Below are 72,089 nucleotides of genomic sequence, written 5' to 3' on the forward strand. Positions count from 1 at the left end.
TGGCATAGCAGCACATCCTCAGAGCAGGTGGTCGAAGCCGAAGTCGCATCATTTGGCGCCATCCCGGACTTGAACGAGTACCCATAATCTCGTTCTTTCCTAGATCTATTCAGATCTGTTGCATTTCAACTCAGGTTTGCTCAGATCTGCTCATATTTAGCACCATTTGTTCAGATCTGTTGGCTCTTGACAATATCTGTTTAGATCTGTTGGCTCATATTTAGCACCATTTGTTCAGATCTGTTGGCTCTTGACAATATCTTTTCAGATTTGATTAGTCACCCCTTAGATCTCTCGATCTGATGTGTTTTATCTTTCAGATCTCTTTATATGCTTAGTGTTTTTGTTCAGATCTCAAAATTTTGTTTTCGTTTTTCAGATCAGATATGTAGATCCATCTCTTTTTTAGTTCAGATCTAAACGATTTATCATCATTCTAACATGTTTAAAGTTTGCCAAAATCTTCTCAGATATGTAGATTTGCTCTTGTTTTTGTTCATTCAAACATCTTTCAAGCTTACAAAAACCTTATTAGATCCATTTTTTGGTTTATATTTCGATGGATTGTTTAGTAAGTTGGGGAGAAAAGAGGTTTTTATGAGTTTCTCCCCACCTTTGTTCATATTTTCGAATTTTATTCAGCAAGTTGAAGAACAAACAATATTTTACAAGTCTCTACCTCTTTTGCTTGCTCATTATCAAGAAAATCGGTTTTTGGTTCCTGAATTCTCATGTATAACTTCATTCAAGTTGTTTATTTGGTGCTTCCTCTTGAAGCTTAGAGATGGAAAACAAAAGATTTTCAAATATGTTGAGCAAGCTGAGGAGTAAAGAAGGTTTATTGAGAAGAAAACTTTATTAAACCCGTTTTTGTTTAATATGTTGGGGTTTTTTCAGTAAGTTGAGAAGAAAAGAGGTTCCTTATGAGTTTTACCCCATCCCTTGTTCCTACACTATCAGAAAACTCTTCTTTAGTTATGCATTTTCTGTAATAGCTATTTGTACACACAACTGTATGCCTTGTACATTAAAAAAACCTTTATAAAAAGAGAAGGAAAGAGAAGTTTTGATGGGTCTTAACCCACTTTCAGTCCATGTATTTTTCAGAAAATCATTTTTTTTGTTGGGTTTTCCTGTGTACAACTCCATTCCACATCTTCAGCCTTATGTTCATTTGCATTTTGGGATTTCTTCAGAAAATTGAGAAGAAGGAAAAAGGTTTTTACAGCTGCTTGGCATTTTGGGATTTCTTCAGAAAATTCGTCTTTTTTAAAAAAAAAGACGAATTTATATATCCTCATACCAAAGGGCATCAGCTCGAATCTCAACTTCAAAAGTTGTTTTCCATCTTAGTTTACAGCTCACGATTTCATCGCATGGTTGTAAAAAAACATATTATAGTTACTATGTGTAATGACTTAAAAGGGTAATATATTTTTCGATTTGTACACATTTGGTCACTGAGTTTTTTTTCGTCCACATTTACCCCTTCAACTTGTTAAACTGTATACATTCAGTCCTTATGACTGGCTACTCCAGGTTACCCGGTAAAAATGACTTAATAGGGTAATATATTTCTCACTTTGTACACATTTAGTCCTTAATATTTTTGTACACATTTAGTCCTTTTTTTTATGCAAAATAAGTCATTTTTTTTGTACTCATTCAGTACTTATGAATGATTTTTTAGTTTTTTTTCTCACAAAATCTTACGTGGGACATTCATTAATGAGGTGTATGGGGCTTTTGATGCTTATATCCATCGCGATCTCGACTACTTGGTTGCTTAGGTCATGTGTTCTGAACGTCATAACTTCTTCATATAATCTCGGATTTTAACGATCTTTATATTCATGCGTTCGTATTTTAGTCTACTACAACTTTCATTTAGATTACTCCCATTAAAAAATAATATATTTTACTTACGATTTTTATATCCATACGCGGTGGCGGATTTAGTATGGTCCCGGTGTTGCACCGACAACACCTGTTTTTTCTGTTCGCAGTGGAAATTTTTTCGTTTTTTTTTTACGTTTATACCTATTTTCCATGTATCGGCAACACCTATTTCATCTCGGCAACACCTACTATGTATTACTGCGTCTTCCCCTGTCTATACGTTTTTTATGAATGCATGTATGTATGTTTTTTTTTATAAAATCGTTAGTAAAAATATATTACATTTTAACGGGAGTAATCTTAATGAAAGTTGTAGTAGACTCAAAATATGAACACGTGGATAAAGATCATTAAAATCTGTTATCGTATGAAGAAGTTACGATATTCAAAATACAAGACCTAAGCCAAACCACAAGACTTACGCAACCAAGCAGTCGAGATCGTATTGGACATAAGCATAAACAACCCCAAGCACCTCATCAATGATTGTCTCACGTAAGATGTCGTGAAAAAAATCTAAAGAAATCATTCATAAGTACTGAATGAGTATAAAAAAAGGACTTATTTTGAAACAAAAAAAATGTTAAGGACTAAATATGTACAAAAATATTAAGGACTAAATGTGTACAAAATGAAAAATATATTACCCTATCAAGTCATTTTTCCCGGCTAACCTAGAGTAACAGGTCATAAGGACTAAATGTGTACAGTTTAACAAGTTTAAGGGGTAAATGTGGACGAAAAAAAAACTCAGTGACCAAATGTGTACAAATCGAATAATATGTTACCCTTTTAAGTCATTATCCCTTACTATGGTGCTGTTGGTTTTTTTATAAAAACCACTTCAAACCACTTATTGCTGCGCGGCGCAGCACACGCGCAACACTTTCCCTCTCGCAGCAGTTTGCTTTTTGGAAGACTTCAGACTACAAAACCTCTGTGCGTGTGCTGCGTGGCGCAACACTTGACTTGTCTCTTCTAACCTCTTCAGCTTTCATTTTTTTCAAGTGTTTTTTTAAGAATTTTTGTATAACTTATTTTTTTTAACTTATTTTTTTAAACTTTTATTTTCTTAAATTTTTATTTACGGATGTGATACAATTTATTTTTATAGTTTCCACGATTTTTTTTAACATGATTTTTTTAATTTTTTTTTACCGTTTCTATTAATAATATTTTCAATTTCAGTTGCATCTTTTTTAATGTGTCTAATTTTTTACGAACTTTGTAGACATCGTTTGCAATACTTTTTTAATTTTATTATTATTTTTTTTAATGTTTTTTAAAATTAGTTTTTTTTTTTCTAGAATAAAACTTTTAGCTTCTTTTATATTTTTTTAAGTTTTTTTTTTTAAAAAAAAGTTTTATATTTTTGTTTTTTACATGTTTTTTTATTATTATTTCAATGTTTTAATACTAGAATTATTAAATTTCGGTGTTGAGAACTATTTTCAGTTTATAAAATTAGTTTATTTAAATTTCAGTTTATTACAGCAGTCTGCAGATGTTAAAAAACAAACATGCTTCTTATTATAGGCTGCAGCCGTTTGTTCCACCTCTTCTGCTACAGAGGATTGCAGAGGTGGTCCGCAGATTTCATGAATTTTCGCTTCGAAAAAACAAACAGCACCTATGTTTCTTTTCAACCGACAAAAAAAGAAGGCAGCTAGCTATATGCAATGTACACATAACAATAGCGCTAAAGGGTCCCACGTGGTTTGAAATCATTCATAGAAAAGACAAAAGAGTCGGGTCCCACCTTGGTCATCCTTTCTGACTAAACCAACCGACAGTAGCCATAGAAACTACCTCACCGACGTTCGAAGTCCAATCAGCTTTGACGGACGTCTCCGGTAAACCGACACAAGAGCTCCGACGAAGCAGCTATCGCCGGAGAAAACCATAAACCTCCATCTCTGTTTCTCGTTCGTCACCGACAAGTGGAACCAAACAATCGTCGGCCCATGCCTACTACTTCAATTTGCCTCCACAGACGACGACCTCTTCCCTTTAACCTCCTGCCGACAGCAAACCTCAGATCGGCATCATCGGTGGTCGAAACCCGAACATCACTAGTTGCTTCCGCCGACCGCTGCTCCACCGCTACAGTGATCGTCGGCCCTCCCACTTTCTCGGTTCGTCGACCATCGCCATCCTTGGCCACCTTCAACCGAGCAACTCCAATCATCGACCCAGTTATTCCAATAAGATCAGTTCAAAAAAAAAGAAAAAAAAAAAGAGGGAAGAAGCTCCATCGTGAATTACTCGGTGCTTCAATCAAAAATTATTTTATGAGTATCTTCCTTTGCGTATCCAGACGGCAAAGACCTAGGATAGATTCCTTTTCTTGAGAAATTAAAAAGAAATGATGGGACAGACAATACAAATAATAATAAAAAAAGAGATGAATATTGGCCCAACAATACCATTTTGGCTTCTTTTGTGAACATATATACGATTAAACAAAAAAAAATGGAACATGGGCCTAATTCTTCAAATGGGCTCTTTTCCAATTTTGTTTTGGGCTTCACAAAAATCAGCATTCGTATTTTATTAGGCTACTTCGTCAACAAATAAAATAAGCTATATCTACAAGACAAAATAAATCACTTAACGTTCGCGCACCGCAAGCTCCGTTCAACAAAATACGCTTTCAGAATATACGTTGTGGCCCGGATCACTCGGCATGTCCAAAAAGGGAGGGAGAAGAGTAGGATGTTACTACTACTCCATGAAACATTTTAGAATACGATCGTGATAGAAAGGCTCAAGGTCTATTTTATATGCTCTCTCAAGTAAATTAATATCATTTATATATTATCTCCATTTGGTGAAAACTAAAATATTTACTAAAAGCTTTATTATGACAATCGTAACATGCCTTTACCTTCAGCAAGTTAAGGTATTTACGCAAAAATACTAATATACTACATAGTAGATCCTCTTTTTTTTACTACAACATCTTATGCAAAGATGTCACATTTTGATAACTGAGTTGACAAACAATTTTCGACATAATCAAACCATTTTGTCATCATTAGTTCGCAACTACTAATTGCATACCACTTAAGCATTTTATACAACACACAAGTAGTTTGTCTATACAAGCTTAAACAAAGACAAATGTTGTGAACAGTTTCCAAAACCGCATGCACATTAGCCATTTTAGCCGCCATTATCACACATTTATTTTACTGCCATTCACATAGTATGGAGCTAGATAACTTACTATTATTGTTTAAAATGGCATGTACAAACGAATGACGCTCGAATGTGCAAGCATAAGACAATATCATTCTTCACTCTTCCTAAAAAGGGGGAGGGGGAAGAGTAAGTAGTGCATTGCTACTACTACTATTAGTAAAGCATTTCGAAATAAACCTCAGCAACTGCGCTTCCCGGCTATCAGAAGTCGCGTTGACCAACTTCAGGCAGTCTCGCTACTCAACCCTCACCATTCATGTCGATCGACCCCACTAGTCTCGTTGCTCAGCTCACAGTAGCCACGTTGCCTGGATCTCAGCAGTCGCGCAGCCCGCCCTCAGCAGCCATATGACCCAGCTCAGCAGCCGCAAAGCCCAATCATCAGCAGTCATGTTGTCTGACTCCCAGCGGTCGTTCTACCTAGCTCTTGGCAACCGCGGTACCCATTTTTTACTAGCACCTGTGCCGCCTAGCTTTTTCAGCAGTTGCATTGCCTAATTTCCAGCAGCCATACACCCATCATTCCCTTTCTTCTCCTCCTCTAAGAAAAAAAGGGGGGGGGGGAGGAAGGGTTGGTACGACACTATGTAGAAGTGATTTTTATTCCGAAGGGGCAGAGTTAAAATACATGAAGAGCTGATGCTACGCATGCTAGTGCACTCCCGAGGTGACATTAACATTCCGAATTAAAAGAGCAACCTCGTGGTTCAACCCACGTTAGTCTCGTTGCCCAGCTCTCAGTGGTCGCGCTGCTCATTTATCGTTAGCAACTCGATGCTCAGTTCTCAGCAGCCCTGTTGACCAGCTCTCGACAGCAGTATTGCTATGAACCACTTGACAACAACTACATTATCCGACTCTAAGTAGTATCACTGCATAACTCTCGACAATATCATTAGAGGACGAGGCATAAATCATCGCTACAGTTAATGATACGGCAGAGCATCAAGTGCCATTACACTTCAGCCTAGACTGATCACCTAGGCCAAACACATAGATTGTCAGCCGCTGCGCCTAATCACGCGAGGGTCAATAACCTCGCCTTGAGTCGTCTGGCTTCTCAGCCCGACTCCATTATAGCGGCAAGCTCTGCATGCGAGGTTCAGTACCATCGCCTTGAGTCGCCTGGCTTCCCAGCCCGACTCCATTATAGCGGTGAGCTTCGCATGCGAGGATCAGAACCCTCGCCTTGAGTCGCCTGACCTCTCACCCCGACTCCATTCTAGCGGCAAGCTCTGCATGCAAAGTCCAGTACCTTTGCCTTGAGTCACCTAGCCCTAGCCCAGCTCCACTACAGTGGCATACTCCACCGACGAGGCTCAAAGGCTTGCAACCTTTGCCTATATGATTCCACGCGATGCTCTCCTGCGTGATATATCTATGATCGCTGGCAGCCATGCCCGATCCATTCCACGCGATGCTCTCCCGCATGATGTATCTACGATCGCTGGCAATCAATCCCGATCCATTCCACACAATTATCTCTCTCATGATGTATCTACGATCGTTGGTAGCTAAGCCTGTTCTGTTCCACACGACACTCTCTCGCGTAACATCTCCATGATCGCCGACTGCTAAGCCTAAACTATTCTTCTAAGTCGCACAATATAAGTCTCGCATCGTCTGGCACCATAAGTCGCGCATCGCAAGCTTATTCTAAACCTAACACCACGCTCTTGGTGTTTCTTCTCTCACAGTCATCATGGTTCTCTTGTGCTCGGACGATCGATGAAGCATTTTCCACATTGCATCCTGCTATAGTGAGGTTACTCTCCAGCAAGAAGGTTATCCCGACAGCGGTCATGCTACCTACTACCTTTCAGCATCTCTGTTTCCTGGCTCTCGGAAACGGTCTTGCTGTGCAACCCTACCCGTAGCCTCGCCGCGTATCCCACAACATCTCTGTTTCCTGGCTCTCTGAAACGGTCTTGCTGCGCAACCCATACCTCTGGCCTCACCGCTTATCCCTCAGCACCTCTGATGCCTGGACCTCAGCAGCGTTCTTTCTGCGCAACCTCTACCTCTGGCCTCACCGCGTATCCCTCAACATCTTTGCTGCCTGGCTCTCGACAATAGTATCACTGCATATTTCCTACCAATAGCCTCACTGCCTATCTCTCAAGAATTCTGTTGTCTGGCTATAGGCAATAGTCTCACCGCGTGACCCTCGTTGGCAACCTAATCGCACAGCTCTTGGAATATCTGCCACTTATATTATGGTCAACAACCTTACGGTTTGTTGGTTTGACAACATAGTCTGATGCGGCTACCTACGCTACCCACATCAGACTGGGGGGAATCCAGCTAGGTGTAGCCCAAGCAAGAAATACCTTCAAGACGGTTATTAATGCAGACTATGTAGATGGTATCGGTGACATTCCATCTGCGCGTGACTACAACAATAACTGTGTCGGATAATAGTCTCAGGGACTGAATGGCAAGCTTACGCTTTTTAGCTACCCCGACCCGATATTTTATCGACATCAGTGTCGCGTAACACTCTTTAGCAGCCTCGGTCTGCATTATCGCAGCAACAGTTACGTTGCGTCGCACCAACTGGCTCGCTCTCCTCTCAAGAAAGGAGTATCAAGTCAGCTCAAGCAGTACTTGGCTCATCGTACAACCCCACGACTCTCGTGGGCGAGGTTCGGTCATTCTCTCTACTATTTAATGTATTGGTGCTTTGTCTAGTCCGATCCGATTGTTAGCAATTCAATCACATCGGACTAGGGGGACTTGATGACGCACAGTTTATTTGACTAAGTCCAGTCCAATGCCATTGGCCGCGTACCAATAACATCGGACTGGGGGGACTTGTTGATATATGGTCCATTAGCATGGCCTAGACAGCTCTGGCGCGCCAGACTCGTCTGGCATTCCCTTGCCAGCCTTGCTGGGGACTCCCTTGCCAGCCTTGCTGGGGACTCTCCTGCTGGCCCTGCCTGGAGACTCCCTTGCTAGCCTTGTTGGGGACTCTCCTATTGGCCCGACCTGACGCTCCCTTGCCAGCCTTTCCTAGTGCGCGCTCGCCAGCCTTGCCTGGTATGCGCCCGACGCCTCCGGGCGGCCTTGCCCAGCTCCTTGCTAGCTTGGCCTAAATTGGGCTGGCCCAAGGCCTGACCTAATTGTCCCCTATATAATGAATAGTATCTCCTCCATGGAGAAGGATCTTCCCCTTGACTCAGCTGCCACACTATATTCCGGCAGGGTGGCTCAGCCGCCACCCGCCGCCGTCAACCACCATACACCACCACCAGCACCAAGATGGTTCTCTCTAGCTAAATAGAGCCATCTCAGATCTTCCGAATGATCTAACTTGACCATCGGAGCCCGCTCCCGGGGCACATTCCCTGGGGCGGCTCTACCGGCCTTGTCTGTTGTGACCTCGCAGATCTATCTCCGGCGTAGCAGCACATCCTCAGAGCAGGTGGTCGGAGCCGAAGTCTCATCAGGCCTCTAGGGTCATGATTTGGGACTTTTGGCCCTTAGGCCCATCAGTGTAAATGGGCCAAGTTTGGTTGGGCCCATTATAAGGAAACTTCTTTTGGGCCTTGTGGCCCATTATAGTTTGGACTTTGATGCTAGGCCCATTAGTGAACGAAAGATTTTTTGGGCCATAATGGAGGGATTTGGACTTAGGATGTTGGGCCCTTGAATAGGTTGTGTCAAAATCCTAATTAGGGTTATTTTTATATTTATACAGTGTGAGATTTTGGATTGGTAGTCGAGCAGATATTGTTTTCAGCAGATTGAGGTGAGTCTTCTCATTATACCAATGGGTCGAAGGACCAATGCTGCCCCATTACTCGATATGTGGTCTTAATAGTTGATATGCAATGGTTTTGGTAGTTGGTATGTAATGACTTATGTGAAGGCCATGGGGGGAGCCCACGACACTTGGTTATCAGACTATGGGGGGAGCCCATGGCATTCAAGGTAAAGACCATGGGGGGAGCCCATGGCACTTGGATGTTAGACCATGGGGGTAGCCCATGTCATTCCATGTGAAGACCATGGAGGGAGTCCATGGAAATTCTATATATGTGTTGCAAGGTATTATGTGGTTGTATGTTTTGTGTGTATTTTGGGAACTCACTAAGCGTTTGCTTACAGTTTGTTGGGTGTTTCAAGTACTTCTGGTTCTAAGGGAAAGGGTCCGGCTTGATGGCGCAACATTCACTCTCTAGTATTTCCGCATTTATTGTTTTGGATACTCTGATCTTTTGGATATGATATGGTGTAATGGAACTTTGGAAAACAAAACAGGATTGTAATTTCTAAATATTAAATGAAAATTTTTTATCTAAATTTTCGGGTTGTTACAGGTATCATGGGAGGTGATTGGGATTATCAGAGTTGTTAAGATTTCGAGAGTATTCTTCTGGATTTTAGGGGTGGGCGAGCATCGAGTTTGGCTAGTAATGGAACACTATTATTGGTAAGCGCAGGTCATAGTCGTATAATGTTATATGAAGATTAGATGGGTTGGGAATCCATCAAATTTTATGAGATAGGAGAGCTTCGATGAGTCCAAGACCCTAAATTAGGGTTTGAGTCTGACTGGAATACGCCCAACGTACTTCTGGTACGCCCAACGTACTCCCTAGAGCACCTGTGATCACACTGCTTAGTACGCCCAATGTACACCATTGTACACCCAACGTACTGGCCTTCTCACTAGTATTCCATGCGTACACATGTGTACGCCCCGCGTACTCGATTAAACCCTAAAATCACCAAAATTCCAAAGGCCATAACTTCTTCGTTATAAGTCCGCTTCCGACGATCCTTATATACACAAAAAGGTAACGAGAAGCTCTACACTTCTATCAACTCATACATTCCTTAAAACTTCCCAACCAAAAATCCAATTTCCATAAAAGCCCGAAGTGACACTTTACCGAAATACCCTTTGGCTCGAAAACACCAACCGAACTCCCGGATCGTCTAAATCACATTACCCACACCCAAATGGGTCTAAATCTATTTTATTGAAAGGCCCTAAGCCTGATGATACCCGATTCTTCGGTCACCACCCCGCATTAGAAAACGATTCGGAACAGGACGTTACAACTCTCCCCTTAGATTTCGTCCTCGAAATCACTCCTTACCACCCTCCTGGATACCAATACTCTGATCAAAACCTTCTAGTGCTGAATGAAACACGGAACCCATAACTGACGATCCAACGCGATACTGCAAAAATCTCGAAATCTCATCACTTGCCTAACCTCCACACAAGTGGAACCAATTCGAAACATAATCACAAAAGTCTCGACTAAAAGCCAACACGGTATATCACTCATAACTGGAGATCCACGGATTTACACTTGCATTTCACCTGAAATCTTCTGATCCAGTGCATCCATTCACTAGATTGGGATATAAAAATATCCAAGCCATCGTTGAGACTACCAGTCTCACACCCGGTCCAGTCACCAGGTTCCTGAGAGTCCAACCAATAAGGCTACCCTAGCCTATGCACCACACTATGCCACACCCTGGCCACATAATCATCCTCCTAAAACCATAATCCAATTCCTTGAACCAACCGGTCTCTACCAGGTCTCACTTGCAATTCCATAATCATACAGGCCTCGCCCACGGGTCTCACCCCAATCTATACCAATGAACAGGCCATGCCCACGGGTCTCACCCCATCGAGAGTTACACAGGCCCAACCTCGCCTCGGACCCCAATGGTCCTCTTCCTATGACAGATAGAGAGTTGCTCTCCGACCCCACTATCCGCCTTGCCTAAGGCTCGAGCGGATCCTCCCTCATACTTATGACCACCCTAACGATGGTCTACCACAAACTGGTGAACGCCACGATCCTATCGCAGACTTGTAACACTTCCATACCATCTGCCAATCCAATGAACGCTACAGCCACCCCGCAATCTTACGACACGTCTATTCCGCCATGGTCATCGCCCATGGTCTTACCACACCTCTACCATATCAACCACAAGCATCCTGAGTTGAACCCACATCCAACTGAATCCCAATCAGGTTTTCGGGTCATGCTTCTAACCCCAAAGCCTTTATCAGACAAGAACAGGCAAAGAAGCTCTAACACCATCCTCGACCTGAGTCAATCCACATACCCGCTGTGCGCCACTACTAATGTGCAACGAAACACGAATATCCTTTCTGGTGCAATCCCTTAGACCAAAAGGTTCTCCCCCACTTGGATTTGACTGCGCTCTTCCACTCCTCAAGATTTGATGGATTTCCAATCCGTCGCACAACCTTACGACTCAAACTGTCAACAACTTGAGCTTACCAAGAACTAGCATACTGTTACTACCCAATCCCGATGATCGCACAACTCTTGAAATACATATGAATACTTCCCGAAATCTCATCAAGCCCGATAACCCCAATCGATTCCCATGATACCACACCAAATCCATAAGTCCTTTATGCTAGTGACAAAGACCATAACCCTTGCTCTGAACTGGTGAACCTTCACTCCAACTTCCCATCCTCAAAAGAATCCCTAAATTCTAACCATCTTCAACCCTTGCGATAATAAAATTCCCCTGGCACTTCTATTGAACAAACAGACTTATGCGACTGCTACCACTATAGTTTTCTGTTGATTGTGCATAAAATGAATCGATCAAAGAATTAGAGTTTATCGAAAATAAACCCTAGCCCGTGAGATTTTTGACTTTGCTAGGGTTTCCTTAAACCCTTGCCTCCTAACCCTGTTTTCAAAAATGGGGGGGGGGGGGGGGTCCTTAGGGTTTATTTTGTTTTCTTAATTATTATTTTAAATGCCTTAAAATTTGAATAATTAAAACCTAATAAATCTAAACCCTAATTTTCGAAAATTAGTAGGGTATTGGATAAAGATTAAATTTGAATTATTTTATTAACTGATTAATTTAAATAATTGTTTAATCCCTAAATGATTTAAATTAATTTAATTAAAAGATAACGATCAAATCATAATTGATTTAAATTAATTTAATTAATAGTTTAATTAAATGATAAAGATTAAATCATAATTGATTTAAGGTAATTTAATTAATAGTTTAATTAAAAGATAAATATTAAATAATAATTGGTTTATTATTAATTAATTAAAAGTTTAATCCAGATAATTAATATTTAAACATTGTATTTTAACAAGTTTTAAAATACACCTTATATATATTATTAAAAGTTTAACTACTATATGTATAAGAAAAGTCAGTCGAATCAATAGTAGGCCACATTCATAAAACCATGCTATAAAGAGGATATAAGGAAATGACTTATAAAATGATCGTTGAATGGGTGTCCTTTTCACCGACCACTCACCTGTGTGGTGGAGGCTCATTAGCCGAACGAGTTTAATAAGACATAACCTCATTAAAAGTATAATGATATAAAGTACTCGAATTTTCTTTAAAATTCCACTGTAGTTACTTTAGGAAAAAATGTGAAATTGTATGCTAATTATGACATCCCCAAATTCACGGTCATTTTAAAATTTTTATTTATTCTTATTTAAAAAATCAGAGTACCCTTTTTGAAAAGTAGTATTGCGAAATTTGTTCCCAGAAAACATGATAAATATATTATCAAAGCATTTCCAAAAAAAATATATTTTGTTTATATTAAAACTTTGGGATGTCGTTGTCAATACAGAAACATAAGCATAAACAGACCTTACATCCATTTTACACTAATGATTTACATCTCCTTTAATTTCTTAATGTAATGTGTCTTCGTATCGATACCTGTGATACAAATAAACTGAGTGGATCGGGTTGGGAAACTTGGTGAGTACATAGGGTTTTCAACCCACAATAAAGTTATTATATTGCATCATCAAACAATTAACCCAATTACCCATCCCCATTATCTTCTTTATTCTTAAGTATCTTCCATAAGAATCATCGATTCCTCAATATTTATTCCTAAGGATTGTCCTAAGGAATAGACACGAAGTCCATTGCTGCCAGGGTTTATATAACAAACACTAAGTCCATAGTTGTCGATGTTATTTGTTATGTAACGACCCAAAATTCAAGGCCAAAAATTTCATTTTTATATAAGTTATTATAAAACCATAAGTATAAAAACATCTGTAATAACACCTCACGTCAAAACTAAAGTGTCAGTAATCGAAACATGTTATCATGAAATAATATCACAGTGTAATCCCAAAGATCTCATGTGCGGAAAACATGGTGTGATGCGCTGTGATCGAGTCGGCTCCTTTCCTTTTAAAACGAAGTACCTGAAACCAAAACTAAAAACCGTAAGAACGAAGCTTAGTGAGTTCCCCAGAGCATACCCCACACAATCCAAATAACCACATAATCCATATCAGCTATAACAGCTACATAAACCGTAACAATCGCATAAGCATGCATATACACATACAAAGATGCCATGGAAACCCTCCAAGGTCTTGTTCACATACTCACGTAAATCATATCAACTACACCAGCCATGCATATAAACATATAGGGAAGCCCTGGAAACCCTCCAGGGTCTTACACCGGGTGCCATGGGAACCCCCACATGGTCTTAGCCCAATGCCTCGGGAACCCCCCGAGGTCTTTGACCTAGGATGCCAAGGAAACCCTCCAAGGTCTTACACCTAAGTGCCTCGGGAACCCCCCGAGGTCTTGACCTAGGATGCCAAGGAAACCCTCCAAGGTCCTACACCTAAGTGCCCCGGGAACCCCCCGAGGTCTTCCATGCAAGTATCACAAAGGCCACTAACATATCACGTACCACAAAATCAATTAGCATACTACATAATCACTAGCATACTCCCTATCACATAACCAACTAACATGCAACATAATACAACTTCAACTAGTGAATCACATATCATAAAATGGGCCGACATTGGTGCCTTAGACCCATTGGTATGGTGAGGAGACTCACCTGGCACTGCTGAAGTCCCGCAGATAAAACCCCAGTGCTGGTTGACAGGTTCCCGAACTGTCAACATCAAACAATACCCAATTAATAGTTGGTTCCCAATACATAACCACAACTCCATACTTGGGGTAAAAGACTACTTTACCCTAACTTAGCTTTATTCAGTCCAAGGCCCAATCCAAAGGCCCAAAAGTCAAACCATGGACCAAAGCCCAACATATGGCCCGATTTTCCAAATTGGGCCCAACCTTTACATGGTCTCATTTAAAGGCCCGACCATTTAGTCCAATCCAAACATTTGGCACTCTAATGGCCCAATATCATATAATCATTAAGGCCCAAACTATGGCCCATCTATGGCCCAATTTTCCAAATTGGGCCCAAACCCCTTACATGGGCCTTACCTCAAAGCCCATTAATTATTCTAGTCCATCTGCTTGATCTTGGATGGCCCATTGATAATCCAATCATCAAGGCCCAATAAAAAGGCCCGACAATAAACCCAAGTGAAATTAGGGTTTCTCATAAAATGACGATTAGGGTTAATTGTTTCTCACTTAACCCATTAAGGACTTAATTCATTAAGTCCATAATTCTTCTAATTAAATCATATGGTGTGATTGGGCTTAATACACAATTCCATTCCAATGACCCAAATGTGGGTCCCGATAAGTCCAAGCCCATAAATCCAATATCAGGGTTTTCTAAACCCTAATTAGGGTTTCCAACCCCATCTTAGCCCAATAGGCCCAATAGCTAGGTCTTTTGATCAATTAAGGTTCATTAGGCCCATTAGGGTTTCACTAGGTCCATTACCATTAGGGTTTTACTAGTGGGGCACCACCCACTACCACCTCGGGTAGTGGTGGTCAATGGCGGCTTACGGCGGCGGCCACCACCTTACGGTGGTGGTTTGAGTTTCTTTTCATTATTCTTTTGGTAATTACAATTACATTGCTTTAATCCAAAGATAAACACACACACTAACTAACATGCACACACACACAACCACCCTAATGGTGACCAGCGGTGGCTCGCAGCGGCAGCCACCACCTCATGGTGGTGGCGGTGGCTATTCCCAACTTTCCGGCTAGACAAAACGCCCCATACATAAACTAGCACACACACCACACGATATAACACACATTAAAACAGAATCACACACTCACACAATCTCACAGCCACCACCACGGCGGCTGGTGGTGACATGACACGGCAGGAGGAAGTAGAAGCGACGGCAGGCGGTGGTTTGCATCGACAACCACCACCTCACGGTGGTGGCGAGTTTCCTTGAGTCTCGGCCTATCAACACACGACCACCTGAGCATGATCGTCGTGAGCCAAACACCAAAGCGTACCCCGACCTCAACCACGCTCGTGGTGGCGCAAGGCAGTTGAAGAAGAACACCAGCGGCAACAGCCGCACGGAGTGGCTGCTACGACGACATTGCGGCGGCAGAAGAAGGCGGAGGAGTGCACGACAGTCCGACCGGTCCACGGGAGCAGCAGGTTGCCGATCATTACGATTTACAGCCTTGTCGACAGAACATGGCGGAAGAAGAAGGAAACACGGGGAGGTGGCTCAGCAGTGTCACGGCTGCGACAGCAGCTCTAGCGGCCGGAGATGGCAGCTCGTTGGTCGGAGAAGCAATGTAACAGTGGCGGTAACACCCTCGCCGACAGATAAGATGGTCGTTGGTGGTTTCCGATCTCCACAATGATGGTGGTGTGGCGCCGTAAGTCAGGAAGGGAAGGTGGCGATCGGTGGAGGGGATATAAGGTGGGTTGGCGGTTGCTAAGGGCTCCTAGGGTTAGGGTTCCCGTAAGGGTTATATACCCAGTGTCCCTTGATGACGTTCCTATGCTAGCACGACAGAACCGCGCCTGGCCAAGAAACCTAGTGCGCCAGCCGAACCAAGCTTAGCAGGCTCAGCGCCCGCCGGCGCCCCTAAGAGTAGGGCGTCCCAGCAAAAGGCTCGCGCCCGCCAGAGGCGCTCTCAATGTCCCGACAAAAAGCTCGCGCCCGCCAGGGACGCTCCCAGCGTCAAGACAAAAGATACGGTCAGGAGACAAGAGGCAGGATCAGACCATTACCGTCAGAGCCAATAAGGGCGCTCTAACAGATAGAGGCGCACGACCCACCAATCAACGCCTCTGGCCCTGTCTCCTTAAAGCGATCCTGTCGCGTGCGGATATGGCATGATCCCTAGGTATAAAAGGGTACGCTCTAGAACTCACAAGGTAAGCCATCTTCTACAGTTTTATCCACGAAAACCCAAGAATACCTTCTAACTTGACCGTCAGAGCGTCTTTCCGGGGGCCTCCTCCCGGGAAACGGCTGACGGCCTCTCTTTTTTGTGATCTTGTAGAATTTACCCGAAATCCAACAGGGAGACACGAACTAAGGGTCGAGCCAAGGTCGCATCATTTGGCGCCATCCATTTGTGTGACGAAGAACGTAACTAAAAGCACACCTCTGAGAAATCAATGGCGTCCGACGGCAACAATGGGCACATAGGAACTCAAAACAGCCCGATCCGGTCTATGACACCGTTGGACGAAACACCGCCACCGACGGCGGCCAACAGAGATGCCATGGGCGAGGGAGGTTCCACGGTAACCGCAATACCGTCGGAAAGCCGTCCACCGCCCACACCCCCAAGCATAACCGTTGGTACCGCCGTGCAACTCTCAGTCCAGCAGCCAAGATCGACTCAGGTGACGGTGCCTTTAGCCACATCGCTCCAGAAGCCACTAACTTTCCAGTCAACGGCGACGCAGTCTTCGATACCCCAAATACCACCATTCTTCACGCCGACGATGCAACATCCGCTGCCAATCCCTTCAACGGTACTGCCGTTAAGCCAAATACCAAACATCCAACCATCATCCCAGATGTTACTGCCGAACCAAATGCTGATGGGGACACACTCGATGCTTCCGTTACCACCGCTGGCGCAAACCATGATAACCCCCACGCCATTTTTTTACTCTGCAGCAGGCACATGGGGTGAGCCCACCATCACCACCAATGACAGCCGGCAGCAAGCTTCAACGAGTAACCCTCCAATGCAAACACGACCTTTTCCTCCCGGGTATTCACTTATACTACCGTTCCAACACCAGCCCTTCTATGACCCAAGCCCAGGCTATCATGCACTATCAGGTGTTTTTCCTCCTCAATCTCACTCGCAAGGACCATTAGCCATCCCAAACCAGGATTGCTTATCCCGAAGTGTCACATCTCCGTTCGCTAAAGAATTGTTAGACTACGAAATACCAAATACAGCCAAACTCCCTAACCTCAAAACCTACAATGGTACCACCGACCCAGACAGTCACATCGATACATATGAGTGGACAATGATGTCGTTAAAGCTTGACGAAAGATTCTGGTGCACGTATTTCCCGACAACGCTTGACGGGAATGCAGGAACATGGTTCAAAACACTCCGCCCAGGCAGCATCTACAACTTTGCCCAGCTTAAGTACCTGTTCCTCACCAACTTCATGCAGTTACGGAAGTATAAAGGAGATTCTCACTCCATCATAGGTTGCAAACAAAAAGAAGGCGAGAGTGTGAGGGAGTACTTCACAAGGTTCATAAACACCACACTGGACGTGCCAGGACACGACGAAGGCCTCATAGCCGGAGCCTTCACGTGGGGACTCTTACCAGGCCCCCTGTCCCAGAAGCTGATGGGCAAGAAAACTCAGACGCGAGCTGAACTAAAAGAAAAGGTAGAACGATACTTGAGGCAGGAGGAAGGCGAAGCGACGAAGCAAGCATACCTGAATGCCATGATGACAAAACGCCATAGCCCAACCCACACAGAGACTCAAGGGGGACATAGGCATTTTGGGCGAGGAAGAAGACCCCAAGGGCGTTTCAGGCCGTTCGTCAGGGATGATAGGAGGAGCCGCAGGACGGACGTATGTGTGGTCATGGAGAAGCAACAACAAGCGCAAGCGCCCAAGAGTCGGTATTGCGAATATCACAAGAGCAAAACGCATGATACCACCAACTGCTCCGTTCTCAAGAAAGAAATGGAGGAGAAGCAACTCAAGGGATATCTAATAGAAATAGTGCGAAATTTACGCGCTAAGTTCGACGCTGAGAATGCCAAGAGCACACCACGAGAAGGCACCCAACCCAAAGAGATATTCATGATACACGACAAAAGAGGTAGAGAGTCGCGCCTAACCGACCAGGGACGCCCCACAATTCCAACACGGTCACTTACGTTCTCAGCACAGGATCCTAGTCCGGAAGGCTGGAGGGGCGATAATCCACTCATTATCCAAGCCTCCATTAAGAATGTCGTCATACATAGAGTGTACATCGACACGGGGAGCTCGGCAGATATAATTTACGAGCACTGCTTTCGTCTTCTTCCAGACCGTTGGAAGGACAACCTGAGATCCACAACGGGGAGGTTAGTGGGATTCACTGGGCATAGTCTATGGCCTCTCGGCACAATCCACTTACCTCTCACGCTAACCAGCCATGATAAGCAGCAAAAGAAAACGGTTTTGATTGACTTTGTGGTAATCCGGCACTCGGCAGAGCATAATATCATTTTGGGAAGGACGACCGTGCTTAAACTGGGGGTGGTCCCGTCAACAATGCACGTGATCGTGAAGTTTAGCACCGCGGACGGCCCGGCCATGATTCTTGCTACACCGCCAAAAGAATTGAAATATTTTACGGTCATGCGACCAGTAGAAATCGCGAGGAAAACCAAGAAAGCACAGGCTGAATCCACGAAAGGAAAGGAGGTGATCAACGAAGAATATCCCGACCAGCCAATTAGTATCGGTCACGGCCTCCCGGATCGTACCAGGCAAGCACTAATTGACTTGCTCAGGCAGTACAAGCATGTGTTCGCATGGACCCCTACAGACATGATAGGGGTGGATAGGAAAGTAATCAAGCATAAGCTCATGACCAGGACGGGCGCGAAGGAGATCAAACAAAAAAGAGGGTCCAAGGAGGGGACCGTAATAGGGCGATCAATGCAGAAGTAGCCAAGCTGACGGAAGCCGGAATTGTGAGGGAAGCGGTTTTCCCAACCTGGATCGCCAATCCTGTCATGGTACGGAAGCATGACGGATCATGGCGCATGTGCATTGACTTTTCTGACCTAAACAAGGCATGCCCCAAAGACTGTTATCCCCTACCAGAAATTGACCAAATATTGGAGTCGTTACAAGGGTTCAAGCTCAAGTGCTTCTTAGACGCGTATAAAGGTTACCACCAAATTCTGATGAGCAAGGAAGACGAGGAAAAGACAGCTTTCCATACAGACCACGGGACCTTTTGTTACACCAAAATGCCATTTGGATTAAAAAATGCGGGGGCCACGTACCAGCGGCTGGTCGACTCCATATTCTCCAACCAGATTGGGAGAAACATCGAGGTATATGTCGATGATATGGTAATTAAGAGCCCAGACGAGGAAAGAATGTTACGGGATGTCGAAGAAACCTTCAGCACGCTAGAAAAGGTCAAGATGAAGCTGAACCCGGCCAAATGTACGTTTGGGGTCGAAGAAGGACAATTATTGGGGTATTATGTCACCAAACAAGGCATCCAGCCCAACCCAACCAAGGTAGACGAGTTCATTGAAACACCACCTCCAAGCACCCTGAGGGACGCACAAGGTTTGAATGGGAAACTTACAGCCCTTAGTAGGTTCATCTCGAAGTCAGCTGACAAAGCCATGCCACTATTTCACACGCTAAAAGGCTGCATCGAGAAAAGCAATTTCCAGTGGATGGCGGCGGCAGAGTCAGCACTCCAGCAGATCAAGGAAGCCCTGCATAGATTACCCACATTGGCTAGCCCCATCCCAGGCGAGACACTGCAGGTGTACCTTTCGACCTCTAATGAGGCAATATCCTCCGTGTTGGTGGTAGAAAGGGAGGGGGAGCAGAAACCGGTGTATTTTGTCAGTCGGGCGCTGCAAGGCCCCAAACTCAATTACCCTGCCTTGGAGAAGCTAGTACTGGCGCTTGTCTATGCGGCGCGGCGTCTGAGGCGCTATTTTCAAGCGCACCAGATTGAAGTCCTTACAAATTGTCCTATTAAGCAAATATTACTCAAACCGGAAACGTCGGGCCGGTTAGCAAAATGGGCGATCGAGCTGGGAGAGCATGACATCAGCTATCGACCGAGGACGAGCATTAAGGGACAGGCGTTAGCAGATTTCTTGCTCGAGATCCCGGGCGAGGGAAGCTCGTTTGAAGAAGGAATCTGGGCGGTAAAGGAAGTACCAGGTAGCAGTCGAGGATGGACATTGTACACTGACGGAGCATCCAGTAGAGAGGGCTCGGGCGCGGGCCTAATCGTGATTAGCCCAGAGGGAGAAGAGATCACGTACGCCCTTCGTTTCGACTTCCACACCTCGAACAATGAGGTAGAGTATGAAGCTTTACTTGCAGGATTGCGTCTCGCAAAACAAATGGGAGCAGAAGTCGTAACGGCCTTAACAGACTCGAGGTTGGCCGCGAACCAGATCAGTGGGAGCTTTGAAACACGGGACCCAAGGATGGAACGATATGTAAAGACAGTGAAGCAAATTGTCCAATCTTTCAAGGGGTTCGTGATTAAACAAATAATGCGAAGTGAAAATAGAAGGGCGGATGCGCTAAGCAAATTAGCGTCGACATGTTTTGATCACTTGTCAAAGAAGGTCCTGGTAGAGGTACTTAAAGAGAGGAGCATAGATGAACGATAGGTGAGCACCCTCTCAACCGACGGACCCACGTGGATGACCCCATTTGTCGAATACTTGCAACGGGGCGTTCTACCAGATGATCACAATGAGGCCAGGAAGATACGCATAAAAGCACCCTCATATGCGCTAATAAACGGGCAGCTATATCGAAAAGGGTTCACGGCGCCATGGCTGAAATGCGTAGATAATTCCAAGGGAAAGGAGGCGCTTCAGGAAGCACATGCAGGCCAAGCGGGCGCGCATGAGGGCGCGCACGCCTTGACAGGGAAGGTGCTCCGAATGGGAATTTACTGTCCCACCGCATATCAGGATGCTGCAAAGCTAACCAGGAAATGTGGAGAGTGTCAAGCATTCGCGCCGGTTCAGGCGAATCCTCCTGTACCATTGTCTAACATATCTAGCCTCTGGCCGTTTTTTCAATGGGGAATAGATATAGTGGGGCCGTTCCCGGAGGCACCCGGAAAGCTGAAGTACATGGTGGTCGCGGTGGACTATTTCACAAAATGGATCGAAGCGGAACCTTTAGCATGCATATCCGGAAGACAGATGATAAAGTTTGTATGGAAAAACATCATGACTAGATTCAGTACGCCCAAAATATTGGTCAGCGACAACGTCCTACAATTTGCTGAGAACCCATTCAGGGAATGGTGCGCTAGCAAAGGAATCAGCCAACGATTCATATCGGTGGCGCATCCACAGGCGAATGGGCAGACGGAGGTACCCAACCGGACCATTGTAAATGGGATCAAAAAGCGGCTAGGAAAAGCTAAAGGGAATTGGGCTGAGGAAATTCCAATGGTATTATGGTCATATAGAACCACTCCGCAAACAAGCACACAGGAAACCCTGTTTAGTCTAACATACGGAGCAGAGGCGATGCTCCCCTTGGAGATAATGATGGGCACGTTGAGAACAACCGATACTAGCGGGGAGGTCAACTCTAAAGACCTAAGGTTGAATCTAGATATCCTAGAAGAACGGCGAGAAAGGCCAGAGATGCACCGGGCTTCTTATAAGCGCGTAACAGAGAGATATTACAACCAGAGGGTCAAAGAGAAAGCATTTAAAGTGGGAGAGTATGTGTTGAGAAGAAATGAAGCGAGCCGAGCCCAACCCCAGGGCAAGCTAGGACCAACATGGGAAGGCCCATACAAGATTGTGGAAGCAAACCAAAACGGGTCGTATATCCTGGAGACAATGGAAGGAAGGCAAATACCAAGAACTTGGAATGCCAGGAACCTAAAAAAGTTTTTCTTTTAAGAGGAACACAATCTATTGCAAAAAGGGGCAGACCCAGCTGCTTAGCACCAATGGGATATTGTACTTAGCGTACCAAGTCCCAGTACTTAGCGTACGGGACCCCATGCTTAGCGCATCGCAATCCTAATACTCAATGTATTAGAGCTTGTAATTGACATATGTAATTGAATATTTAATGCATCGAATACTTAGAGTATTAAACCTCATAATAATGCAATCAACTGCTTAGTGCATCGAACTATTCAATGTGTCAAACTCAACGATGCAATCAGATGCTTAGGGCATTCAATCATAATACTTAGTGTATCAAATGTCACATTGACAAAGCCAGATGCTTAGTGCATCAAAACAATCTGCGTATCAAGTTTAAATCAAATGCTTAATGCATCGGTCCTAGTACTTAGTGTATTAGTCACCATGCCCAAAATACGCAATTAGGGTTAACAATAAGTCCACATACTAAGTAACGATTAAACAAAAGCCCAAATCTTACATCGCCAATAACAAAAAAAGCAAACATACATCCAGGGCTGTAGCAAAGCAACAAACACAAACATGTCAAATAAAAAGGAAAGTCTTCACGCCCCAGGAGGGGTAGCACACGATGCAAGAACATTTGCATCTTCATCATCACCATCTCCACCGCCATCACCATCTCCACCGCCACCATCGCCCACAGAAACAATCACATCACTCTCCAGATCCTCACCGCCCGCATCAACGTTACCAATACCACCGCCAGCACCTTCAACCCCACGCTTGTCTACTCCAACAATATCTTCACCTAGCTGCACAATCTCCTCTTCATTACCTGCCACAACTTCAGGAGTACCCTCAGAACCAGAAAAGATGCACAAGTTACGAATTCCTTGGATGTCTAAATCTCCTAACCCCAAGAGCACCGCATGATCCATGCTGGCAAACGATAGGAGAGCTTCATTCATACTCACAGTAGGACCAGAGGAAGAGGCACTAACAGCCGTGTCTCCAAGCCCAACACTCGCCGAAGCATTGCGAACAGACTCCGCCCCAGCAACAAAGGCAGAGTGTCGAATAAGGCTCATGACATTCATGAAGCCCGGATGTTCAATCAACTTGTCAACAATTTGCACAAGACCCACTCGCACCAACCAATCTAGGTCATGGCGCGTATCGTCAACACTCGCTTGCAGAACAATGGTTACTCGGTCATGATCAACAGCATCGCGTTCGAGGCTTTCAACTTGGATCATCAAACCCTCGTTAACCTGGGTGAGAGAGTCAACTTTTGCTTCCAAGGCAGATCTGGCATCCTCCGCGACAGTTTTCTCCAAAGCAAGGAGCTGGCACTTCTCTTCAGATCGTTGAAGATCATCCCCAAGCTCAAGAACACGACACTCCAATTCAGAAATACGGGCACCGCACCTGGCATGCGTAGCTTCCATTTCTCCCAGGGACTAAATACGTCGCGCACCAGCAACAAGATAGAACATCGCCTGTACAGCGACATAAGACATATTATGTGAAAGGGCATGACTACCCATAGCATCCATATCCGTGATGGCAGTCGGGGAAAGGCGTGTCGGGCGAACTCGATGGCATTAGCACAAACAGAAAGGCGCGACTCCCTGTGAAGGTTCCAGGAGGGAACAAAACTAGGAGGCCTGGAAGAGTCCCCACCAACAGTGCCACCCGGATAAGCAGGAGTCTGGTCTGGCTCGTCCAGGTCTCTTGCAGGTGAAACCTTAGCAGGAGCAGGAGAGGCGGTCTGAACATGTGTGGAAGAAACAATTACAGAAGAAGCAATGGGCTGATTATACGCCCCAGCAATCCCTTCGGACTGTTGACTGTCGTCATCAGGGATCACAACAACACCTGTCGGAGCCGAAGCAATGGAATTCAGAAGACGAGAGAAACTGCGCCTGGTCTGAATTCGCTTGGCAATGTTCGGCACGCTGGTGGATGGCTCGCCCATAGCCATCACGGCTTTCCTCTTAGCCTTCATGCGTCGGGTGTCAAAGATGATACCCTCCTTGCTGTCTTCGCTGCTCTCCGCAGAAGAAGGGCGAACACCACCCAATGGCATGATGGCTGAGATAGGGCGGGCACTCAGAGGGTTCGCCTCAGACGACAAGCCACCCCCAGTCATTGGAGAAGTAGATGAAGCGGCGGTCAAGGCAAGCTGGTCTATCCGACGAGGCGGAGGGAGGCTTTCGACCAAGTCTACCTCCCGATGCTCCAACTTCCCTCGATAGCGTTTTCGAAGGACTTCATCCATGGACAGAGGAGATTCGACACCTGAGAGCACGAGAACATAAAATCTTAGCCTCAATTAAGTATATACAAAGAAGAGAGAAGAAAGCAAGAGAAAAAGGAGAAGAGGAAGAAGCAGGCACTCACCGTTAACAACGCAGAAAAAAACCGCCATCTTGCCGCGACGCCTCCAGCAAGGACTCATCCCTACGCCAGATAGCAGGGCTTCATAGTAGTCTTCAGGAGACACTTGGACGTCCTTCAAAAAATCTGCAACTCTCTGATTATGGGGAAAAAGCTTAGGAATGGTGTCATCAAAGGCTTTCGCACGATATCGTCCGCTACCAACCAGGCCTTGGTTCACCCATAACCATTTGTCCTGCCAATTTTTGGGCGTTCCTCCGTCTGGAACCAAATCATGCCCTCCCCGTCGGACAGAGAATGTGCACTTGTCGTCGGTAAGACAGAACCTGAAGAAGTACTTAAACACAAAGTAGTCGGGGAGATAACCGTTGGTGCGGAAGATCATCTCAAATGCCACCACTTTGTTAACGGCATTAGGAGTCAACATCCGCAAGCTACAACCGTCCCTATGAAGGACCTCTTCCTGGAAATCTGTTAATGGAAGACGAACACCAGCATCTAGTGTTTTTTGATAGATCCCAGTTTCCCCGGGGGGAGGGGACGAAATAGAAGAACCAGGTGAGGGAAATTCTACGCCTTCCAAGGAGGAAAGGCCATAAGCGGTTTCAAGCTGCTGATACTCAGCCGCAGAAGGAAGAATACCGGGAAGATTCGCCATGAAAAGGTTAAGAAAGGAAACAATGTAAAGAAGAAAGAGGACAGTAAGAAGATGATGGGTCCAAAGAAAACCCTATGAGCATTCTTATAATGAAACGGAAAGGGCGGGACATTCAAAATATCTGACACAATGACGTAACCGCCAACCATCATGGCCCTGTCTCCTTAAAGCGATCCTGTCGCGTACGGATATGGTAGGATCGCTAGGTATAAAAGGGTACGCTCTAGAACTCACAAGGTAAGCCATCTTCTCCAGTTTTATCCACGAAAACCCTAGAATACCTTCTAACTTGACCGTCAGAGCGTCTTTCCGGGAGCCTCCTCCCGGGAAACGGCTGACGGCCTCTCTTTCTTGTGATCTTGCAGAATTTACCCGAAATCCAACAGGGAGACACGAACTAAGGGTCGAGCCAAGGTCGCATCACCCCTCTAAACTTATTTCCATAATAACAGGACCGGCCCCTCCTTCCCTCTTTTCTCTCAAAACAAGGCCAATATTTACCATTTAAACCCTGCCCCTTGAATTCCTTTACAAAATAAGTCTGGTTTTTACTAAACAGCCCCCATCTTCTAAAATCTTTACAAAACTAATCCACAATTTACCTTTTTAAACCCCCAACTCTCAAATGTGACATATTCAGATTTCCCCTCTCTTTTTCTTACAAATTAAGTCCCAATAATTACCACGGAGCCCCTGCCTTCATAAATATTTACAAAATAAGTCTCAAATTTATACTTTAACCCACGAATAATCACAATAATAACTTTTGGCTCCCAAAACCAACACCTGGCTATATAATTATTGATTTTAGGGCTACGATTCATTCGTTAATTAATTTATTTATTTATTTAATAAACGGGGTGTTACATGTTAGGCACTATATCATCTTTCATCTTTCATCTCTCATCATCTTTCACCTCTCATCATCTATATCATCTTTCATCTTTCATCTCTCATCATTCATCTCATCTTTCATCTCTCATTTCATCTTTCATCTACCCATCTTTACCCATCATAATTATAGGTATAAAATATGTATACGGTTTAAATCGAATAAAACATGTATGTTTTATTCATCCATCATAGATATCAAGAACACATATAATATACACACATAGCACGTAATTTATATTAAATACTTCATATCTATATGTAAGATGAAAGTAACTATGCACTCACTTGTTAAAGTGATGATTCCAAACTCGGGCAACGCTTCACTTCTAACAATAGGAATATGTGCACGATCAGACATTCGCTTTCCCACGATCCTCAGAAGTACCTGAAACAATAAACTAAAACTTTAAGCCATATCTTAGTGAGTTCTCCCAAGGTACTAACACACTACATAACAAACAAAACATGCAAATATGAGCCTTCAGCCTGACTGGACCGCCTCGTAGGGCCTACAGCCTATCTGGAGCGCTCCATGGTCCTTCGGCATGACTGGACCGCCTCTCAGGGCCTACAACCTATCTGGACCGCCCCAGGTGTCTTGGCCTTCAGCAAAAAGCAGGTTCGCCTCAACCCAACCACAATATGTCGACATATGTAACAAACAAACATAAATACAGAACCAACAAATACAGATAACCATATAGATCTACTACTCAATCACATACTAGCATAACACTATCCTATAACCAGGATAAATAATCTAGTGAGCTGACATTGGTGCCTTCGACCCACGAGTACAGTGAAGAAAACCCACCTCTCAGTCTGAAAAGGTATCTGACAGAACACAGCTCCGAATAATAACTCAATCGGTCACCTAAACACCAAATAATGACCAAACTCAAATACCACTCAAATTACCTAAAGTACCCTTATGTCAAACTTGGTTAAAGGTCAAAGGTCAAAGTCAACAAACCAGCCGAGTCAAACCAACTGATTACGCTGGGCGTATTCATCTATACGCGGGGCGTACTCCGTTTGGCCCAGAAGTCAAGACCTTGACTACGTACGCGCAACATACCATTTGGTACGCCCAACCAAGGTTGTAGAACTCGCTACACAGTACCTATTCGGCCGACTGCCGAGTAACGAGTACTCAAGAGTATTCGGGGAATACTCGGATTCTGTAATTCATGTAAAAATATTTTTAGGGAAATTATATATGTCAAAATCATAAGTTAAAATCATAAGTCGATTGAAATATATAACAAAAATTAGATACATGTGAATACACAAAAATCAAAAAACACACAATGGTCTCACTTCGTGAATAATTACTAAAAATTTAAGATATATATATATATATATATATATATATATATATATATATATATGTATTTATAATCACATATGTGTGTTTTAGATAATAAATCATTAAGTATATTATACATACTAATCACCGAGTTGGTCGAGTTTTACAAAACTGCTCACTTCAATAAGGGGCCAATCTGGGAGTACTCGGATTCTGTAACTCACCTCGGTAAGGGGCCGAGTAAGGAGTACTCGGCCGAGTAAGGAGTACTCGGCCGAGTAATTGGACAACTCGGCGGGTTTTACAACACTGCGCCCAACATATACACCTGGTCAACCCCATCTAACATTAAGAGCTTAATAAATCAAGTACATACGTCCAAAGTCAGATCCAAGCCCCAAATGTCGTGTTTGACCATAAAGTTTCCAAATTTATGGTCTTGCATGGCTAATAAGTGCTCAATACTAAAAACCTTAACTACTTAACCCATTAAGACCTTGTAACTCATGCATGGAAGAGCAGAAATGATCAAGACCACATTTTATGTTTTCTAAACACCTCAAAACGTCTTAAAGGACAACTTAATTGGATTGGAGTAGCTCATACTCAAAATACCCAACTAATGGGATCAAAAGGACACAAACTTCATGGCTAACTTAGATTTATGCATAGCTTCATCAAGTTCAAAGCTTTTTACCTCCAAGTGATGACAAATGGTGATGAGATTCTGGATCCAAAGAGTCCTACTCCTCCAAGATGATCTTCTCTTCTTCCTCTCTCCTTCAAGGTAACCAAAACACACACACAAAGCTTAAGAGTGCTCAAAAGTGGATTAGGGTTTGTTTGGGGATGAAGGCAAGTTGGAGGCTGATGAAAGAAGGTAGGTTGGGACATAAGGATGTATAAATAGGGTCCAAACCCTAAAAATTAGGGTTTATGGATCAGAAACGCACGCCCAGCGTACGTGAGCTCGCCCCAAAATTACAAAATGCCAATATGGGCCATTTTGCAAGCTTTCTCGTGCACAAGGGATAAAATGCAATAACTCTTCATACTTAGGGTTAAAATTGAAAATACCTCATCATCGGGATGTTACAATTCTCCCCCACTTGAACTAGACTTTGTCCTCGATGTCCGTTGGTGGGAATAACTTCAGAAAATGCTCACGCATCTCTGACTCGGGTTCCCATGTCCATTCGGAACCCTTCTGATGTTGCCACTGAACTTTGACTAATGATACCACCTTGTTGCGCAAGGTCTTCGTCTTCTGGTCCAAGATTGATACTGGTCTTTCCACATAATTTAGGCGGTCATCAACCTGAATATCCCCTAATGGAAAAACTTCTGAATCATCCGCTACACACTTCCGAAGATGCGAAACATGGAAAGTGTTGTGGATATGACTGAGCTCCTCAGACAATTCCAACCTGTAACCTTGGCTACCACCCGAAATGACCCAATATATCGGGGCCCCAACTTGCCCCTCTTCTTAAAGCGTATTACACCCTTCCAGGGTGATACCTTCAGTAAAACCATATCTCCGACCTGAAAATCAAACTCGGATCGCCGCTTGTCGTCATAACTCTTCTGCCAACTCTGAGCTATCTGAAGTCTCTGTCTGATCTGTTGGATGAGCTCTGTCGTCTGAAGAACTACCTCAGTCCTTCCCATGACTCTATGGCTAACCTCTCCCCAAAACACTGGGGTGTGACAATTCCTCCCATAGAAGAGGTCGAAAGGCGGCGTACTGATACTGGAGTGGTAGTTGTTGTTGTACGAGAACTTAGCTAAAGGAAGGTAGGAGTCCCAACTCCCATCAAAATCAATGACACAAGCTCTCAACATTTTCTCCAGTGTCTGAATGGTCCGCTCACTCTGACCGTCCGACTGCGGATGGTAAGCAGTGTTGAGATGCAATCTCATACCCAGTTCCTCATGGAACTTCTGTAGAAACGAGATGTGAACCTAACATCTCAGAAAAAGCATTGATGATTCATTTTGTTTACTGAATCAAGTTTTGATTCACTTTTCGGACAACTTTATTGAATATTCGAAAAAGTGAATCATCGATGAGTTTTTTTTGGAATATTTTTGCGAATTATGGTATTATCTAAATATTCATTTTGTTGATTCACCAAAAATCTTACAAATGATGCATTTCTTATCATTCCTACAAAATATTTCCTTCTTACTGGATATATATATATATATATATATATATATATATATATATATATATATATATATATATATATATATATATAGGGGTATGGGAGTGGGTATTCGGGTGAGATGGGGTAAGGTAGGTGTGGGGTTGGGGTTGGGGCTGACATTGGTGTGTGGGTGTGTATAGGTGTATCCGTGTAGGTGTTGGCGTGAGTATGGGAGATGGGATCGGAGTGGACGTCAAAGTGGGCTTTTAGGTGTGGGTGTAGGGTTGATGGTGGGGTGGCCGATAGGTGTGGGGTGGCATGGGGGTATAATAGGTGTGGACCGACAAGTGGATATAGGTGTGAGTGTAGATGTAGGGGTGAGGTGAGGTGAGGTATAGGATAAATGATGATTATTTGTTTTGATGGATCATTGCTAAAATAAAAAGCAGATGATATGTTATTTTTGTCTTTTTAATAAAATATATAGAATTGAATCTATAATCTTTCCTCTTAGTCTCTTTTAAACAAAGAACTTAATAGAATTTAAAAAATTCATATGAAACCAAACACAACCTTTCCTGGATTTCATTTCTAATTTCTTTAAATTGGTTCCAAATCGATGAACCAAACACTCCCCCCAGTCTCTTATGAAATTACTTTTGTTGTCAAAATACATTTTTAGAATATTTTTTAGTTTTTACAAAATAGTATTTATCAAAATATGAAACAACTTTGTTTGCAGATTGGGCAATATCCCTTTCTGAAAATAGAACAATTCTATAATATTAATAGATTCCTATACAAAATTAATAATCATTTTGTTATATGATAAAAAAAATGATCAATTTTGCTAACCTACAATCCATTTCGGTCATTTTTATGGCTATACTTTAAATCCAAATACCTTTAAATTTACGCAAATACTCATAAGTTGGAGTTTTTTACAAAAACATAACGGTTGGAAAAAGTATTTACTAGATAGGGGTAGTTTAAAACTTATTTACCAAGTAATTGTAGTTGAAAAACAAATAATAATAAACCCTAGTTTTTTATTCGTTAACTTCACGTGATCAATATTCACGCGTTCTCTCACGTGTCCGTCCTCCGTAAGTTGCCACTACAAGAACCGCCAGTGACAACAAGTCTCTCTGCCCTCATCGTAATTGCCTACAACCCCTTTTCCATTGCCGGAATTTCTTATAATTGCGTTGTTCATGAAGTCGTAGGTAAGTAATTTTTCTTGGCTTCTTTGTTTAAGTTGTCTTGTGTCAATGAGTTTTGGTTGGAAAGATTGTGTATTGTTTTTTTAGTCAACAATTGTTAATATAGAAATTAATTTGATTACGATTCACTGTTACCGACGCATCTTCTTTCGTCACTTTCAATTCCATTATATGTTTGTATTCAGCTACTTGGGCACCTGAGTTTTTCCCGATTCCTTATGAAGCATATTGGCCCGAGACATCTATTCGACGAATGCTTTCAAATTCAGAGCTAAAACGAAAGGAAAGAGGCCGTCATCGCTTGACAAGGCTACGAAATGGAATGAATATTCTAGAAGGAAAAAAAGTTAATCTTTGTGGATTGTGTAGACAAAGCGGTCATAATCGAAAAACATGTCCCTTTAATTTTTAAACCTAGAAAACGAACATGTTGATGTGTAATTGTGGTTGATAGAGTAGGATTTATTATAGTTTTTTAGTGATGTTTGATTATATAAGATTTATGCAAGTTATATTTGTATTTATGACCTTTGATGACTGTTTTTAGTTTTGTTACTTTTTTGATTATGCTTTTATTCATAAAAGTTAGAAAAAAAGAAATTAGATGTTGTTTTGTCAAGAATTAAACAGCCGTTAATATATAATGTTAAGAAAAAATAACATCTGTAATATTATTTATTACTTGATAATTTAGCTTAAAATTGTTTTGAACAACTTTAAGTGATTTTATTAATCACTCGAGCAAAAATGCTCCTCTTAATTAAGAACTATTTTAACAAAAAAAAACTTTGATATAATAAAGATATGATCATTTCTTTTAATTTTAATTTTAATTTTATATTATAAATTCATACTATAAAATTTATGGTGGATAGATATTATCTATAACTCATTTTTTATTGTAAAAATAGTTTAAATTGTAAGTAAAAATTCAAGTGTGCAGCCCCTCCTAATCTCTTTCTTAATTTTTTTAATATAGTATTAGCCTATTGTTCATAAAACCACAATTTTTAAGTTCAAAATAAAAACTCTATCATGTAGGCGCAAAACAAACATGTCCCCGCCAAAGCCCAACTTCCTCAACTTTTTACTGGAAATTATAATTTACACACATAATAAATAACAAATAAATTGTAAAAAAAATAACAACACAAATAGTTAAAAAGATACATCAGCAACTCGGAAACGACAATTACAATCGGCATTCGGTTTATTTTCAAGAAAATATAATTTCAAATTCTTAGTAGTTATGATTAATATTTATTTTTTATGTAATTTATGGTTAATATTTTTTTAGCAATATAATTTATAATTAATGATATTATTAATGATTGTTTTCTTAATTTCTTGTAGTTATAAGGTAAATCATGAGCAAGAAAAAAACTATCAATTTTTTTTCAAACCAAAAGAAAATATTCATGATACATGTTCACAACATGATAGAAAATAATATGGAAAAACTAATTAATGTTGAATCCTAAAAAAATCATTTTAAATTTAAGATGGATTCTTATAAGATGGACGTTTTCTTTTATTAACATCTCTTTCAATTTTGAAGATCTATTATGTTTTTTGATATATAATTTTTTTCAATATACCTCCTTTATCGACAAATTCTAGCTCCCATTGTCATTATTATTACTCACGTCCACTATTGCCTCTCATTAATTGCATGGTTGTACCAGATTTCACATTGCCTAAATTATTAAAAGTAAATAATAAAAAAACAAAATAATTCTCAGTTTAAACAACAATGTCAGGCACCTTTTTTTCTTCATCTTCTTGACAGTAGAATTTGAGGCAACTCCAGTTTACACTCAAATAATTTATGGGTTTCTATGATCAGCTCATTTTTATTAGATTACTGTACCGGTTTTTAAAGATCCAGCTATATATATATATATATATATATATATATATATATATATATATATATATATATATATATATACTTTACTAACACTTTATGAACTGTGGATATAAAGTTATAGCAACAACGTATGAAAACTAAAGTTTGATAAGCACTTTCTTCTTTCCTTCTAATGGATAAAATAAAAAAACGATTTCCATGGATACTAACAAGATTCATGAAAGTGGAGGTCAATTTATGGAACACAAAGATTGAATTGAAAATTTAAATGCGAGGAAAAGGAGAGGAGAGTAGTACAAAGTTTGGTGTAGTACTGGTACTACACAACCTTTTTTGATCTATCTTACTCTTGATTTATATACGCAGGTTTAGCCTCCCACAAGCGCCACAACTCGCAGGAAAACGCAGCTATGATGCACATGACCTTCTACTGGGGCCCAGACGTCACTCTGCTAATCGATTCATGGAAAACCGACTCATGGTTCAGTTACTTCCTCACCTTAATCGTCTGCTTCCTCTTTGCCGCCTTCTACCAGTTCATGGAAGATCACCGCCTGCGATTCAAGCTCCTTTCATCCTCACACACCGCGGTTGGAGACGTCGAGAATGTTCCACTTCTGTACACCAAGTTTTTCTCCGACCGTAGACGAGCCAGGTTTGCCGGAACTGTACTCTTCGGGATAAACTCCGCCGTTAACTACTTCCTGATGCTTGCCGTGATGTCGTTTAATGGCGGCGTGTTTGTGGTAATAGTCGTTGGGCTGGCCGTCGGATACTTGTTGTTTAGGAGTGGCGATGATGAGCTAATTCTTGTTGATGAAGATCCTTGCGCTTGTGGTTGAATTTTGCTTACTTCATTTCTGTTTTTAGTTAATAGATCGAAATCTCTGTCCCTCCGCACGCACTAAAAAACTATTCGAGATTTTGGTTTTTAAGCATTTTGTCTCGCCACATTATATATATATATATATATATATATATATATATATATATATATATATATATATATATACACTAGTCGTGTGCCGGCGTAAAGCGGTGACGAATAGTTTTCAAACGGTGATTAATTCATTTCAATAATAGTTTCTTTACGGCTATCCGATCAACTATAAAAACCATTAAGTATTAACCAAATTACAAAACATAAATTGCCAAATTAAAAAAAAGGAAAAAAAGAAATTACATAGCAACAACTCATTTATAGTTGGAGCACTCATTTACATGTCAATGAATAGTTTATGTCTGGGAGCACTTTATATTCCAAAGAATAAATAGCACACGTACATTGGAGCACTCATTTACATGGTCAGTTTTGTGGTTTTTGATTGTGTGCTTTTAATCTATTAATAGATTGTGAAAAATTGAAGAGGATCTTATGTTTGTTGTAGGGATTACATATCATCAACTGAATCTTTAAATATTTTCATTGGAGCTTTTTGTTTTGTCTAATGGGAGGTTTGCATTGTAAAAAATTAATACAATTTAATTAACCTTCAAACATAATTGAAATTACAAATGTCTCTAATTATTATGCATCAATAGTCATGTCCTACAATAAGTTGGTTAAAATAGGACATGTCTCTAATTAACCTTCAAATATAATTGAAATTACAAATGTCTCTAATTATTATGCATCAATAGTTATGTTGTGAGGAAACCGGATACCTATTATATAGTTGCATATTTTGATATTAAAATTTCAGAATTTGTATATAATTCACTCTATTTCATATATGAGAAAGATACATACAACCAAAATATTGAGTTTTCTAAACCACGATATATACCTATTGTATCATCTTTTTGTTAATTTTTGTGTGACAAATTTTTAAACAATCCAAGTTAAGGATTCTTAGGGGCAACTTGTGATGAAACATATCTCTAATCATTGATAATACTTTCTAGTCATAATGTGTAATAGTCATGTCATTTTATATGAAGAGTTACATATTTGTCTAAATTAAGTTTGACTTAAAATGATAAAAAAAAAACAAAAAAGTATCAGTTTTATGCTCAAATAAACCTTCTGAGCTCCAGGTTCGACTGTCAAGTAGCGATGGTGGTTCAGGTACTACTGTCAAATAGCGATGGTGGTTCAACAACATAGGTTTAACGATTTATCTCATTTTGGCAAGTAGCAAATAGTTCATTTGTTGTGATTGTCTTACTTTAAGAAACATCTGATGTTGTAAATAATAACAAAATATATCAACGTGTATGTTTATATATATTCGATGTATGATCATAGTTGTTTACCAGTGTAATGTGGTGCGATATACACTACTTCGAGTAAATCTGAGAGATACATGTAACTGATTCGTTATTAGTTTTAATTGTTATAACAAATATTAACAATTTATGGTTAAAAGTATTTTGATGTTATTTTAATTCGATGTTTTCCTTTATAATGACAAAAATATTGTAAACAAAATTAAATGCCAAAAATATTGTAATTTAATCCGGACCCAGACAACTGAAATCAATCTATGGTTAAAACCAATCTGTAATGAAAAAAAGTATGTTTTAGCTCAATAATATATATATATATATATATATATATATATATATATATATATATATATATATATATATATATTCCTTTATTGTTTTTTTGTATTTTTATACATTTTTGATGTATATTTCTATGGTATCACTTGATTATTTAATAAAAAATAGTTTTAATAATAAAACTACACCTCAAAAAGATTAAAATAGGACTTTTGGATTCTTGTTTTGGTTGTATACAAGAAATCCAACAAAAATATGTCCAAAAAACTTTTACATTCAAACAAACAAAATATTTAAATGTGAACTATATGAGTTTTATAGAAAATGTAATTCAAACTTAAAAGAAATCAAAAAATAACAAAATCGGTTTAAGTAACCTAGAAAACTTAATATTGCAAAGGGGTTTCATTAATTTCCAACATAACTCATCAGGTTTAGGGGCAGGAGAAACCCAACCAACATGATTCAAGAATCTTTATCTTTCGTGACAAATTAATTTTGTTATTTTTTTCTTGCTTTCACCACCAAAAACATTGGGTATGTTCTTAAGAATCTTTATCTTTCGTGACAAATCACAGAGCCTCTGAGCCTCTACATACCTATACAACCCACAAAAAAAGAGATAACGAAGTCATAGCTTTCTTAAACAGGAAATATTTTATCTTCAAATATCTCTTGAAAAATTGAATCTTTAGGTCAAAATAACAAAACCAGACTACACCATAGGGTAGAAGTTAAAACGTTGAGAAGAAAGTAATATCCAAAAATTGGTGGTTATGTATCATAATCTCCACTGACATCTGTAAAAAAATGAAATCTAATTATGTAAGAATAGACTAATGAAATAGGATTACAACATGTTGGTGAAGTGTAACGCCCCGATTCTCAGGTATTAATATTGTGGCTTTAATTTTCAAGTTTCAAGGTCTACTCGACGAGTTGGATGCCCTGACTCGTCGAGTAGTAGCGGGTTTGGGACGCGTGTTTAAGTGACCAACTCGCCGAGTCGGAAGAGTGACTCGACGAGTTGGAGCTGGAGGGTGAAACCTTAATTTCCGGGGTTTTGCACCCTATTTAAAGGATCATTGGCCTTCCCCAGCCTCCCCTTTACAGTTACTTGACACCCTTAAACCCTAATTCGCGTGAGTGTACTCCATTTGTGTTCTTAAGCTTGGGAAGAGGATTTTTGTGAGAAGAAGCTTGGAGATCAAGTGACTAGGAGCAAGGAACGTGTGGAACCAAAAATCTACCTCAGTTGGCATCCTTTTTGGAAGGTATTAAGCCGTTATCCTAACCCCTTTTCATTCTAGATCTATTTTGGGTGGATTTTAGGGTTTTTCTAGCTTATTAGGAAGCCTTTCTTGTGTTTGAGCTAAGATCTGAGGTTGCAACCTCATATCTGAACTCTCTTGGGTCTCTAAGTCCATAAAGTCTCCAGCCTTTGCAAGAATGAGACTCTCCTAAGGTGTAAAGCTCCATTAGAAGCTTAGATTGGTCATTTAGAGTCTCTAGGGCCTTGCATGCACGTAAAGTTTGCAACTTTACGTGATAAACATGCCTTAGAAGCTTGGATCTGCAATATGGAGTCGTTGCATGGCTTAAAAAGTACCCGTATGGAAGAAGGTCTGAAGGGACTCGGCGAGTTTCATAGTCAACTCGACGAGCCACATGAAAATGGTCCTATACTCGACGAGTTGGATGAACAACTCGGCGAGTCCGATGAAGATTGCCTTGGGCTCGGCGAGTGAGTCGAATGATCCGTCGAGGCGGCTAGGGTTCTTCCCAAACCTTTGGACACGCATGTACTCGGCGAGTTATAGGGGAACTCGACAAGTCAACCAAGGATTTCACGACTTCTCGAGTTCAGGAAGGACTCGACGAGTCGGTGAACTACACTCGACGAGTCGGGTCAACATGGACTGTTGACTTTGACTGTGGACTTTGACTTTGATAAAGGGTTGACCAGTTGACCTCCGGGGGCATTTTGGTAAATTGGAAATTTATGGAAAAAGGGTTTTATGGTAAATATAGGTGGTGGAGTTCGTGTTGGTGATTCGAGAGTCGAGCCTATCACTTCAGTGCGACAGTTGGGAGGTGAGTTCTCCTCACTATATCAACAGGGTCTACGGCATCAAGGCCGACCCTTTATGATTTACATCCTGGTTTAGGATGGTTGCTATGATTATTGATATGCTAGATTTCATCCTGGTTTAGGATGGTATCTATGTTAGATTTCATCCTGGTTTAGGATGGTTGCTATGCTAGAGATCGGTTAGATCGGTATCCTGGTTATAGGATGGTTGCCATGTTAGTGATCTGTTAGATCTGCATGTTTACTTGTTTATATATATGTGCACATGTTTATTGGTTTGAGGAAAGGGTTGAGGCAGGTCCTGCTGTGTGCAGTAGGCCAAGACACCCTGGGCGGACCGGGTAGACTGCAGGCCCGGGCCGGGCAAATCTAGTCAGGCCGAAGGCCCAGCGAGCGGTCTGAATAGGCTGAAGGCCCCGAGGAGGGCGGTCCAGACGTGCCGAGGGCTCGGAGAGCGGTCCAGATAGACTGAGGACCGGGATTTGGTATAGTCATACTGATGGCTCATTATGCATGTTGTTTGCTTTTAAATTTATATGATATGGTTATATCTGTACGACGTTGGTATTTTGGGGGTAACTCACTAAGCCTTCGAGCTTACATTTATCGATTATTGTTTCAGGTACTTCTGATGATCGCGGGAAGGCAAAGGCGTGATCGTACCGCTCCTCACATTTTATGATTTTATGATTTGATTCTGGGATACTCTGACAATATACTATTTTGAAAACAAGTTTGTAATAATCATGTGTTTTGAAATGTTTTAAAAAGTTTTAAATTGGCTCGAATTTTATGGATGTTACAAGTTGGTATCAGAGCCTTGGTTTGAGTGAATTGGAGGAAACACTCAGGTGTCTCCAGTCTCAAACTGAGGACAAGGTATAAAACAATTTTCTTAAAATGTTTTCAAAATAATAAAAAGAGGATGCAAGTGTACGATCAGCTGGAGCTCGCGGATAGACCCCAAAATACCTTATGGATTATTTGAGTTATGAGATATGATTAGAACAACATGCTAGTACTAGGCTAGGGATCTTCAGGAATTGCATGATAGAATTGCCTGATTATATGATGCCTGATAGCCTAGGGTTTTTCCTTAAATGAAATTGAAATCATTACTGTAGTTGCTTAGTGTATGCATCACGACTGTACATAATTAAGATCTTATAGCCTGAGAATGTTTGGTTTGGCTTTATTTCCTGTTCCTTGTCTGGTTGTGGGCTTAGAGTAGGACCGAGTATTCGAAAGTCTATAGGGTCCATCATTATGTATGGTTAGCATACACGAGGGCTGCAGGGTTGGTGGAAGTTTCATGGATGGATAGGTTGTTTGGGATGAGTCCGCCGACTACGAGATATTTAGCCTTCCTCTAGGAGTGAGGCTTGAGTGCTCACTATGATTATGAATATTGTTGGGGCATTGTGATGATACTTGGGACAAATATGGGTAGGTTTGGATGGTAGTATGGGCCCGTACTACTGAAAGCACATGACCCATACGCGTAGCAAGGAAGTCACAACCCTAGGGTTTTGTCGGGAGTTGGTTCCCAGTTCTTTGTATGGATTATCCGATACCTTGTGTTATGTTTCAGAATGGTGATGACCAGGCGCTTTGTGACTGGATCCGGTTCGGGATCAGGATCAGGATCAGGAGAGGGCGGACAGGGGCACCGACAGCGCCCGAGACTATCGGCCAAATGAGGCCAGATGAGACGGATGACAGGATCCGGGAGATCCTGCATGTGGAGGTTGCTGCTTTGTTCCGGGCCGAGTTGTCGGAGATGTTCAGGTCTATTAAGACCGCTATGGTAGAGTATTTCGATGATCGCTATGCAGCCCTCACTAAGGCGGCTGCCGCAGCAGCTACAACAGCTGTATCGGCAACAGGGTTGGGAGTCGGTCGGGCTTTCCAGTATCGGGACTTCGACAACACGAAGCCCTCTACTTTTGATGGGACTCAGGACCCTATCAAAGCCATGAGGTGGCTGTCTGACGTGGAGGGATGTTTCTTCACATGCTTATGTCCTACTGACCAAAAGGTCAGATGTGCCTTGAACTTGCTGAGGTCCGGGGCAAAGGACTGGTGGAGGTTGATGACTGGGTCGTATTCAGACGAGCAGAGAGTTGTTGTTACTTGGGAGCAGTTCATGGATATGTTCCGTGCTCGCTACATTCCTCGATTCGAGCGGGAACGGTTAGCTCATGAATTTTTAGAGTTGAGACAGGATCGGGAAATGGTGACGGAGATCACCCGTATGTTCACTGAGAGGGCGATGTTCTTCCCGTAGTTTGCTTTTGAGCAGGCTCAGATGACTCGTTATCTGAGCATGCTCAAGACGGATATTCGACAGTTTGTGGGGACTCAGCGTTGTGATACGCTTCTGGAGTTACAGGAGGCCATCAGGCGGCAGGAGCTTGAGATTGAGTTACAGCTGAGAGAGCAGGGTCGGGCCCAGGCACAGACGCAGCCGGCGCCAAAGCGGCCTAAGACCGCTGATTCCAGGACAGGGGGACATCAGGGCCGCACTTGTGGCAAGTGCGGAAAAGGGCACACGGGGGTTTGTAGGTCTGGTAGCGGATGCCGCAAATGCGGCCAGGAGGGGCATTATGCGAGGGATTGTCGTCAGACGACCCTGGTTCAGGATACGAGGATCTGCTACCACTGTCATCAGGTTGGTCACGTGAAGACCAACTGTTCACAGCTCGCAGCCAGGCCGACACAGGCTCCAGCGGCGGCTACATTGAGGATTACTGACGGGAGTCAGGGTCGAGCAGTGCCCTCGAGGGCCCAAGGGCGTGCTTTCCAGCTTACAGCGGAGGAGGCCAGGGCAACACCTGATGTGGTTGCTGGTATGTTTCTATCCTTTATCTCATTTACTATATCTGCTGTATGCTTATCTGTTGTACCTGTGATTAGGTACGTTTCTAGTGAACTCCTTACCTGCATTGGTTTTATTTGACTCGGGGGCGAGTCGGTCTTTTGTATCTCAGACATTTAGTAGGGAGTTCAGAGTTCCAGCAGGCGAGCTAGAGTGTCCGTTGCGAGTCTCTATCGTCAACGAACACGGGGTTTCTGCTTCTTCGGTCTATCGAGGGTGCGAGTTGGAGATCTTCGGAGTGTCCTTTCCGATAGATTTGATACCGATTCCCATGGGGGGAGGTGTGTATGGTCGTGGGGATGGATTGGCTTAGCCGTTTTGGTGCCATGATAGATTGCGAGGGTCAGCGAGTTGTAGTTCGAACCCCAAGTGGGGGAGAACTGATTGTTTATGGCGAGGGCACCAGGTTGGGATCAGGGTTTTGTTCAGCTGCTAGGACTCGGCAATACCTTCAGCACGGATGTGCGGGTTATCTAGTGTACGTGGTAGATACGCGGGCCAGAGAGCAAGTTTCAGTTTCAGATGTTCCGGTGGTCAGGGAATTTGCTGATGTGTTCCCGGAGGAGTTACCCGGAGTACCTCCGGAGAGGCAGGTCGAGTTCAGGATCGACCTAGTGCCAGGTGCGGCTCCTATCGCCAAGGCGCCGTACTGGTTAGCACCACCAGAGATGCAGGAGTTATCATCACGGTTGTAGGAGCTGCTGGGAAAGTAGTTCATTCGTCCGAGCAGTTCCCCATGGGGAGCACCGATACTCTTCGTCAGGAAGAAGGATGGTTTGCACCGGATGTACATTGATTACCGGGAGTTGAATAAGTTAACGGTGAAAAACCGTTATCCACTCTCGAGGATAGATGATCTTTTCGATCAATTGCAGGGTGCGTCTTGGTTTTCCAAGATAGACTTGAGGTCTGGGTATCATCAGGTCAGGGTCAGAGAGGAGGACGTGGAGAAGACCGCGTTCCGAACTCGTTATGGACATTACGAGTTCGTGGTGATGCCGTTTGGGCTCACCAACGCGCCAGCAGTATTCATGGACCTGATGAATCGGGTCTGCAGACCGATGCTCGATCGCTCAGTCATAGTGTTTATCGATGATATCTTGGTGTATTCCAAGACCCGAGAGCAGCATGAGGAGCATCTGAGGGAGTTATTGGGAGTGCTGAGGCGAGAATGGCTTTATGCCAAGTTCTCGAAATGCGAGTTTTGGTTACGAGAGGTCCAGTTCCTGGGACACCTCGTTAACCAGGAGGGGATTTTGGTCGACCTGGCCAAAATCGAAGCAATTATGCAGTGGGAGGTTCCGAAATCTCCCTCAGACATCAGGAGCTTTTTAGGATTGGCAGGGTACTACCGGAGATTCATACATGATTTCTCCAACATTGCAGTACCCCTCACTCGTCTGACGAGGAAGGGGTGGATTTCCGGTGGGGCACTGAGCAGCAGAGGGCGTTTGAGACCCTCAGACAGCGTCTATGCGAGGCTCCAGTTTTGACTCTTCCGGAGGGAGTCGAGGATTTTGTGGTATTCTGTGATGCGTCCATCACGGGACTAGGAGCGGTCCTCATGCAGAGGGGACGAGTGATAGCTTATGCGTCGCGGCAGTTGAAGCCGCATGAGACGAGATATCCTACTCATGATCTAGAGTTGGGAGCGGTGGTTTTCGCTCTCAAGATTTGAAGACATTATCTATTTGGGGTCCGCTGTACCATATACACAGATCACAAGAGCTGGAGACATATCATGGATTAGCCGAACCTGAACATGAGGCAGCGTTGGTGGCTGGATGTAGTCAAGGACTACGATTGCGAGATCCTTTACCACCCCGGTAAAGCGAATGTGGTGGCGGACGCTTTGAGCCGCAAGTCAGCTGGGACTTCCACCCCATCGATATGTATGAGGATAGCGGTGGATTCTCCGCTTGTGAGTTTGATCAGAGATGCTCAGGTCGAGGGCATGCGGCCAGAGAACTGGAAGCTGGAGAGGATTAGGGGTGAGTACACCCGGTTTGTGCAGGATAGTCGGGGATTATTAACCCGATATGGTCGGGTGTGGGTTCCGATGTCTGGTGGGGTCAGACAGACAGTCATGGAGGAAGCTCATAAGTCTCACTTCTCTATTCACCCGGGGGCCACCAAAATGTACCGGGACTTGAGCTTGAGTTACTGGTGGCCGTGCATGAAGCGAGAAATCACTTGGTACATCGATAGGTGCTTGACCTGTAGGATGGTCAAGGCCGAACATCAGAGGCCGCATGGCAAGCTGCAGCCCCTGGAGATTCCCATGTGGAAATGGGAACAGACCACGATGGATTTTATTACCAAGTTGCCGAGAACGGCGAGGGGTTTGATGCTATATGGGTCATCGTGGATCGACTGACCAAGAGTGCCCATTTCTTGGCCATACGGGAGAGTTCGTCGGCCGAAAAGTTGGCCGACATATATGTTCGCAAGATCGTTGCTCGCCATGGGGTTCCGGTCTCCATTGTCTCCGACCGGGATGTTAGATTTACCTCCCGCTTCTGGCAGAAGTTCCACGAGGAACTGGGCACGCGGTTGCACTTCAGCACAACATTTCACCCCCAGACAGACGGTCAGAGCGAGCGGACTATTCAGACCCCCGAGGACATGTTGAGGGCGTGTGTCATTGATTTCGGTGGGAGCTGGGATTCCCACCTACCACTTGCGGAGTTCGCCTACAACAACAGTTACCATTCCAACATTGGCGCTCCGACTTTCGAGCTGTTGTACGGGCGGAGATGTCGCACCCCGGTTTGTTGGGGTGAGGTCGGACACAGGGTGATGGAACGGACGGAGGTAGTCTTGCAGACTACCAATAAGATTCATCCGATTAGGCAGCGACTGCAGAACGCTCAGAGTCGGCAAAAGAGTTACGCCGACAGACGCCGATCTGACCTAGAATTTCAGGTGGGTGATATGGTTCTCCTGAAGGTCTCACCCTGGAAGGGTGTGATCCGCTTCAGGAAGAGGGGGAAATTGGGTCCGCGTTACATTGGGCCGTTCAGGATCATTGCGAGGGTTGGCAAGGTGGCCTACAAGCTAGAGCTACCGGAGGAGCTTAGTCGGATCCACAGCACTTTCCACGTTTCGCAGTTGCGAAAGTGCATTATGGATCAGGAGGCGGTGGTGTCGCTGGATGATATTCAGGTCGATGAACGCCTGAATTACGTGCAGAGGCCTGTGGCCATACTGGAGAGGAAGATGAAAGTTCTACGGAACAAGGAGATACATTTGATAAAGGTACAATGGGAGCATCGTAGGGGGTCCGAGTGGACGTGGAAGCCAGAGGCAGAGATGCGGGAGCATTATCCGGAGTTGTTCATCGCATCGGACTTCGAGGACGAAGTCTAGTTCAAGTGGGGGACAATTGTAACGCACCGATTCTCAGGTATTAATATTGTGGCTTTAATTTTCAAGTTTCAAGGTCTACTCGACGAGTTGGATGCCCTGACTCGTCGAGTAGTAGCGGGTTTGGGACGCAGGTTTAAGTGACCAAATCGCTGAGTCGGAAGAGTGACTCGACGAGTTGGAGTTGGAGGGTGAAACCCTAATTTCCGGGGTTTTGCACCCTATTTAAAGGATCATTGGCCTTCCCCAACCTTCCCTTTACAGTTACTTGACACCCTTAAACCCTAATTCGCGTGAGTGTACTCCATCTGTGTTCTTAAGCTTGGGAAGAGGATTTTGGTGAGAAGAAGCTTGGAGATCAAAGTGACTAGGAGCAAGGAATGTGCGGAACCAGAAATCTACCTCAGTTGGCATCCTTTTTGGAAGGTATTAAGCCGTTATCCTAACCCCTTTTCATTCTAGATCTATTTTGGGTGGATTTTAGGGCTTTTCTAGCTTATTTGGAAGCCTTTCTTGTGTTTGAGCTAAGATTTGAGGTTGCAACCTCAGATCTGAACTCCCTTGGGTCTCTAAGTCCATAAAGTTTCCAGCCTTTGCAAGAATGAGACTCTCCTAAGGTGTAAAGCTCCATTAGAAGCTTAGATTGGTCATTTAGAGTCTCTAGGGCCTTGCATGCACATAAAGTTTGCAACTTTACGTGATAAACATGCCTTAGAAGCTTGGATCTACAATATGGAGTCGTTGCATGGCTTAAAAAGTACATGTATGGAAGAAGGTCTGAAAGGACTCGGCGAGTTGCATAATCTACTCGGCGAGCCACATGAAGATGGTCCTATACTCGACGAGTTGGATGAACAACTCCGCGAGTCCGATGAAGATTGCCTTGGGCTCGGCGAGTCAGTCGAATGACCCGGCGAGTCGGCTAGGGTTCTTCCTAAACCTTTGGACACGCATGTACTCGGCGAGTTATAGGGGAACTCGACGAGTCAACCAAGGATTTCACGACTTCTCGAGTTCAGGAAGGACTCGACGAGTTGGTGAACTACACTCGACGAGTCGGGTCAACATGGACTGTTGACTTTGACTGTGGACTTTGACTTTGATCAAGGGTTGACCAGTTGACCTCCGGGGGCATTTTGGTAAATTGGAAATTTATGGAAAAAGGGTTTTATGGTAAATATAGGTGGTGGAGTTCGTGTTGGTGATTCGAGAGTCGAGCCTATCACTTCAGTGCGACAGTTGGGAGGTGAGTTCTCCTCACTATATCAACAGGTTCTACGGCACCAAGGCCGGCCCTTTATGATTTACATCCTGGTTTAGGATGGTTGCTATGATTATTGCTATGCTAGATTTCATCCTGGTTTAGGATGGTTGCTATGTTAGATTTCATCCTGGCTTAGATCGGTATCCTGGTTATAGGATCGGTTAGATCGGTTAGTGATCTGTTAGATCTGCATGTTTACTTGTTTATATATATGTGCACATGTTTGTTGGTTTGAGGAAAGGGTTGAGGCAGGTCCTGCTATGTGCAGTAGGCCAAGACACCCTGGGCGGACCGGGTAGACTGCAGGCCCGGGCCGGGCAAATCTAGTCAGGCCAAAGGCCCAGCGAGCGGTCCGGATAGGCTGAAGGCCCCGAGGAGGGCGGTCCAGACGTGCCGAGGGCTCGGAGAGCGGTCCAGATAGACTGAGGACCGGGATTTGGTCTGGTCATACTGATGGCTCATTATGCATGCTGTTTGCTTATACATTTATATGATATGGTTATATCTGTATGGCGTTGGTATTTTGGGGGTAACTCACTAAGCCTTCGAGCTTACATTTATTGATTATTGTTTCAGGTACTTCTGATGATCGCGGGAAGGCAAAGGCGTGATTGTACCGCTCCTCACATTTTATGATTTGATTCTGGGATACTCTGACAATATACTATTTTGAAAACAAGTTTGTAATAATCATGTGTTTTGAAATGTTTTAAAAAGTTTTAAATTGGCTCGAATTTTATGGATGTTACATGAAGGAGATGAAAACCTTGGTTTTCTTATAATGGTCTTTATCAAGGTCTTCATTCATACGCTTAACTTCATGCAAAACTGAAATCTCTTACAAATTAAACTCTAAATGATTAGTCTAATCTGAACAAAACAAAACTCTTGTAAAATAGAGACTAAAAATTTTACAATCAAGATAGGGCAATGTAGAACCAAGACATAGAATCAATAAATGATTACCAACCACGATAGTCTCCAACAGACTAAGCACATCCCGAAAAACCCGATGAGTAGCATTAAAACTCATATCCTGGTCAAAATGAAAAATACGTAAAACCTGAAATCATACCTTGTATTCTTTATAGAAAGAAACTCTATGATCATTATTTACCTGTAATTGAAATATACAAATACCCACAGATTCAAGCACAAGTACATACAAAAACCACATACACAGGCATAAATACATACACATACACACACCAATACATACAAATATCCACAACTACGTGTACCCTATTTGTTTTTATCTTGGTTTTCTGTTTTATATTCACGGACAATGATAGCTATTATTTAGGGCTTAGGTTCTAAGGGACCAGTTTACACCAACAATATGTTTCATACTTCTTAGGGTCATCACCATCAAATTAAAGACAATAAAGACAGAGTTGTATCAACAAAAATCACCTTGATGCCACATCTAGTAATCAAACTACAAAAAGCAATTTCATAGGAACAAAAAAGCAAGAAAAAAATTAAGGAGGAAAGTTCTTACAGTAGCCATATCTCAATCAATTTCATAAGTTGCACCTCCACATGTGCTAACCTTAAAAAAACCAAAGATATTGGTAAGCAATCTGCACAACTAATCAAATTGTATAAAGGGTATGCATACTTTGCTACTAACCTTCCTCCATGTAAATCAGAAAAAAGTAGATCCATCATATTAAAGTGCAGATCTGAATAAATTTAAGAGTGAAGAATTTAATATGCATCTTTCAACATATAACAAAAATAAAAATGGGAAAACAAATATGATTAAATCTTGAAACCAAGCTATTAACAACTAATAATGAACTTTCCATTAGATAATATCGTAAATAAGAATTACTGAAATTTATCCTTTTCCCTTCCATTCATTGAATATCTGTCCACTATTTTGATCAATCTGGAGTTGCAAAAAAAAAGAAACAAATTTATAATGTAGAATGTCTCTACTTACAATAAAGACCTTGGTGTTTTTTTATTAAATGTAAAAACTTTGAAAACCATTGAAGACACAAATGTGGTATTTATGTGACTGCAATACTTGTCAATTTCAAAATATTCAACGAACTAAACATCGATCACCCAAAACAGTGATTTGTTAAATCATGTGTAAAATCAAATCAAACTCTAAATATAAGAAACTACAAGCTTAAAAAATAGTAAAAACATACAAATATGATTTAAAGGTTGTATAATCCAAAATGGTATACCTGAACAACTTCGAGATCTAGTTTAAACCTCTTTTCAACCAACAAAAAACCTTCATTTCCAGATTTACATATGCAGTGGATTAGTTTAGGGTTTTTTAGAAGAAGCGTTTATAGAGAGATAGATAGGTGTATTGACTGTGTGATGGTGGTGGTTCAGGGATTTTTAGATAGAGGCATCGAAGAAGATTGGTATGTATTCGACAATGGATTTAGGCATTCTAGTATGGTGGTCTGGCTTCGTGATTTTATAACAGTAAGAATGGAGCCAACATAGATGGTTGGATAATGGGAAGTACGTTGGCATCAGGGTTGTGTGGTTAGGGTTTCTAGGATGTTTATAGGGAAGCAACTGGTGTAGTGGTGGTGCTGAAACATCCCAAAAATACAGTCTAAAAATTTCGTTTTAAATCATTAATAAAACCATAATTATCATTCAACATATAAAAATCATAAATCGTGTATCTCAAGAATATCATAACATCTGTCAAATATATCAGAGTATAAACATCCCAGGCTGAACAAATGGTGTGTGCATTGCAATCATCCCGAGCTCCTCTTTTGAAAACCGAAGTACCTGAAACCAAAACTAAAAACTGTAAGCATGAAGCTTAGTGAGTCTCCCCAAACTACCACATACCATACACATAATCATTCTACTGAGAGATACGGTCCCCGCCCACACTCAAGGAGATACGGGCCCCGCCCACACTCTGCTAACTAGGAGATACGGGCCCCGCCCACACTCTGCTAACTAAGAGATACGGGCCCCACCCACACTCCGCTAACTAGGAGATACGGGCCCCGCCTACACTCGAATAATAATGAGATACGGGCCCCGCCCACACTCACATACATAAACAAACACATACAAGTATCACACAAACAACAAATACACAACCTACCATTATACCAATTGTAACATCCCAAAATTGATGACCAAAATTTTGTTTTTAATTACGTGACTTATAAAATTGTTTACTGAGAAACATCATTGAAACATATCATTTCATAAAACCATAATCTCATGTCTCAAACCATTTCATAAAATAGTAACAATGTTAGAGTACAATCCTATGAATCTCATAATGCGGAAATCCTGTGTGTGTGTGATGCACTGCTACCGTGCCGGCTCCTTCCCCTTCGAAGAAGAGGTACCTGAAAACAAAATTGAAAACTGTAAGCACAAAACTTAGTGAGTTCCCCCATCATACCACATACCATACATAACACATACTGTCTAACACATCTGGGTACTGACTACCCCTTCGGTCTATTTCAACCGGTAACTTGCCTAGCATATTAGGGTGCTGGCCTACCCCTTCGGTCCTGTCGAACGGTACCTAGCCTAGAATATCAGGGTGCTGGCCTACCCCTTCGGTCCCGTCGACCTATATCGGTGACTATTTCACCCCCTACTTCTACCACATAGCATCCTAGTGCATAACATATAAATCATATACTACCTAGCTTATTCGGGTGCTGGCATACCCCTTCGGCCCTATCGACCGGTACTAGGGTCTATCCTACCCTTTCTACCGTTATCACATATCATCATAGCATACTAATACATAACATACCAGATAATTATCACAAACACAATCATCTAACAAACATCTCCTACTAGTGGGCCGACATTGTGGCCTTAGACCCACTTCTACTGGAAGGTAACTCACCTCAATGTCATGAAGTGTCTGAACTGTCCTTGATGCTGGGATCAACTCCTCTCGAATCCTACACACAACCACCTTCCTTAATTACCATCTCATACTCTTAACCCTTTCAAGGGTCAACTCAGGTCAAAGTCAAAGTCAAGGTCAACACTCTGGTCAAAGTCACTTTTGTTCAAAGTCAACATCTGGTTGACCCAACTCACCGAGTTGGTCCACCAACTCGTCGAGTTCCATAATCCACCAAAACTCGGAACTTCGCTCCTACTCGTCGAGTTTTCAAGAACTCGTTGAGTTCTCCTTCATACAGAATCGGGACCTTTTTGCTTTTGACTCGCCGAGCTCTTCCTTGAACTCGCCGAGTCCTTTTTCATACAAGTTGAAGCGTTTAGTCCTTGACTCGCCGAGTTCTTCTTTGAACTCATCGAGTTCTTCTTCATATAAGTTGGGACATTGCCTTGAACTCGCCGAATTTGTTCTTGAACTTGCCGAGTTCCATGATCTTCAAGTCCCTAAACGAGCCCAACTTGCTGAGTTCTCTTCAAAACTCAACAAGTTGCTCAATATCAAAAGAGATTGGGGAAACTGCGACCCAACTCTCCGAGTCGTATGAGCGACTCGTCGAGTCCCTCAGTGTCCAAATCCATACCGCCTCTTTCAGTCGGGCTTAACGCATATAAAATGTAGATCTGACCTCCTAGGGTCCATATTACACGTAAAGTTACAAACTTTACGTGCATGCAAGGTGTTATGAGCCAAAAACACCATTTCCTAGTCTAAAATGAAGTCTAGGCCAAATGGAAGGGTTAAGGCATAATAAATTCGTGAACTTTATGGCTAAAGGGGCTAAAAGGGATCTGGATCTGAAGTTACAACTTCAGATCATACTCCATACTCAAAAAGGTTCACAAAATTGCTAAAAGATGGCCCTAAACTCAAATATAGAGAGATCTAGCAATAGAGAAGTCAAGGAAGCAACTTTATACCTTAAAGGGACTGGAAATGGAGCTTGAACCCTAGATCTACTGCTTCCTTGAACCTTCTGGCTCCTTTTTCTTCCTCCTCTAGCTTCAAGATCACACAAACACTCTCAAAAATGACTCACACACTTGTAAAAGCTTAAGGGTCACGAGTTAGGGTTTTCTAGACTAAGGGAGACGATGGAGGCTGCATGGGAGGCTGGTTAATGTGTTTAAATAGGGTGCAAACCCTAAAATTTAGGGTTTCATCCAGACAGGTCTACTCGTCGAGTCGGGGCTTCCGAATCGGCGAGTAGACTCTTCCACCCGCGTCCAAAAAGTCGCACCTACTCGACGAGTTGGGGCCTCCAACTCGTCGAGTCCCAAAGTAAATATGCAAAAACTTTTAATAAGAGTACGTACTGGGAACCGAGCGTTAAAACTCTCTCCCACTTATTTTAGACTTTGTCCTTGAGGTCTGCTACTGTATCTGGAAAAAGCTCGGGGTAGTGCTCCCTCATCTCGTCCTCTGGCTCCCAAGTCCATTCTGAGCCCTTGCGGTGCTGCCATTGCACCTTCCCAAGCTCAACCCTCTTGTTCCTCAGATCCTTCGACTTCCTATTGAGGATAGCTACTGGTCGCTTAATGTAGTTCAGGTTGTCGTCCACCTGAATATCCTCTAGAGGCATCACTGCAGAGTCGTCTACCAGGCACTTCCGCAGCTGGGAGACGTGAAAGGTACTATGAATCTGACTAAGCTCGGCTGGCAGATCCAGCCTATATGCTACCTTACCCACCCGGGAAGCAACCCTGAAAGGACCGATGTACCTGGGGCCTAACTTGGCCCGCTTCCTGAACCGGATGACACCTTTCCACGGTGATACCTTCAAGAGAACCATATCCCCGACCTGGAACTCCAAGTCCGAACGACGCTTGTAGGCATAACTTTTCTGCCGACTTTGAGCAGTCTGAAGCCTGCTCCGGACCTGCTGGATCCTCTCCGTCGTCTTGAGTACCGCTTCGGTACTCCCCATGACTCTCTGCCCAACCTCACCCCAAAAAATCGGGTTCCTGCACTTTCTCCCGTACAACATCTCGAAGGGACGACGGTCGATGCTCGCGTGGTAGCTATTATTGTAAGAAAACTCTGCCAAGGGAAGGTAGGTATCCCAGCTACCACCAAAGTCTAAAACACATACCAGTAGCATATCCTCCAAAGTCTGGATGGTCCGCTCGATCTGACCATCCGTCTGCGAGTGAAAAGCGGTGCTAAAGTGCAGACGAGTACCCAACTCATCGTGAAACTTCTTCCAGAATCTGGAAGTGAACCGCACGTCTCTGTCAGAAATCACAGAGACTGGCACTCCGTGTCGAGCTACTACCTCTCGGATGTAGATATCCGCCAACTTCTTGGCCGAGATGCTCTCCTGGATCGGTATGAAATCGACACTCTTGGTCAATCGATCCATGATGAACCAAATCGAATCCACTCCCCGTGCGGTCCTGGGAAGCTTCGTGATGAAATCCATAGTAATATCTTCCCATTTCTACATAGGGATATCTAACGGCTGTGTCTTGCCGTGAGGCCTCTGGTGCTCGGCCTTGACCCTCCTGCAGGTCAGGCATCTCTCAACGCACCAGGCTACATCCCGCTTCATGCAGGGCCACCAGTAATCAGGACGAAGATCTTTGTACATCTTCGTCGCCCCGGGATGAATCAAGAATCGGGATTTGTGCGCCTCCTCCATCAAAACCTGGCGCACCCCCATGATATGGAACCCACACTCTACGATGTAGTGTCAACAACCCACGACTATCATAGTCGAAGGAGGAAACCTGACCCACAATACGCTCACTCTTCCGATGTTCCTCCTTCACAGCCTCCTGCTGGGCCTCTCAAATCTGCTCCAACAACGGAGTCACAACTGTCATCCATAAGCAAATGTCTCTGATCGGAGCTTCCTTGTGGCTAAGAGGATCGACCACAACATTGGCCTTCCCCGGGTGGTAGAGGATCTCACAATCGTAATCCTTCACCACATCTAGCCACCGATGCTGCCTCATGTTCAGATTCGGCTGATCCATGAGGTACCTCAGACTCTTGTGATCCGTATAAATGGTAGAACGGACCCCATAGAGGTAATGTCGCCAAATCTTGAGGGCGAAGATGACTGCCCCCCAACTCCAAATCATGCGTCGGGTAGTTCGCATCGTAAGGCTTCAGCTGCCTCGAGGCGTAGCCGATGACGTGCCCTCTCTGCATCAGTACTGCGCCCAAAACCGATATGGACACATCACAGTACACCACAAAATACTCCACGCCCTCTGGCAGGGCTAGGATCGGCGCCTCACATATAAAAATCATAAATCGTGTATCTCAAGAATATCATAACATCTGTCAAATATATCAGAGTATAAACATCCCAGGCTGAACAAATGGTGTGTGCACTGCAATCATCCCGAACTCCTTTTTTGAAAACCTAAGTACCTGAAACCAAAACTGAAAACCTTAAGCACAAAGCTTAGTGAGTCTTCCCAAACTACCACATACCATACACATAATCATGCTACTGAGAGATACGGGCCCCACCCATACTCCGCTAACTAGGAGATATGAGCCCCGCCCACACTCTGCTAACTAGGAGATACAGGCCCCACCCACACTCCACTGACTAGGAGATACGGGCCCCACACACACTCCACTGACTAGGAGATACGGGCCCCGCCCAATTTAGTAAATTGGGCCAATAGTGGACTTATGTATATGGACTTTCAAGTTAAGGACTTGGTGTGGGGCTTTGGCCCAACAAAAGGGAATGGACTTAATGAGTTATGAGGATACTTAGTCAGGGGAGTAATGTTGGGTATTAACCTAGTAATCATTATTATGTAACAGTTCGGGATATCCGGTGAGACAGCAGTCAGAGATTTGCAGTATTTCAGCACTACTTGCGAGGTGAGTTACCTCACTATACTAAGGGGTCTAAGGCACCAAGGTCGGACCATTGGATATGTTATCCTAGCAGTGTTAGATGTTGAGTATGAGTTAGTGTTGCATGTTAGTGGTTATGCCAGTAAGGTATATATGTAGGACTACCTGTGTTGTTATGTGATTATTTGCATGCTCAGTAGTTATGTTATATGTTGATATGTTATGTCGGATGGGTTGAGGTGATACTGCTCCGTACGGTAACCAACAAACCCGGGAGCATTCCAGATACGAGCTGAGGGAGACTCGTATTGTGGGCTCGGTGGCAAGCCAGATGTGAGTTGTGGGCCCGGAAGGCAATCCAGACTCATACTGTGGGCCTAGGGGTAATCCAGCCTATAAAGTTGTGGACCTAGTACATGCTGTTAATTGTATATGTATCGTGTGCTGTGTATCGGTATTTTGGGGGAACTCACTAAGCTTTCGGGCTTACAGTTTTAGTTTATTGTTTCAGGTACATCGGGGGATCGTGGCGAGGCGAAGGCATGATCGTATAACTCCTCATGTTTTATTTATGTTTCTGGGAAAAAATCTGATATATACTATTTTGAAAACAAGTCTGTAATAACTGTGGGTTTTAAATGTTTTGAAAAGTTCAAATTTGTCATGATTTTTATGGATGTTACATTAAATCTGTGTAAGATTAGAAAACTTAAAGCATGAAGGATGTTCAAAGGAATGTACTTTGAATATGAGACTTCGTTTCCATGGAATTGATCTCCATTGGAATACTCTGTAATGTATAATGACAAGTCTTTGTGGTATCAGAGACTAGGGTTGCATGTACACCATAGGAGTGTTAGAATGCTCAAAAATCACCAGTGGTATCAGAGACTAGGCTTGTTTTCTTTGTATTTGATGCAAACTGCTTGAAAAAGTCGCGAATTCTGCAATCTGAACAGTGAACTCACAGAGTCCATGGGGGGACTCGACGAGTTCATGACAAAATGCATCCTACTTGTCGAGTAGGAGCCCCTGTGTGCAGAATTTCGATTTTGCTGCTGTAAATGGACTAGAATCATTACCCTAAACTGTTTTGGGCTCATAAAACCTGTTTTTGATGTGGTAATGATTATACTAATCCATTTTCAATGGTTATTATCAAATTTTCAAGTTTTATGTATGTTTATATGATTCTTGAAATAGTTGATATGGATGTTCATGCTTATGAGTTTTAGTAAGATCATAGGAATTATTTGCAAATTGTTTGTTAGTGAATTCTTGATCTAAATGTTTTTTTAATGGAGTCCATAATTTTTCCTCAAGTTATGGATAACCAAAAGTCATTTCTTTTAAAGATCCATTAAAGAGTCATAGGTTACATAATTGAAGAGTCTTTTTCATAAATAGTTTTATGGACTCCATAACTTGTCCTCAAGTTATGGATGTTCAAGAGTCGTTAGCCGAACGGGTAAGACAAGGACTATAATTCTCCCTTCATTAAAAGTATAATAATAAGTACTAAGTAACTAAACACTTATAAATTCCCAATCTTAGTTACTTAGGAAAATGTGAATTTGGTGCTAACCCATGAAATTGCACTTTGTACCTTACCAAGTCGTTGGTGGAGCGTGTGTGGGTAACCGACACACTAACATGGACTAGTAAGAGTGGAAAAGGGTGACTTAATGTTTATCATAGATCGGTGGAGCGCGTGTGGGTAACCGACACATCGATTAGGTGATAAAGATTAAGGGTACCAAGTTAATTTGCATGGTTATTCACACCTTGTTTATGATCCTCGGCATCCTAGTCACAAACTTGAGAGGGCACAATCGAGATTTAAACATGCCATTGAAAAGTTCAATGAATCTCAAAAAGATCTAGGAGTTTCAATCCAATTAAAACCTAATTCCCATTTCATTTTTCATGGTGGAAACTGGTGAATCGTCATTCGCCTACCTTCAAATATTTTGTAGCTTGGATTACGACATCCCTCTTCCAAGTTATAAAATATTGTGTTGGGTCCTAGCCTTAATATTTCATATTGGGTGTTATATTAGGGACTTAAAACAACTAACTTGAATTTATCCCATTGTAGATGTTTAGATCAGACAACTATGATCTTCCCAAATCTCTTGGAACAAGCTTTCCTAATGAAGATGATGTCCCGCGATTGGATCATGGAAATCATACTTCTCTTCCTCCACCTCCTCCAATTATTCTCCCTGACCCACAAGCTCAAAGACTTTAAAAGTTCAAGGTCACTTAAGCCCTACTTGCAATGAAACATGAAGATGGAAGGCCTGTGTGTTCTCACGTCTTAGAGATGAAGTCACATATCGACAGGCTGAGAGTGTTGGGTGTCGAAGTCTCAAGGAAGTTGGCTGTTGACTGGGTTCTTCAATCACTTCTTGAGTCGTATAATGACTTCATTAAGAACTACTATGTGACAGACCACGACATGACCCTTATTGATCTTACTTATTTGCTTGTTGCTGCTGAATCAGAAATGCTTTGGCGCACTGGAAAAGTAAAATTGGGTGGAAGATCTACTTCTCAAACTTCCATGGACATTGACAATGGTAACATTGGAAGTCCGGAAAATCTTTCTCTTCCTAATGGAAAGGGATCGGCCTTAGTCAACCCGGTTGACCAAAAGGGGAAAGGCTAAGTCTGTGATAGTCCCGTGTACCATTCCCAACGAGTCTATATGTTTTTATTGTAAAGGGGCATTGGTTGCGAAGCTGCCCTGACTACCTGAAAGATCTGAGAGAAGGAAGAATCAAAAAGTTTGACTCTGCTTCAGGATCAAGCAAAGGTAAGGAAACTTAGAGGAAGAGTATGTTGAATCTGATCGCGAAGATGGATTTCAATCGCATGGTTCGAAGATCGGATTTTTGAGTTGCTGCTTAGGAGTTATGATAGATTGCTAGGAAATATGTAATAGCATATTTTTCATTTAAAGTTGCATTGTAAGGATAAGTTTTTTCCGTATTTTATAAATAAATTAAATTTTGTTTTATTTTATTGTATCTCCTTGCAATGGCATTTATGAAAAATTGATGTTTGTATGTTTCTAGTAATATTGGAAAATGGATTTGATTCCTTCTTTTGTGGTAGTGTCTAAATTTACCAAGTAAGGAAAGATTCTCGTCACCCAAGTTTCAATTGGACAGAAACTTGGAATCATGCAAGTTGTATTGTATGATGCATGAGAATTTTCATATTTGGAAAATCAAGACTAATTCCTTGTTCACATGTATATGTGAGTCAAGTGAAGGACTAAGGGATCGAGTACACATTCTTGTGCACTGGTCAAGTCCACCACAAAGATCGATAAGACTATTCGTCATGATTTACTAAAGTTTAGTAAATATGGTTATACTTACAAGTTTAAGTATAATTCTGAAACGTTGGAAAAGTTTCGATGTATGTCAGAACGAATGAGAAGATTCAAATTAGGCAGAAAGATAAAAGTTTCTCAAATCTGAAAAGATGGGAGAGTACTTTCGTATCATGTTTTATGATCATCTTAATGAAACCATATCACAATTGATCCTCTAAGGACATCTTAGTGCATTCTTATGGCTAAGAAGAGGAGTCATGAATTATTAAAATGGTTAAAATCAAAAAACAAAAAGATGAACCATACGTCGTTCCAAAACAAGTCTTAGAGTCATACTCCAAGATTGTGACTTGAGTGATATAATCTAAAGAAGGTTTATAACACTTGACAAATGAAGATTAAAATGTTTTCTACTCTTGTACATTTGAAATTGGTAAGTTGTGATGTTTTGGATAAAACAGAGACCAACTAAGGCCAATTATGTGAAGTGTTTGTCTTGATAAGAATCCACACTATCTCTTGAATATTTTTTTTTCAATGAATGATTCTTGGCAAGAGAGTCTTATATGTCAAGAGGACAGTGGGAGTCTTAAAGATCCTGAAAGAGTTTCAAGAACTAATCAAGAATAAAACATGTAGTTTATCACTAGCACACGACTTGAGGTTTATAACCTTTCGTGCTGACATAATTCTTGTTTCTATGCCTGATGATATATGGTCCATTAGCATGGCCTAGACTGCTCCAGAGCGTCAGCCTGGCTTGGCGCGCTCCTGCCAGCCCTGCCTGGCGCTCCCTTGCCAGCCTTCCCTGGCGCTCCCTTTCCAGCCTTGTTGGGGACTTTCCTGCCAGCCTTGCCTGGCACTCCCTTGCCAGCCTTGCCGGGGACTCTCCTGCCAGCCCGGCCTAGCGTTCCCTTGCCTGGCGCCCCCTTGCCAGCCTTTCCTGGTGCATGCCCGCCAGCCTTGCCTGGGGCGCGCTCGCCAGCCCCGCCCGGCACCTCCGGGTGGCCTTGCCCAGCTCCTTGCTAGTTGGGCCTGAATTGGGCTGGCCCAAGGCCTGACCCAATTCCCCTTGACCTAATTGTCCACTATAAATAGAATAGTGCCTTCTCCATGAAGGAGGACTCTTTCCCAAGTGGTTCAGCCACCACTAGAACCCTTTTCCCTAAGACTCTTCCCCAGGTGGCTCTCAACCACCACTAGACCCCATGACTCAGCCGCCACACTATACTCCGATCGGGTGGCTCAGCCGCCACCCGCCGCCGTCAGCCACCATACACCACCACTAGCACCAAGATGGTTTCCTCCAGCTATGGAGAACCATCTCAGATCTACTAGCCGATCTAACTTGACCGTCAGATTCCGCTCCCGGGGCACAGTCCCTGGGACGGCTCTAATGGCCTTGTCTGTTGTGACCTCGCAGATTTGTCTCCGGCGTAGAAGCACTCTCTAAGAGCAGGTGGTCGAAGCCGATGTCGCATCATTTGGCGCCATCCCGGACTCGAACGAGCAAAAATCATCTCGTTCTTGTCTAGATCTGTTCAGATCTGTCGTTTCAGTTAAGGCTTTCTTCAGATCTGTTCATTTCTAGCACCATTTGGTTCAGATCTGTTTGGCTTTGGCCAAGATCTGTTCAGATCGATTTTAGTTCTTGACAAGATCTTTTCAGATCTGTCTAACCATCGTTCAGATCTGTTGATCTGCTTAATTTTATGCAAATATCTTTTTATTTGCTTGTTTTTTCGATCAGGTCTTTTGATCTGTTTGAGTTTTCTCGCTTAGATCTTCAAATCTGCCTTGTTTTTTGCTCAGATGTCTAGATATGTTTCGTTTTAGTTCATCTAAGCAACCCTCAAGTTTTAAAAGACTTCATCAGATCTCATTTTAATCTATATTTTGATGGATTATTCAGAAAGTTGGGGAGAAAAGAGATTTCTATGATTTTTTTCCACCTTTGTTCATATTTTCGAATTTTATTCAACAAGTTGAAGAACAAATAATATTTTACAAGTCTTCACCTCTTTTGCTTGCTCATTTTCAAGAAAATTGGTTTTGGTTCCTGATTTCTCATATACAACTTCATTCAAGTTGTTTATTTGATGCTTCCTCTAGAAGCTTAGAGATGGAAAACAAAAGATTTTCAGATCTGTTGAGCAAGCTAAAGAGTAAAGAAGGTTTAGTGAGAAAAAACCTTGTTAGATCTGTTTTTGTTTATATTTTGGGGGTTTCTCAGTAAGTTGAGAAGAAAAGAAGTTCTTTATGAATTTTACCCCATCATTTGCTCAGATCTTCTTCGTTTTTTCCAAGATCTATCCAAATTTGCTTCACAAATCTTTCAGAGCTGTAGATCCATTTCGTTTTTAGTTCAGATCTACAGATCTACACGATTTTCTTCACTCAACATCCCCAAAGTTTGCAAAAATCTTCTTAGATTCATTTTTCGTTCATATTCTGGGGGTTTGTTGAGTATGATGAAAATAAAAGAAATTTTTATGAGTTTTTATCTCATTTTCAGCCCATATATTATCAGAAAATCGTTTTTAGTTAAGATTTTCTATGAACAACTTCACCACTTGCATCAGCTGTTTGTAAGCAGAGCTGAGATGTTTGTACATTTCAAAAAAAAATCGAGCTCTTATCCCACTTTTGTTTGTATTTTTGGTGTTTCCTTTAAAAAGTTTAGGAAAGAAAAACGAAAATTTTTTCCAGATCTGTTTCTTGCTTATATCTTGATAGCTTGTTGAGCAAGCTGAAAAGAAAATGAAGTTTTATGAGCAATACCACATCAAATCCATTTTTAATTTATAATATAAGATTTGTTCAGCAGGTTGGTAGGAAAGAAATTTTTAAGAGTGTTCATCTCATCTTCAGTTCACATATTACCAAAAATCGTTTTTTAGCTATGATTTTTTGTGTTCAATGCCATCCCTGCAACAACTATTTGTACACACAGCTATGTAGCTTGTACATTTTACAAAACTCTTCAGAAAAAAAAAATAAGAGAGAAGAGGTTCTTTACGGGTTTTATCCCCCTTTCATTATATATATTTTCAGAAAATCTCATTTATTTTATGATTTTCTGTATGCAAGCTTACTTGAGTTGTTTAGAAGCTTAAAGAAAAGATAAACTATTTATGAACCTTCTCAAACTTTCAGAAAATCTATTTTCCACCTGAGAATGAGTTTTTGCTATCTATTCAAGTTTATTTTATGGAAAATTGATTCCAGTAATACTTTGTGGGTACAAGTGTGTTTAAGTTGTAAACACAGTTGCAATACTTGTACATCCCAAAACCGGTTAAATCAGATTTTTTACCTCAAAGATATACCCCATCTTTTTCATAGTTTACTGTATAGAAAAATATGAAGGGATATGGAAGTATTCAATGTATACTTTAAGCTACAAGACTCTCTCAGATATGTTTTGTTTATACTTTGGGGTTTGTTTTGTTTATACTTTGGGGTTTGTCTAGCAAGTTTGAGAAAGAAAGAAGTTTGTTTAAAACAAAACAAATGAAAGTTACTTTTACCTAATAGTTTGCCATTTTAATTAATGGTTCAAAAAAAAATAGCAAGTGATTTCTATCGGAAAAAATGCATAAAAAAACAAGTGTATATACACAGAGAAAAATCGTTACAGCTCATGTTTGTTGTCATCTCAAGCTGACAATCAAAAAAGGGAAGGGATAGTGTATACAGTGTATATGCATATAAATTAGATAACAAAACCACAATGGTCCAGTATTCAGAAAAGACAAAGGAATTGGGACCCACCGGGTCATCGCATCTTCTTGGGCAATCAAAAACTTCCCCAAATCCCGACCTTCTCTCGCCGGAGTTGCAACACCACCAGACCGTCTGCAAGGCTCCCTTCAAACATCGATCTCGGAAACTCAATCTAAGCCACAACCAGTTGCTGCTAATCGCTCCACCAGCAACTACCTTACTGCTGATCGTTATCATTACCACCAGACGATAGAGCAAATCAGAGCCACCGATAATGAGGTTAATATTCCGACCTGCTTCCCCGGTCGGCGATTTCCAGGCGAAGAACCACCAACACTCACCCGACCGACCGACGGCACACCGGCAACTGAAACCAAATCCAAATCACCACCAGCCTCACCAGTCACTATCACGAGGCAGTCCCAATAGTAGGCTTCATCCTCAACACCGACATCCAACAATGCATCGCCAATCGATCAGCCTACCGGCCCCACCAAGCTCCACCTGTCAACCAAAAACATCGAGCACCATCCGCTTTCCTCCAGCGGCGATTTCCTCCCAGAAGCAGATCGCCAGTGAAAGCTTCATCCCGGTCTCCTTCTGTAAGCGACGGATGGAACGAGAAGCAAAGAGGAAGAAGAACATCTCCAGTCGACGTTTCATTTTTGGCAGCTCTATATGATCGAGACATAATTGTCTCTCTTTCAAACCTAATAACAAGAAGGTGGGCCTGTCATTTATTCCCGGATCAGTCCACACACACAAAAAAATGAAGAACTCGGACCTATAAAGCAAAAATGGGCTGCAAGCACTTAAGTTGGGCTAAATTTTTTCCGCAAAAAAAAATTAAATAGGAAAAAAAGGAGATACCTCCGTGAGTTACCAGATCACCAATCGCCAGCGCTCTCCTCTTGGAGATTCTTGAAAGAAAGCATGACAGCGGCTGGAAAATTGCGTTCAAAATTGATAAGAAAGGAAAATAGTGGGCCACCCTTACACCCCGTTCCCGAGTTCAACTTAATGAGAGAAAGGAAAGGAAATGGGTGGAAATGAGAAGAAATAAAAAGAAATTGGTGTTCCCGAGTTTCATTAAAGGAGGGAATTGGAAGGAAGTGGAGAGAAATGGGAGGATCACTTTCCCTCCTAACTTTCCTTCCGATTTGGGAGGATTTGAAAAGAAAGAACAAAATTATTCATTTTCCTTCCATTTCTCTCCAACTCGGGAACACAAAAGAAAATTTTGTTTTCCTTTCCTTTCTCTTCTTTTCTCTCGTGACTTTCTTTTCTATTCTCTTCTTTTCTTTTGTTAAACTCGGGAACGAGGCGTTATGGTTTTGTGCACAATGCGTTCAACAAAAAAAGGAGGGAAAGATGAATAAAGAATTAGCATTTGAGGTAATAATAGCAAATGGGCCCTGTGGCATTCTCCCAGTTTGTGCGTAAATAACAAAAGACAAAGAAAATAGGATTTGGGCTAACAATCTAGCATTTGGGCTCATTCACAAATGGGCTGCTACTATGATATTTTTATTTTGGGTTTCTCCCATATTGGACCATTTGGGCTATCTCACATTTTTGGGCCATTTCAACAATAAAAATGGGTCGTCTTTTTAAGATAAAATCAACGCTCGTGCGCTCCAATCCAGTCAAGCTAAATCTGATTCTATAAGATGCGGTCCGACCATCTCAATGTTTTCAAAAAAAAAAGAGAGAGAGAGAAAGGGGGAAGAGTAGTACATTACTGCTACTCGTGAAGCATTTCGAAATAACCCTCAACAATCGTGCTGCTCGGCTACCAGTAGCCGTGTTAACCAACTTCAGGCAGCCTCACTACTCAGTTCTCACCATTCATGTTGACCGGCCCCCACTGGTATCGCTGCTCAGTTCGAAGCAGCCGCGCTGCCTGGATCTCAGCAATCATACAGCCCGGCCATAAGCAGCCATACGACCCAACTCAGTAGCCACAAAGCCTAGTCACCAGCAGCCATGTTGTCTGCCTCCCAACAGTTGCGTTGACCAGCTCTCAGCGGTCGCGCTACCCAGCTCTTGTCGGCCTGCTTGAATCGCCTAGCTCTTTCTAGTAGCTGTATTGCTCAGATTCCAGCAGCTATGCATCCAACATTCTCTCTCTCCGCCTCCTATAAGAAAAAAATGGGGGGAGAAGGATTAGCGACACTATGCATAAATGATTTTTATTCCGAAGGGGCAGCGTTAAAGCACACGAAGAGTTGATACTATGCACGGTAGTGCATTCCCGAGACGACATTAGTATGCTGGGCTGAAAGAGCAGCATCGTGGTCCAACTCTCGGTAGTCTTGTTTCCCAACTCTCAGTAGTCGTGTTGCTCACCTATCGCTAGCAGCTCGCTGCCCGGGCCTCAACGGCCTTACTAACCAGTTCCTGACAGCAGTCTCGCTACGCACCTCTTAACAATAGCTATACTATCAAGCTCTAAGCAGCACTTCCACATAGCTCTCCGCAAACAGCCAAGACACCGAGGCATCAATTATTAGTACGACTAGCGATGCAGTAAAGCATCAGGTACCATTATGCTTTAACCCAGACTGATCACACTAGACACATAGATTGTAGGGTGCTACGCCCAATCATGCGAGGTTCAGTATCCTCGCCTTGAGTCGCCTGGCTTCTCAGCCCGACCCCATTATTGCAGCAAGCTCCGCATGCGAGGTTCAATACCCTCGCCTCGAGTCGCCTGGCTTCTCAGCCCGACTCCATTATAGCGGCAAGCTCCGCATGCGAGGTTCAATACCCTCGCCTCGAGTCGCCTGGCTTCTCAGCCCGACTCCATTATAGCGGCAAGCTCCGCATGCGAGGTTCAGTACCCTCGCCTCGAGTCGCCTGGCTCCCCATCCCGGTTCCACTAAAGCAGCATGCTCCATCGACGAGGCTCAAAGGCTTGCAACCTTTAGCTATATGATTCCACGCGATGCTCTCCCGCGTGATTTATCTATGATAGGTGACAGCCAAGCCCGATCCATTCCACGCGATGCTCTCTCGCGTGATCTATCTATGATCGCTGGAAGCCAAGCCCGATTCATTCCACGCGATGCGCTCCCGCGTGATTTATCTACGATCGCTGGCAGCCAAACCCAATCTATTCCACGCGATGCTCTCCCGTGTGACATCTCCATGATCGTTGGCTGCTAAGCCCATACTATTCTTCTAAGCCGCACAACATAAGTCGCGTACCGTCGCGCATCGTAAGATGCGGATCGTAAATTCAGGTCATGCTTAGCACCACCTTTGGTGTCTCTTCTCTTATAATCAACATGGTTTTCCCATGCTCGGACGATCAATAAGGCGTTTCCTACATTACATCTGGTTGTCTATTATCATAGAAAACAACCTCATTGTGTATCTTTATAACAACCTTGCCTATGCACCATAGTCTGATACGGCTACCTACGCTACCCACATCAGACTGGGGGAATCCAGCTAGGAATAGCTCGAGCAAGAAACACCTTCTGAATGGTTATCAATGCTCATGCAAAACAGACTGTGAAGATAATTATCGATGACATTCCTCCAAAACGATAGAAACGCCACAACATCCATGTCATACAACAACCCCGCTCCGCAATAACATTATTTACAGCTTTGCTCTACATGACCGCAACAACAGTTGTGTTGCGTCACACCAACCATATCACACTCCTCTCAGTGAGGGATTATCAAGTCAGCTCAAGCTGCATAAGCAATGTTTCGCTCATCGCACAATCCCACGACTCTCGTGGGCGAGGTTTGGTCATTCTATCTATTATTTAATGTATTGGTGCTTTATCTAGTCCGATCCGATTGTCAGCAACCCAATCGTATCAGACTAGGGGGACTTGACGAAGCACGATTTATTGGCCGTGTACCAATAACATCAGACTGGGGGACTTGATGATATATGGTCCATTAGCATGGCCTAGACTGCTCTAGAGCGCCATCCTGGCTTGGCGCGCTCCTGCCAGCCCTGCCTGGCGCTCCCTTGCCAGCCTTGCCTGGCGCTCCCTTGCCAGCCTTTTTGGGGACTCTCCTACCAGCTTTGCCTGGCGCTCCCTTGCCAGCCTTGCTGGGGACTCTCCTGCCAGCCCGGCCTAGCGTTCCCTTGCCTGGCGCCCCCTTTCCAGCCTTTCCTGGTGCATGCCCGCCAGCCTTGCCTGGGCCGCGCTCGCCATCCCCGCCCGGCACCTCCGGGCAGCCTTGCCCAGCTCCTTGCTAGTTGGGCCTGAATTGGGCTGGCCCAAGGCCTGACCCAATTCCCCTTGACCTAATTGTCCACTATAAATAGAATAGTGCCTCCTCCATGAAGGAGGACTCTTTCCCAAGTGGTTCAGCCACCACTAGAACCCTTTTCCCTAAGACTCTTCCCCATGTGGCTCTCAACCACCACTAGACCCCATGGCTCAGCCGCCACACTATACTCCGGCCGGGTGGCTCAGCCGCCACCCGCCGCCGTCAGCCACCATACACCACCACTAGCACCAAGATGGTTCCCTCCAACTATGGAGAACCATCCCAGATCTACTAGCTGATCTAACTTGACCGTCGGAGTCCGCTCCCGGGGCACAGTCCATGGGACGGCTATAACGACTTTGCATTGTGATATCCAGATCTCCGCCGCAGCAGAAGACCAGAAGATACACCAGAGGTCGATGTCGCATCAATGCCCATTCCAGTTAAAGTTGGCTTTGCATATAAGTTCTGAGAGTTCTCAATTGGCTGCATAACAACCTAGAAGCAATGGTAGGCCCTTGTGCTGCCAGGTGGCAAGAAATTAAGAATGAACAAGTTCAGTCCACATGAGTTTGAATTTGTCACTAACCTTGTCTTGGGATTTTGGTTTTGACAAATTCACATGGATAGGAACACATACACCATAAAATTTAAGTGTCATTAGGTTTCTCTCCGATTCATGAAAATGATGGTGAGGAAATGCTTTCACTAAGTAGATTTTAAGTAGATAGCAATTGTGATATTTGCATTCTCAAAGTCGTTAGTGGAACGTGTGTGGTTGACCGGCACATTAACATGGACTTGTGAGAAATGACAAAGGTCTAAATAATCGAGACTATGATTACGACATCCCTTTTCATAGTTCTAAAAATTGTTTAGACACACATGTGAGCTATCTAAGGAAAGGTGTATGATTTTGATAAAGTTTTTATCAAAGCATCGTGTATCAGAACTCTGAACTTTGGTAAGAAAGTCAATAAAGTATTGATTTCTAGAAGTCCAGCTGATTTCTGGATACATGTCAAAGCTAGTGGGAGCATAAGTGTTATGCTAATAATTATCATGTTAGTGGGAGCATGATTATTATGTTAAGTGTTCATTATAGAAAACAAAAGTCTCAATTCGTGACTTTGCAGGGTTTGAAAAGTTGTTTTGCTATAATTAAGGGAGAGGAAATTATACTTCATTTCAATTCTAAAAGCTTAGATTGAGTTTTAATCATCTTTAGTCAAGGATATTGTTGATATATAGTCCATTAGCATGGCCTAGACAGCTCCGGCGCACCAGCCTTGTCTGGCGCTCCCTTGCCAGCCTTGCTGGGGACTCCCTTGCCAGCCTTGCTGGGGACTCTCCCACCGGCCTGGCCTGGCTCTCCCTTGCCAGCTCTGCTGCGGACTCTCCTGCCGGCCTAGCCTGGCGCTCCCTTGCCAGCCTTTCCTGGTGCGCGCCCGCCAGCCTTGCCTGATGCGCGCCCGCCAGCCTCGCCCGGCGCCTCCGGGCGGCCTCGCCCAGCTCTGTGCTAGTTGGGCCTAAATTAGGCTCGCCCAAGGCCTGACCTAATTCCCATTGACCTAATTTTCCCCTGTATAATTAATAATATCTCCTCCATGAAGGGGGATCTTCCCCTTGCCTCAGCCGCCGCCCTAAACTCCGTTCGGGTGGCTCAGCCGCCACCCGCCGCCGTCAGCCACCATACACCACCACTGGCACCAAAATGGTTCTCTCCAGCTATGGAGGACCATCTCAGATCTTCCAGCTGATCTAACTTGACCGTCAGAGCCCGCTCCCGGGGCACAACCCCTGGGTCGGCTCTAACGCGTCTCTCTGATTGTGATGTCCAGATCTCCGCCGCAGCAGCAGACCAGAAGACCCTCCGGAGGTCGATGTCGCATCATTTGGCGCCATCCCGGACTCGAACGAGCAGCCATCATCTCGTTCTTTCCTAGATTTGTTTAGATCTGTTGTGCTTCAGCTCAGGTTTGACCAGATCTGTTAATGTTTAGCATCATTTGGTTCAGATCCGCTTTGTTCTTGCCAAGATCTGTCCAAATGCTTTAGTTTTTCCCCAGATCTGTTCAGATCTGATGTGTTTTCATCTAAGGTTTGCTCAGATCTGTCCATTTCTACATTCCTTAGTTCAGATTCGTTTGGATCTTGGCAAAGATATATCCAGACGTGGTTAGCTATGTTTCAGATCTTTGGATCTGATGACTTTTTCTTCAGATCTGTTGATCTACTTCATTTTTAGCTCAGATCTCTAGATTTGAAAGTTTTTGTTTACTTAATCATCTCTCAAGTTTCAAAACACCAACTCAGACCCGTTTTAATCATATTTTCGGGGAAAGAAGAAGTTCTCAGGAGCTCTTCTTCGTCTTTGTTCATATCTTGGTGTTTTATCCAAGCAACTTGAGAGTTGAAGAACTTTTTTCGTAATTATCTACTTTACTTTCAGTTTATGTTATCAAGAAACCACCATCAGTTTGCAAAATCTTATGTACAACTTCATATAAGTTGTTTTGGTGCTTTCTTTAGAAGTTTAGAGAAGAGACACGAAATTTTTTCCAGATCTGTTCTTGCTCACATCTTGAGAAGATAAGAAAGTTTATGGGAAGAAAACCCTATCAAATTCGTTTTTGTTTTGTTGTCTTTCCAGCAAGTTTGATCAGAAAAGAAATTTTGTTGTTTATTTAGTGTTTTCTTCAAAGCTTAAAGAAGGAAAACAAATATTTTTTATAGATCTACTCTTTGCTCATATCTTGATAGCTTGTTGAGCAAGCTGAAAAGAAAAAGAAGTTTCATGAGCAACATCCCACCTCAGATCCGTTTTTTATTTTTAATATGGGATTTGTCCAGCAAGTGGGGAGAAAAGAAGTTTTTAAGATTTTTTGTTTCATTTTCAGTTCACATATTATCAAAAATCGTTTTTAGATATGATTTTTTGTGTGTAATCCCATCTCTGCAATAATTGGTTGTACACCTAGTTGTGTTGACGTCTCAGAACCTTCAAAAAAAAGGGATGGAGAAAAGAGCTTTTTATGGGTTTTTACCCCAGCTTAGTTCATATATTTTTTAGAAAATCTCATGTAGATTATGATTTTCTATACATTCAAGTTGCTTAAAAGCTTGGAGAAGAAAAAAAAAGAGGGTGGTTTTCACGAGTTCCTGCCCTATCTTCAATATATTTTGGTGTTTTGAGTAGAAAAGAAATTTTTATAAAATCTTGCCTCATCTCACACCCATACATAACCAGAAAATCTCTACAGATTGAGTTTTTTCTGCATACAATTTAATTACCTGAAACATTTGTTTGTGCACACAGCTATGTTACTTGTACATCTCACAAAATAGCCAATAAGACAAAATCGTTCCAAGATCATATTCCGACATTTTACCTCAGACATTTACCACACAAATTTACAATTCACTGTTCAAAGTGGTAAAAAATATTTATATATTACAAGAATGGGTTGTTACTCTCCAGCCAACAAAAAAAAAAAAAGAGAGATGTACGTGAGATGTGTCTGGTCAAAAAGATGTATGCTGCTTTCAAGAAAAAAAAAAGAGGGTAAAGGTGCACAGTGCACCAAAAAAATGACAACAAGCTGTCAACAAAAGTAAAAAACAAAGTCGGGCCCCACTTGATCCTTCCTCCAAATCAAGATTGGTCTGTAGCTCTCCCGAGCAGCCAACCAGCGAACTTAACCAGTCCATCATTGGACGCCTCAAGGTGACAGATGAGGTATCCGGCGAGCCGCCTCCGAGTATCCCCCGACGCAGCCGTCGTCTCCGATAGGGCAGCTTTGCTCAGCTCATGTCTCTCAACTCTCCATTGGTAACCTGATCTGAAGCGCCACCAGCCAATCACCGGGGGGCCAAATTCAGCCAATCACTGGAACCACCCATCGACCAAAGCTACATGTGTTCGATCAATCGCTGCCTGCAACCATCATCGCCAGCTGCCGGTAGCTTCTAACCCCGTTGAGGTGCTCCCGACGACAGTCTTCATCCCTATCATCTCAAGCTGGCAAACAAAAAAAAAGAGGAGGGATAGTATATATAGTGTATACAGTATTCAGAGAAAGAAAAAACACACCAAACATATCCACATGGGACTCACCTGGACCATCTCCTTCCTCAAGAAAATCAGCTACCACTACCATCTTTTCTGGCTGGACTAGATCTCACCGGAAGCGCTACCCGACGCCATCGTCGGTCACGCTCAGTTAACCGACGACAGCTTGTATGTAGCATCTCCGCCAACAGCTACAACACCTCTACCAGAAACCGAAATTGAAGTGCCACCATCGAACATTTTCTCCGATAAAAACCACCTGTCGATGCCAACAAGATCAATCTTCCTCAATCGAAGCTCCCAGACAAACCAGTCTCGCCACTAAGCAGAGCTTGACCATCACCAATTGCATCCAAGCTTCAACGAATCACCACTGCTGGCGACGAGCACTAGAACCCGTTCTTCTCGATCGTTGTTGCCGATTGGGACCAAATTACAGCCAGTAGTTACTTGCTGACACGATCTTCTTCCGCATCCGACGAAGAGCCTACCACAATAGACTCTGAACCACTCATAGACCTCCGGAAATAGCAACTAGCGCGTCACCACCATCGCCAATCGCTTTCGATCCTGAAATCGAGCCCCAACGGTCGACGACCTCCATCTGACCCACCCCACATCGCCGTCGAACTCACCACCATTTGCAGTTAGTCGACGCCACTACTCCGACTAGATGGCCCCGACTACAATCAGTCGCTTCACATCAGCGAACACCGAACCACCCCTTGTCGCTAATCCATAATCAACCAACGACCCAACAGATCGACGTCGTCGGAAACCAAATCGGGGCTTAAATCCCTTTTACATCGCATAATTCCAATAGGAACCACCATGGACCCCACCGATCGTGAACCCTACTCCTCCAGTCGCCGACCACATTCAACAGATGACGCAGGAAACAACACAGCTGTATAAATCATCCGCTCCAATCTTTTTTGACAACTGCCATCCTCCGGCGAGAGCAATCCATCTCCAATCGCCTAGCATATTCGTTTCTGGTAGTCGGGATTTGAGAGTGGGGTGGGTTGGGTGACTTTTCTCATAAGTCAAAATTGATAAAGGAGGGTGGGTCCACCAGGTGTTTCCGAATCGCATTTACAAACACACACACAAGGAAAGGAAAATAATATGGGCCACAACTTGAATTGCCATCGACCTATAGTTCGGAAAGGGGCTCTAGTAGAACTGTGGGCTCCAACATCGATTTGCCTTGGGTTCTCTTAAAAAGTAGGCCGAACAACTTTGAGCTTCATACAAAATGAACTGGGTTTTATCTTGTACACTTTAATGGGCCATCTCAATAATTAAATTGACCATCTTCATATGACAAAACCAGCAATTTAATATCCGCACACCGCAAGCTCTGCTCAACAGCATATGTTTTTCAGCAAATACGTTTTCAGAATACGCATTGCGGCCCGGACCACTCGATATTTTCAAAAAAAAAAGAAAGAAAGAAGGAAAAAGCGTTTGGGCCAACAACCTATAAAATGGGCTCAAATATTTCTATTTTGGGTTTCTTTCAAGTCTTTTCTTTTATGGGCTACTCCAACAAATAAATATGGGCTGGTAGTGCAAGATAATTCTTGTTGGTCAAATACTCAACACTTTCTTGTTGTGATTCAGCCTAGCAAAATCCAATTTGAGAAGTTGTGTTGCAGTCGGGTTCATTTGACATTTTCAAAAAAAAGAAAAAAAAGAAAAAAAAGGGAAGAATGAAAACAAGAAACGTTGAATGGAGATAGCAAAAGAAATACAAATTGGGCCATGATTCACGTGTGGGCTTTTTTCTAATTTATTGTGGCCTTTTTCCATGATAAATATGGACCCCTTGCTATTGGGCTACCTTAACAAATGGTCCACTGTGTAAAGCAAGAATCTGATGCTCAACTTTCCGGTGCTATGATTCCAAAATACGTTTCAAAATACGCTTGGCGATTTCAAAAAAAAAAAAAAGAGGGAGAAGAGTAGTACATTACTAGTACTCGTGAAGCATTTTGAAATAACCCTCAGCAACTGCGCCGCCCGACTATCGGCAACCGTCTTGACCAACTTCAGGCAGTCTCGCTACTCAACCCTCACCATTTATGTTGACTGACCCCGTTAGTCTTGCTGCTCAGCTCTCAGCAGCCGTGCGACCTAGCTCAGCAGTCGCAAAGCCCAATCATCAATAGTTACGTTGTCAGACTCCCAACAGTCGTGCTGCCCAGTACTCGACAGCCGCGCTACCCAGCTCATTTCAGTGTTTGCATCGCTTAGCTCCTTGCAGCAGCTGTATACCTTAGTTTTCAGAGGCTATATATCCGTCACCCCTTTCTTCGCCTCCTCTAAGAAAAAGAGGGGGGGCAGAAGGGTTAGCACAACACTATGCAGAAACGATTTTTATTCCGACGTGGTAGTGCATTCCCGAGGTGACATTAGATCGAAAAGGCAGTCTCGTAGTTTAACCCTTGGGGGTCTCGTTGCCCAGCCCTCAATAGTCATGCTGCTCATCCATCGCTAGTAGCTTGCTGCCTGGCCTTCAGTGGCCCTATTGCTCTATGCTCTACTCTCGACAATACTCCCACTACACACCTCCTGACAACAGCTCAATTGACCGGCTCCTAGTAGCTGCGATGCCTAGCTCTCGGCAGCCGTGTTACCCACCAGCTATGCATTCATTATTCCCTTCCTTCACCTCATTTGAGAAAAAGGGGGGGGGGGAAGAGTCTGTACAACACTATACAAGAGTGATTTGCATTCCAAAAGGGCATAGTTGAAGTACACAAAGAGCTAACACTTTGTGATAGTGCATCCCCGAGGTGGCACTAATATCCCGGATCGAAAGAGCAACCCCATGGTTCAATCATCGGTAGCCTCGTTACCCAGCCCTCAATGGTCGAGCTGCTCATCTATAGCTAGCAGCTCGATGCTCAGTTCTTAGCGGCCCTGATGACCAGCTCTCGACGGCGGTCTCGCTACGCACCACTTGACGGTAGCTACACTATCCAGCTCTAAGTAGCATCCCCGCATAGCCCTCGACAAACACTCAAGACACCGAGGCATCAATTATTAGTACGACTAGCGATGCAGCAAAGCATCAGGTACCATTCCACTTTAACCCAGACTGATCGCACGAGCTAGACGCATAGATTGCGGGGTGCTACGCCCAATCATGCGAGGTTCAGTACCCTCGCCTCGAGTCGCCTGGCTTCTCAGCCCGACTCCATTATAGCGGCAAGCTCCGCATGCGAGGTTCAGTACCCTCGCCTTGAGTCGCCTGGCTTCTCAGCTCGACTCCATTATAGCGGCAAGCTCCGCATGCGAGGTTCAGTACCCTCGCCTCGAGTCGCCTGGCTTCTCAGCCCAACTCCATTATAGCGGCAAGCTCCGCATGCGAGGTTCATTACCCTCGCCTCGAGTCGCCTGGCTTCTCAGCTCGACTCCATTATAGCGGCAAGCTCCGCATGCGAGGTTCAGTACCCTCGCCTCGAGTCGCCTGGCTTCTCAGCCCGACTCCATTATAGCGGAGCTCCGCATGTGAGGTTCAGTACCCTCACCTCGAGTCACCTAGCTTCTCAGCTCGGCTCCATTATAGCGGCAAGCTCCACATGCGAGGTTCAGTACCCTCGCCTCGAGTCGCCTGGCTTCTCAGCCCGACTCCATTATAGCGGCAAGCTCCGCATGCGAGGTTCAGTACCCTCGCCTCAAGTCGCCTGGCTTCTCAGCTCGACTCCATTATAGCGGCAAGCTCCACATGCGAGGTTCAGTACCTTTGCCTCGAGTCGCCTGGCTCCTCAGCCCGACTCCATTATAGCAACATGCTCCGACCATTCCACGCGATGCTCTTCCGCGTGATTTATCTACAATTGCTGACAGCCAACCCCGATCCATTCCACACGATGCTCTCTCGCGTGATTTATCTACGATCGCTGGCAGCCAAGCCCGATCCATTCCACGCGATGCTCTCCCGCGTGTTTTATCTACGATCGCTGGCAGCCAAGCCCGATCCATTCCACGCGATGCTCTCTCGCGTGATCTATCTACGATCGTTAGCAGCCAAACCCGATCTGTTACACGTGATGCTTTCCCGCATGACATCTCCATGTTCGCTGGCTGCTAAGCCCGAACTATTCTCCTAAGTCGCGAATCGTCGCACACCATAAGTCGCACATAACAAGCATATTCCACGTCTAACACCATGATCTCGTTGTTTCCTCTCTCACAGTCATCATGGTTCTCTTGTGCTCGGACGATCGATGAAGTGCTCCAGCAAGAAGGTCATCCCGACAGCAGCCCTGCCACCTACTACCTTTCAGCATCTCTGTTTCCTGGCTCTCGGAAACGGTCTTGCTATGCAACCTTACCTGTA

The 72,089-nt window shown here is 43.2% G+C and overlaps 1 protein-coding gene across 1 annotated transcript; it reads left to right on the forward strand.

Moving 5' to 3' along the window:
* The first annotated feature begins 32,836 nt into the window (after positions 1 to 32,836).
* LOC145128726 (copper transporter 5-like) lies at positions 32,837 to 33,417 on the forward strand. Its single transcript, XM_079063530.1, has one exon. The coding sequence runs from the start codon at positions 32,893 to 32,895 to the stop codon at positions 33,322 to 33,324; it is 432 nt and encodes a 143-aa protein (XP_078919656.1). The 5' UTR covers positions 32,837 to 32,892; the 3' UTR covers positions 33,325 to 33,417.
* The last annotated feature ends 38,672 nt before the right edge of the window (positions 33,418 to 72,089 follow it).

This window comes from Lactuca virosa, chromosome 8 (assembly GCF_052849685.1).
Source record: "Lactuca virosa cultivar CGN04683 chromosome 8, Lactuca_virosa_CGN04683_v6, whole genome shotgun sequence".
In the NCBI taxonomy this organism is placed as follows: domain Eukaryota; kingdom Viridiplantae; phylum Streptophyta; class Magnoliopsida; order Asterales; family Asteraceae; genus Lactuca; species Lactuca virosa.

Coding starts and splice junctions, on each gene's coding strand:
- LOC145128726 (XM_079063530.1), top strand. CDS start 32,893: ATGATGCACATGACCTTCTACTGGGGCCCAGACGTCACTCTGCTAATC.